Below are 72,089 nucleotides of genomic sequence, written 5' to 3'. Positions count from 1 at the left end.
CTTGATATATAACTGTAAATATGCATACTGAATTAGACAGCAAATTATGCCTGTATAGTGAAATACCCAAAGATTATTTTAATTTTACTTATCAACTTTGTTATTTCTCATTATTGAAATAGGTGCATATTCTGCTAATAATAGACAACCAAACTTTCTTCTACTAATCGTAATGAGAATTATATGTATTCTGCCTCTGATTACCTGCAGATAAATCTGCTTTGGATGTAGATGCCTAAGCCATTAAAGTCTGGAACCCAGGCAGGTAACCTGGGCAGCCATGTGCTTTGGCCAATGGATTTACTAGCTGATGTCCTTACTATGTTTAGGAGACCGGAAAATGCTGTTGATCTTTGGTCCCATTGTATTTTCTACTTTATTTTCTCTAGCTTAATTCACGGGTCTGGCATAAGCCATGGTTTTCTTTATCCAGATTATCTCCCCAGTGTTCTGGATGACTGGGAGTTGAATGGCTTTTTGTCAAGTTCAGTAAATGTGCACACACATAAATAAAACAACAAATGGGCCTCAAAAAGCCTTACTTTGTTTTAAATAATTATAATAAGGCTTTACAATTCTGTGTACAAAACAAAAATAGTCTCATTTTGCTAATCTAACCAACTATTCAGAACAAAGCTGAATAATTATACTTAGAGCTACCATAGTAAAATGCAGTGAAATCATTTCATGTTCTATTGCAATTTTAGCAGCAGAAAGTACTTCAAAGACTAAACAGAAAACTCTGATCCATGGATTTTAATTACCTTTTTATGCTTGTATATTGAGTACTAAAGATGTTTCCTTCATATGGGAGGCCAGTGAAAGGGAAAAAGGAACATCATCTTCGGGCTAGAAGTTACAAATAGCTAAAGCAAATAGCTTGCATTTCTGTCCCAGACTGGAGGCTTTTTCTCTCTCAACTTCCTATCTTACTCTTCTAATTCAGCTCATTAATTACCATATTGTGACAGATTTAAACTCATTTGCAAGGAGGATGTATTGAAATGGGTAAGTTTTGGAGGAAAAAGGGCAAAAGCAGTAAAGGATCGTCTGTATAATATAAAAGGTAGTGAATCCATCTTCCAGTTGTCTGTTGAATGATTAATAGAAATCTTAATATAAAGCACACGTGCATTCTCTCAATCCCTCTCTCTTGGAAAAAAAATATAAAACACAAAACTTTCTGGAGGAAGAAAAATTCTCAAGAGAAATCTCTCTCTCAAAAGAACTCCACTAGGTTCAGATACGGTAAGGCTCACATTGTATCTGCTATGCTGTTTCTTGTAGTAGAGTGAAACTCAGAGTGAAGGGTGATGGAAGTATAACAGTCGTATGTCAAGTGAACCTGAGTTTGGTAGTTAAATTCCCATGAAAAGATTTCAGTGTTATTAAATATTAGTTATCCTTAAAATAAAAGTCAAGAGTTTTCTGTTAGAGCTAACAGGTGGTGGGGTCTGATAAGTTGTATGTATTTCTACAGCGGCTTGATAATCTTTTCAAATGGTAAACTATGTTGAAGTGGATGGGGAAGAGAAGGACTGCATTTCTGGAAAACTCTCTCCATTTTATCTGTATGTTCTTCCAACACAGCCTAGAGTAAAATGCAGTCCCCCATGCTTCCCTTTTTTCCACACTTGTGTCTCAAGGTCTGACAAGAACTATTTCTTTCAGAAATTCAGCTCTCCTCTATGTTTTATATATAAATTTTTTTTTCTTCCCCCAGCAAAGCTTGCTGCTGTGGTTTATTTCACTCTATTTTATAAATCTCTCCTCCCTGTATTTCTCTCTTTTTCACAAATATTTCTTCTACTCTACTGATTATTTCAAAAGTTCAGTCAACTATTGTTTGTGTCCAAGCTGGCATACTGTTGGGTGACTATGTGGACCTCAAGGGGGAGGGAACCAAGTTTGCTGTGTTTTTGTCCAAATTGCTTCTGGGTGAATAGTGCCTGGACTGCTGTTCCTTCTCAAAACCTTCAGTCTGGGACAGAACTAGCTGGGAAGCAAATAGCGCTTTTTTGGCATTCGGCTGAATGTGGATCTGCTCCCAGCTTTGTTCTTGAGCACTATTCTATTTGTCAGTGAAAAGTCTGCTTTGTTGTCAAAACAACTGTGAAAGCCATTTCCGCTGGCTGATGGACCTTGTCAGCAAACCCCTCTCTGCCTCTTGTGCCTGAGGTAGCTCTGGACTTGGAGGGTGTCCTTGTCCCCACTGTGCAGTCTGCAGTGTTGGGTACAGCTACCTGAGCTCCCGTTCTGAAAGAATGGGATGCAGAGCCAGAAGCTGTGCAGCTGTGTACAGACTCAAAGCTAATTATCTCCATTACTGGTCTGCTAGCTTACCCCTTGGGCACTGAGCAGTACCATGCAGTATGGGCGTTCCAGCTCATAGAGAACATCCTCGGGGATCTCTGCATAGCACTACGCTGAAGGATGCAGAGACTTCATGTGCAAAAGCTGTAACACGCTTGAACATGTGCTTACCCATAAGCACTCAGCATCCTTGGGGAGCTTTGTACTTGTTAGATAAAGACTTGCATACTGGTGGCAGTGCAGAAGAGAAGGCGTTGAAGTATGTTAATGCACTGTACATGTAACTGTCTATCCCTGTAGCTTTGATTATTAGGGAAGTCAAAATATGTTGTATGGATAAATTACTGGCACTGACAGACTGTAAGCAGCCTTTTCAGGTCATTCCATTTAATATTTGGCATAGGAAGTCATGCTGTGTGAGACAGGATAGGTCATATAGGAGATTCTTGACCAATATGATGATTTCTGCTCTTTGTTATAAATAATTATGCTTCAGTGTGGCAATGATTATTATAATTCTGAAAATCAGTGCCTACAGACAAAAGTCTCTTATTTGCATAGCTCATACCTATTAACCCCTGGAACACAGTGGCTAGTGTTGCTAGTTTCTAATTTAATAGGATGCCACATTTTCTGGACAAAACTGCTTTTTTTCACAGCTATTTCAGTTGGATAAACATTTTTTGAAAAGCTGTCCTTGAGATACAAGTATTTTTCTCAATGTATTTGAGTAGCCTTGTGATATATCCATCGCTTGCTATCCTACACAAGAAAAAATACAATGGGATTTCTCTAGTTTGTCAACATGTACATTGCTCAAAATAAATGTTAGTTCTACATATTCTTGATGCCTAAAGCACATACAGTCTGTGCAAAAAATCACAGAATTGCAGAACAGCTGATGTTGGAAGGCACCTCTGGAGACAGTCTGGTCCAACTTCCCGCTCAAAGCAGTCTCAGCCAGAGCAGGTTGCTTAGGACCACGTCCAGTTGGGTTTTAAATATCTACATGATGGAGATTCCACAAGCTCTCTGGGCAACCTATGCCAGTGCTTGACTGCCCACACAATAAAAAGCTTTTTCATATGTTTACCTATGTTTAAGCAGGATTTCCTGTATTTTGGTTTGTGTCCATTGCCTTTGGTTCTTTCACTGGGCACCACTGAGGAGAGTCTGTCTCCATCTTCTTTACAGCTTCCCCTCAAGTAGTTATAAACACTTGTAAGATCCTCCTGAGCCTTTTGTTCTCAAGGTGAAAAAAATCCCAGGTTTCACAGCCCCTCCTCCAATGACAGATGCTCTAGTCCCTTAATCATCTTTGTGGCAGTTCACTGGTCTCGCTATCGTATGTCCATGCCTCTTTTGTATGGGGGATCCCACAGCTCTCCAGATGTGGCCTCAACAATACTCCAGATGTGGTCTCCCTGTAAAGTTCTATTTAACTCTCTTTCTTGTGTATGTGTTTGTTTAGGCAAAAGAAAGCGCTCCTTTTTTAATGAAGTGCTAGTTCCAGATTCCTCAAACTTCCAGCTCTTGAGTCCTAGATATAGTAGATTTTAGCACAATATAGCATGTTATCTGGCACAACAGTGGAGCATCTCGATCTTCTGCAAGCATAAATGGAAGATTTCTTTGTAATGGCTGAAATTTTCTGTTTAACTTCTCCTCCAGTAGAAATTATAGAGCCTACTGATTGAATTCAAAGCAAAGAATTTTCACATATCTACTTTAAAATACTTGGAGGTGGTTTTTCCTCATGATCTGTCCTCTTCTCCCAGTTAATCAATGTTTTGCTATTCAGTGTTTGCGCAGAGTCTAAGTCCCTGATGGCCAACTACTAATCCACTAGTTCTGACTCCAGCGATTTGACTCCCCTCCAAGAATCGTCCCTGAAAGGCAGCACTTCTAACAGCGGTATTACAGTGTGCAATGCTTTCACATTGTGTTGCAAATTACCCAAATTACTTTCAAGTACTGTACTTTACCAACTGTTCATAGCATAGGGTTTATAAAAGTTAAGACACTACCTCAGAAGCTGTCTGCAATCTTTGCATCCTGTTAAATGCCTATTTTAAATATGTATTTTATCACTTTAATCCCCACTAGTATATCATATACCGTCAAAGACTAAAACATGTTTATGAATATCTGGTATTGTGCCTTGTAAAAATAATTATAGAGCATTTAATAGCTAATAATATTTTTAGTTATTTCTATAACTTAGAATTTTGATTTAATTTTATAGATCTGCCTTTATAGATCTCTCATATGAAAATATTCTTAAGTGCATTTATTCTATGCATTTAATTCTGTATTAAAATATTGTGTGTTAGCTTTTTGTAAATAGCATTTTTAGTTGGATGTGTTATCTGTATATTGACAGTTTTATATTCTTTCTCACTGGAAAATTACACCACCCTTAAATACTGGCTAAATACTTCCTATTACATCTGCTTGACAGTTCGGGAGCCGTTACTTAATTTTTAACTCTCAGCAGAATTAGGCTCCATTAAAAATAAAAATGCTAGCAAAATTCATTTCTTAAGCTGTTCAGCAGATGTAGTGAATTATGAAACCAGACTTTACTGTTATACTTTGCCTCTGAATGTGTTAACTAATATGTCACTATTGGGTACTCATTAGTAACCCTGGACTTCTATTAATTTTCATCCATAATATCTTTCTAGATAATAATTTGATACCTGTAATAATTACATAGTGAGTCTCATGTTCTCCTTTTTCCTTGAACACTATTGGACATAGCTCTGACACAATCTTAGCCATGCCTGCCAAGCCCAAGCTCAGCGGACTTTAACCAGAAAATCTTTAGAGCACAAGTTTATACATTTCATAGACTGGCTGGACAGATTAGATGGTATAATTGTTCATCCTAAATTGTCTTGTCTCATAGCATAGAAAACATTAAGTAGAATGGAAGTTCACTCCAGTTCATTTTGGACAATTTATAGAAAGAGCTTTTGGTGTCTCTAAACCTTGATCACTATGTATAAAGAAAAAATTGAAAAGCTGAATAGAAATCAAGGCAAACACCTGACCAGGCAACTGGACAGCAACCCATTCTGCCTTTCAGAAGACTAATGTCCTCTTTTCTGCGTATGAAAAGGGTCCCATTCCTAACAAATGGTAGATTGGACTAGAAAATAAATATTTATGAGAAGAAAAGTACTTTGTTCGAGCCATGCACTTAGATGAATTCTCTTTCCACTTACACTTCAGACAAGTTAAATTAGATTGCCGACATCCTAAATTACAGAACATCTTACTAGTGGACAACCATCAAAACCAGTCTACATTAAAACAATAATAAATGGCTGGGACAGGCTGCTTTTCTTCATGTGGAAAGTCTTAAGCTTTACATAGTCACCTCAATGAAATGAGATAGTGCACAGGAGTGTTAGTGAACAGACAAAAGTAAAACCGTTTTGATTGTGTCTTCAGTAAATCCTATCATTGAGCAAGTCTGAGCTTGTTATGGCGGAGGTTTACAGTCTATTAGAAATAACTTTTTTTTTTTTTTTTTTTTTTAACCAAACAAACCATTATTAGGCTAAAATTTAAAGAGTTTCACATTCTAACTCAGTTGCACAAACATCTTAAAAAAAAATTTTATAACAAGTAACCTTTCTCTAGCATCTTGCATCTTCAGTTTTCCTGTCTGTTATGGTGTAAAAAGCAGTTGTCAGTGTTACTGTTGATCTAGAGCGTTGAGTGCAAACATTGCACTCTGTTATCTCAAATCTGCACTTGACTCTCTTAAAGTGAAACAATCCTTTGCTTCTGTATTCTGCAGTTTAAAGAGATTTTACTGCCAGTCGTAAACTTGCTTGTTCGGTGTGTTTCCATATCTCTAATTCTGTACAAATTAAAAGAACAGCTGCATGTGAGAATTGCAAAGACATTAAAAGTGCTCAACTCCAAAGCATTTAGTGTGCTAAGGCTGTTAGACTGCAGCCTCGTCTCTTCTCAGAATTGTCTGTGCATGAAGATACAGTAACTAACTGAGATCTCCTCCGATAATGGTTGTGAGTGACACCAGTACTGCTGTAAATAGTCTTTTTAAGTCTTTTTGTAGTCTTTTTTCTCTTAAGTGCTGTTTTGTACATGAGTATCTCCTTTTCTATCCTACTAGTGGTTTCTATCACTGTATTTTCTTAATGAACCATAGGAAATGAATTTTCTGCTTTGTAAGGAAGACTTTCGTTGGCCTCTTGAGCACTTAACTGTAATAATCTTACATTAAATTATCAGCATCATATATATCCTTTTTGTAGTTTTTGGCGTCATATGTATCCTTTATTCTTTAAGAGATACTAGTTTGAGATAGGTGCCTCTGAGAAATTCCTCTTCACATGGACTTTAAGAAGCCCATTTGATGAGCATGTTACTAATAGGACCTGATTGGAAGAAAGCAGGAAGGAAGGATTTCATAGATCTTTAGTTGGAAGTGGAGGGTTTCAGAAGGTAGGACGGAAAGTGATGACTAAAAAGACACTTTGCGAAGTTGGCAAAAATCCTCCCAGGAATCTCTCCAAATGAATACAGAATAGTGCATGCTAATGATGAAATCCTAGTGACTTCAGACATGTATTAGGACCTCAGATGTATCCTAACAAAATAATATTTATTTTATCTTCAAAAAGGTGTGGTTTTTTTGTGAAAAAAATCTACTTTTTCTCAGAACTTTTTCAGATTCCCCTTCATCCCTGCAAAAAAAGGCAAACTCTCCAAACTTGTATGCATTTGTGCTTAAATCAGTGGGAGTTGAATGCATGTTTTGACATTTGAATATGTTTATTATTCTGAATAGTAGATAACTCTCTTGTTTGTATGCAAATCTTCCTGAGCCAGTATTCAACAGGATTCTTCTACATGATGATGGAAGTTATAGTTGCATCTATGGGATATCATAATTTTTGACAAGAAATTGCACAGTTTAAAATTACTTTAATAAGAACTCGCAAATGACCATTGAACACTGGGGGAACTTTATTCTAATGTAGAAATTTTAGAGTACGAGGAGATATGCGGATGTCTAATCTGTTCTTCATAAGCTCACTTTGAGCCACTTTAACAAAACTAAATACAGTATAATGGAATATTGCATGAAAATGAACAGGAAATTTAAGAGGTTATGGAAGAACATTATTAAATATGAGTATAAAAGGAAACCTTCTGTGTATAAACAAACAAACAAACAAAAACCTAGATTCAAAATTGAGAGTCATGCTTCACTCATTCTTTCAGTTGTCTTTCACATAGGAATGAAAGATAGGACAAAGCCCAGAAGTATGGGTATGGGTTGAATTTGGAGTTAAAGTTCACTGATGACAAACAGAATTGTGCCAAACTGTTAAAAAATGATAAATTGATAATTTAATAGCCAACAGAAGTCTAGTTAAAGAGTTTTTCTAATTTAATGGGTGGTATCGTGCCACTAGTGTAGTACCTAGAAGTACAGCCTCGAGTCAGCAGTGTGTTCAGGAGTAAGGCATTGAGCAGTTAACATCATCTGACACTGAAAAACTATTTTTGGAAACATGTCATCTTTTCAGGTAAAGGACAGCTTTTAACAGCTATGATTCGTATCATTCTGAAAGTACATGTTTAATACAGAATACCAGCCTTCTACCTGCACACTGAACTTGGTACTGTATTTTGATATATCTGCTTCCCACCATTCTCTTCTCAACATTTATCCTGAGTAGAATATAATCTTAGGAGCCTAGATTTCATTGGAAACTGCTCTTCATAAAGGAGGTGTTTTATCTCAGCATAAAAATGTAATAAAACATTTCAAAATTATCTAAGTGAATTAAGGACCAAAGTTGCATTTAAAATAGTGCTGTAGGCATGTTAAAACCAAGTACTGTTGAATCTTATTTCTCTAGTCACTTATTATGCATTGCAATTGACAGGTTAATGTGGATAATCAGAGTGCAACATTTTTTTTTTAATGCTGTTCTACCTAACATTTTGATATTTCTCTAAAAAGTTGAAACACATTTTTTTTCATCTTGGATTTGATGCCTTAATTATTTCTGTAAGTTTTGACAAAAATTCTCTGTGTTCTTCTCCCTCCCTTGACATATCTAGGGGCTGGGTGTTATAGTTGAATTAAATTTCCAGTGATGCATTAACTGTCACCACCAGTAGGACGGCTGTAATGTGATCACAGATCATGAGCTACTGAGGTGTAGGTATAAAACATCTATGCTTTGCTTGTCAGGAGGCCTCATTTTTAAATCAAATAGCTTCTGTATTTGACTGACTAAATCAGTCTTTAGTTTTGTTAACCAGAAGAGATGTAAGCTTTCTTTGAACATCAGTATTACATATGGAAAAGTTAACAGTATTCCCCAGATAAAAAGGAGAACTGTTAAGACCAGCCTGATTCCATGGAAAAAATAATGTTCTGGAGAGGAATATGGCAAATCGGAGGAAGATTCCCCTTTCAGAAGGTAGGATCAGAACTAGGTAATGATTAGAGCATGTGTGATGAAAGATTGCAGATCGAGTAAAATAGAGCAAAAGAGCAGAAGAATTATATGTGAGCAATGGAGGGTAGGCAATGCGGATTTTTATTCATGTTCTCTGAAGGAGAGTACTTTTGCTGTGTGAGGACTTAGGAGCCAATAGGACGCTGAACATCTTGGCATTGATTTGTAAGAACAGACCAGGGCTTTCTTTTTTCTTCTTTCATATGCTCTATTTCACTCATCCTAGTAATACACAGCTGACTTCGTATTTAGAGCTTATATCAAAGCTGCCCGAGCAGTACTCTCTTGCTGTTTATAATATAAGCAGAGTCCCTTCAGTGAATTATTGCTTTTGTTTTTCTTACGACGCTATCATCTCAATGTATTGTACAACGTGGAATTTAAATAGGGAGCTCACAAACTTCCGTGCAGCCCTACCAACAAATGAATCACTGTAATACCTTGGGCTTGTTGATTAATTTGTCTCTTTGTGGTTTCGGATGCATCCCTTTGCATGGTAGGCCTCTTGCCTTTATATTCTGAGGATGTACGTAATTTTTCTTTGAGTCTTAGACTGGAGTTTAGATACCACCCCCTATAGTTACCAAGCGCACCGTACACATCCACCTCTAGGCAACTGCCACCTTCTGCTTCGAAGAACCTCTGACCAGCTCCTTAAAGGAAGGTGCATTGTATCTGGCACAGAATATTCAAATCCTTCTATTGAAAGGCAATGTGACTTTAAAATAACAGCACGTGCATATTAGCCTTGATCTCATCTACCACCTCAGCAAAGTTTTCCTTTTAATTGACAGGTAAAACTGAAGCACTTACACCATCTGATCCTCTATTCCTGTTTTAGTCTGGAGCAGTAACATGGTTTTGAAGTGATGCTGTGATTGCCACCCTTATTGTAAAGAGTGATTTTAATGCATGTGAAATAAATTCCTCTTTTAAGGAAATTAAGAACTGGAAGCTCCAGTTCTGATGCTGATTAAATAATTTCTGATGCAAAATGCAGAAATAATGATCTGGACTGATGGTTGGTCCTTGAATAGCTTTAAAACACAAGAATGGTGGGAACGCAAAGAGACTAAATGTAGTTCAAGGTAGAGCTGCTGAATCTCATAAAAGGGTAGTTGTAGAGTCCTCACTACCAACTACTTCAGTCTGTTGAATCACTGTTTTCCACCAGATTACTTCCTAATGTAGACACTTTCAGAAAGCAAACATTTCTCTGAGGCTATGTTCTTGCGTTACTCTTCTAGCTCTCAAATTCTTTGAAGATAAGAGTTTTGTTTAAGAGAGCCTAACATTGTTAAAGAATCCTTTAGCCCCTTGCTGAATCTTTTTATTTCAGAGCTCCTTGGTGAAGTTTGCTAGTGTCTCAAACCCTCTACTAGGGCAGTCAACAGAGTCTATCAAATAGAATCTGTTTCATGATTTGGATGGTTAGACCGATTTACTCCTAAAAGCTGTAAATACTTGCCTAATGTCTTTCTCTCCTTCACATACAATTTTGAATTTCTCTTCATATGTATTATCCTTTCAACCTTTTGTAATTTTAATCAACAGCTGTCTTGTTCAAGCGCCTGTGTCATCATATGGATACAGATCTAATTATGCAATTTGATATAGATACATATTTACATATGTTAGCACTTACAGTTGCATTTTATAATTTGTAATGGCTTTGTGGTACTAATTGATGCAAAATATTTGCCTCTCTAATGATATTTATTAAATCACACTTTTTTCTGTGTACCTGTGGAGAGTGCCCACAAAATCATTTAAACTTCCTACAGTCAGGTTTTTCTCCCCCAAATTACCTTTAGCATAGCTTTCTATATGATATCTTATGTGATTTTTTTTTCCCCAGTGTCTTATATTCACTTTTTGCTTTGTTAAACAGCAAAAACCCTACGAGGACTTAATATCTCCCCACACTCTTTGATCAAGGAAAGTGACATTGAGTTGGAAAGTGAGATAGAAGAGCAAAAGAATTCTGTGCACTCTGGCTTTCCCATAGATGTCTATTCTGTTATATCAGCTCATGCTGATATGTTAAATGAGTGTTAAAGGTAGGTAGGATCAGAATATATAATAATTTAATACCTTTTTAAGATCTCAATCATCCATATCATCCATTCACTATACTTAGGATCATTGATAGGACTACTTACAACTCTTTCGCCATGATGAGTATCTCCATAGCTTCATGATAAAATTGTAACTAACCTTCTATGACACAAAAATAATTTTCTCTGCTTTTTTTCTCTGCTCTGTTACTAAAAGGAAAAACTGCAGTCTTTGCTTCTAAAAGTGTGCAGTGATACTGTACATGCTGATACCTAAAATGAAACTATTTTCTGAGAGGACTTCTGATATAACTGAACAAAGATGGATAACAGGTGACTGTTGGACAGTATACTAACTTTGGGAATTAATATTAAGCAGATATTGTATTTCATTTATTAGGTTTTAATGAGCTTGAATAGATCTTTTTCTTAATAGAAAACAAATATCAAAATGTAAGCAGTATTAGTAGATAACAAAGATATTCAAAATTGTCAGTGTTTATTTTCCTAAATAGATGTTTTTATGGACAACATGAAAACACGAAATATCTTTAGATTCCGTATCTGGTTATTACAGTGAACATATGTAAAATAAGAAAATGTATTTATTTTTCTTCTCGAAGTCTCTGAAAAGGATATGAAACCGTATTACAATCCCCTCTTCCCTTCAAAGCCAAAGTATGAAAAAGTAACAGGGTTTGTAGAAATGCAATGGTAAATAATCTTATGTTTAGAAGACATGTTTTTGGGCTAGCTCTTTACCTACACTAGATGCTGGTTGTGCTGAGGATGATTTGTAGTGAACAGGAAAGGCATGCATTTGTGCTCATATGATGACCCAGTTGGCTGACATCTCGTTTGGCTGCTGTTAGGACTTACTAAAACTTTAGGGTACCACTAAGTTGTAGCAGCTTTCAGGACCCAGAAGCAGCACACAATAAGACGCCACTGGAAATGAGGTAAGGGCTGTGTTGCAGCCCACTGCAATGGCATTTTGGTGGTGTGAAGCTGAGAATGTACACGTGTTCTGTGGTGTGAAGTGACACATGGGGGCGGCATATGGGGACCCTGTACAAAACCGGCTGCAGTCGCATCTGGAGACTATGTTAAACAGACAAGCTGGAGCAAATTTATCCCTTGTGCCTTTGGGAGAGATCCTTGAAGTGAAATATCTCCCAAACCATAACCAAGTATGGAGAGGAAGAGTAGTCCGGAGCAGAGCTTGAGAGCAAGCAGACAAATGATTTTTTTCTTTAAAAAACCCAGGATTCAAGTTCAATGTCTGGATTGCTTTTATTTGGCTGAAATGTTATCAGTCACAAGAGTGTTCAGTAGAGATTTTTCTTTCATGACATATTACAATCTCACAACACAATATAATCTCTTCTTGCTTCTGTTGCATCTTATTCTCCCTCCCCTCTTCTCCACACACAATCTGCTGTATTCCACATACTGCGAACTACCTGTTTCTATCTGTTGCCTGTAAGATAACTTTTAACATCTCTCCCACTTCTCATCTCATTTGTTCCACGGTTGGTTCCACAAACAGACTCCCTTTTCTTCTGGAGAGGTTTTTCTTCTCCATTGCTAACTTAACTCCCAGACTCTTGACCTTAGCTTTTATCAAACTTTGATATCTGCAGATTTTACTTTAGATCCGAAGATGACTTGTGACAATAAAAGCTGGTCTAATTCTTTTCTAACTACAGCCAGTTCTAGAAAAATATATTTCTATCTACAAAGCTTGTCCTGTTTACATACCCTATTGCAGGTACATTAGTGTTATTAACTTTTTTCTTCCATTTATAAAATGAGCAACCTTACTTTTTTTTGCCTATACAAGAAAATTTTTGTGAAGTGTTGATTTTGCTCTGAGATTCTTAGAAACTAATTATCTCATCTGAGGCAGATACAGTCAAGGTAATACAAAATATATTCCAATTTCACTACATATTTAAGTTGTAAAAGTGAATATGAAAATAATATGAAACTAATATTGCATCACTTATCTGGGTAACTTCAATCCTACAGAAATGACAAAGCCCTTTTATGATAACACTGGTTGATGTGAAAAGGGATACTGTCAATAAATACAAGACACATTCTACGGAGTGATTTCTCCATAAAATGTGACTAGAATGGTCAAGCGCTCTACTGCTGTGTAGGTTCTTGGTCTTGAGCCACCTGGGTCCTTGGTCCTTGCTCGTCTAGGTGAGGACAGTTAAATTTCTTTTTGGCCAAACCCGTCAAATAACAACGTCACAAAAATGATCGGATTAGTCAAAATTGTACAATAGTTTTTTTGGATGCTTTTTGTAAAAGTGTTAAGGATTTTAAACAGCTAACTTTCTGGACCAGCGAGAGGGGTTCCTGGGAACAGTAGCAAGCTACTTTTGCTATTCCTGATATTGGAAAGCATTTTTCTAATCCTCATGCTACCTCTCTATTATTTCCCTCTGGTGTTTCACAAAAATAAAATGTCCATTTTGTTTCTTTGTATAGGAAGTACTACATAAAAGAAGTGCAAACACAATTCTTGCTATTTGTCACCATGAAAAACATCAACAGTAAGTTGAAAATAATTGTAAAGAGTAACACTTATGTGTTTATGTGCAATGCAAGCACTCAGTAGGAAAGTAGAAGAAAATGCAGCATATACCAGAAAATAAAATTGTGGCAACAATTATTAGAGAGGTGAAGAAGCAGATATTTCTTTTTTTAATGAAAAATTTGAGTTAGTAATATGCTGCTGATACAATGCACTCTTACGGGTTTCTAGAAAAAGTTAAAAGAACAAATACAAAGGACAAATAAGAGCAGTCACATTATATAATATACCAAGTTCCTCATTGAATCTTGTAGTTAATTTTCCTATTTCAGGCACAAGCCAACCTGTCAAAGGCAATCAATGCAGTGCTGCCTGCTTGCTGAAGCAGTGCCAGCTCCTAACAGTCGTATATAAGCCAGCTAGAAGTAGATGGTCTATTAATTTTCTTGAATTGGTATCTTGTGACAGAAGCATATAAATTTCCCAAATAATTGCTACCAGGTTGCAGTGGAAGGCTCATTCCATTTATTAAATAAATATGTTGATTCATTTCTCTTCCGTAAGGCACAGTAATTGAACACCATAATAATACATGCATAAGTCTCTATTTCAAACCAACACTCCTTACGACATAGCTGATATTCCACTGAGCAGTTGGCCTGCGTTAGTGGATATGTTACTAGGTATGAGTTTAGAAAAGTCTTACATTTTACTTTATATGTAGCTAATCAAATGTCACTGCATAGTCATTAGTAGTTTTAATGTTTAAAAAAAAAAGAAAAAAAAAGGCCAATGATATATTACTGCTGTATTCTATTTATTGCACCCATAAGTTCATACCTCAACTCACTGGAGTAGTCTGTGAACTACTTACAAAAACAAAGTTTACATAATTGAGTAAGACTTTGCAGTATCTGACCATTTTTTGCATGTGGTGTCCCTGCTATCATCTGCTATATATTTACCTTTTTCTAAATGTATTTAAAGAAAGAGAAGGGAGAATTTTCTCTGCTATCTTTATAAAATATACCCCAAAACAAAAAAAAAAAAAAAAAAAGGGGATTAGTCGTATAGTAGCTTCATGTTGGGGAGGAGGCAAAGAAGGGTGACAATGAACCACAGAAAATACTAGTATTGAAGCTTTCCTGTTTTCAGAAAGCAGAAAATGGGAAAGTTATAGTAAATATAACTAAATAAAATCTGGCAGAAGTTTTGTATTCCTCATTAAGAATGTATGCTTCCACTCTGACCTTTATTTCTGGTATAGACTATTTGTTTTAAATGTGTCCAATAAATTCTTGTTTTTATCATTTCTTCTTGTTCTGTTCGTCTGCCAGTCTTAGAAATCACTACTACCTTGCAATAAAATAATACTTAATTACGATTATTAAATTGTGGACCAGATGAATCCCTTTTTAAAATATTGTTTTGTGGTTTAACTAAATGTGCTAAAGTCGGTAGAACAATTTATAGTAAATGGGTAGTGCAGAAATTAAAGTTTGAAATCAAAGAATGAGTGTCTGGAGGTATAATTGGAATTTCTCTGTGTTAGCTGAAAAGGAGCTTTTAAAGGCATATTTAGAATAGTAGAAGAATGAAATACATCTCTTGTAGCATGGAAAATAAGGCAAGACTTGGGCAGGCAAGGATTTTAAAGAGGATAGCGCTTGGTTTGAATATTATTGTATGCATGGAAACTCAATGGACAGGTGTGCAGCTTTAACTAAGCTGTGTTTTGAAAAATAGGGCTTGCAAGGGGGCAGGAAGGGTCTTGGTTTTCTGTATGTCTTGAGAGAAGATATCTAGCACTGAGCGAAGCTGCAGTGGCTTTGGATACAGGGTATGCCAGAGGTGTGTAAAGACTGTGGAAAGAGCTGCAGTGTGCCTCAGTTTCTTCCCCTGGCCAAAGAAGTCGAACAGCTGAGTTCCCAAAAGATGATCATCATATATTGGGTAGCTCTATGGAGGTTAACAGTCTTCTGCAAGATGAGATCTTTTTAGGAAAGTAGAGGATTGCTAAGATAACTTTGGACGTTCCTATTTCTCTTTTAAAGAGAAAATAATGCACTTTTTCTAAAGATAAAGTATTACAGACAAGAGAAATCCAGAAGTCATTTGTTTTGTCTTACTGCTTTGCATATCCTGTATGCGAGGATGACTTCTCTTTGAAATGTCATTTTCCCAGTAATGATTAGCAGGCTATTCTTGGTTTATTGTTTTATACTGCAGTGAATTTGAGGTAATTATAACTGATTCATGTCTGGTGGTTGTAGAATCATTTAAGGATATAAGTGATTTTGTGTGATATCAAATAATAGTCATCACTGGGACTTGAGTCATAATACTGAAGTTATTCTCAAACAGTGATGGTTTTAGAACAATAAAGTAGGTGATTGTTGCTCAGCATTAGAAAAATTAGCAATGGGCTATTTATGAGCTGTTAGCTCTTGTCTGTTGGTTTTTCAGATATAACATAGCAAGTTCTTTAATATTTGAACTGTGCAGGGAAGCAAGGTTACAACTAAGCTGTTGTTATTGCTTGCATTCTTACTCAATAGAAACAAATTGGTGCAGAAAATTAATTCCAGGTGAGGGTAAACCTGAAATAAATATGCAGTCCAGTTTTGATGATCAGTGAGTTGAATGCACTGAGTTTGGTTATGTTTAAAAATAGTAAGACATGTTTTTTCATCTTCTGAGTGATACAGCTGTCCATAATCTGACTTTCTGCATTAAGAAAAGCTACTTTATTTGCAGTGATAATAAGGATGAAATACCTGTACTTTAAATTACACTAAAGTTTGGCCTATCTGTAGTTTCATCTGCTCATTAACTTGGAAAAAAAGCTTAGAAGATCAGTTATTAATAAATCTTCATAAAGAATCTGTTGTCATTTGAAATAGTATTTCTTGTGGCAGCACTTTACATGAATTTTCATAAACCATGTACTTACCTTGTGTCATGCATAATTTAGACCAGGAAATGCAAGTCTGCTTTAGTTTTTATTTAATAGTGTCTGATCTTTTTTATTTTTGTGAACACAATAATATATTTAAAAAATAATGTGTGGTGGTTTAGCTATGTAACCTCTGCTGCAGTCAATGGGCTAGACTCTTCTTCACTCTCTGTTAATGTAGTATAATTCCACTGAAAATCGATAGAGCTACTCCAGTGCAAAACTCCAAAGGGCGACTTGGCTTTTGGATAGCATATGCATTACTGTGCTATATCTGCTTTAAATAAATTCTTGGGAAGACTTGACAATGAGTTCATGTTTTACTTCCTCTCTCTCCCTGTCAAAAAGGAAGAAAAACTTTAAAAGGGCTGTCTCAGGCTATGTCTATGAATATGTATGAAATGCAATTTTTATTTTTTACTTGTCATGGTTTTAATGATTAGTCTGTATCTCCTTTTTCTTTGGATATCTAAGCATCTATGAAGATTAGCCTTCAGCTGGCTTGGGTATAGCTTCATTGGCGTTTTTTGAGTCTTGTTCTCAGCTGTAAGACTCTTGCAAGTTTTGGGGAATACTGTCAAAGGAAATGTATTCAACTGACAGTGCTGTTTACAAAAATTTTTTAGAAGCCAAAAGAATTCAGTACAGTAGTTCTAACAGTTCTAATTATATCAAGTTAATAGTTCTAATTATATCTAATTAATAGTTCTAATTATATCAAGTCTGAATATGGTTAGTGGTATTTTTAACCAAGTCCTGGTTTATGCCTTGTTATTTAATATATAGAAATTATTCAGCAAAAATAACTATTACTTTCAACATATATAATTGGGTGTAGGACAAACATTTGGGGAATGAAATCTTGACACACAGAAATCATGAGAAAAATTTTTATTTGACCAATCATTATCAAGATTTTCTTTCAGGAATTATTATTTGTGCCTTCAGTGGATTTATTTCCTCATTAGACAAACCTAATCATCAAGTGATTAGCATAAATCCTCTGTAAAGCTGTGATCCAACTGGTTATTGTTGGCAGTGCTACTCTTGCCAAACAATTGGAAAAACTCCCAATTTATTTAGCAGAGAAGAATTTAAGAAGCTTTAAAGTGACTTTGCCTTTTAAATTATTGTGGGATTATTTTGAAGATTTTATTTTGATCTTGTGTTTATAAGTGTGAAGATGCTAGTAAAAGAATAGCAAAGAAATAGAAGATTCATGAGTAATATTATTGGGCTTCAGTCTGAAATTAAATTAGGTTTTGTGTTATGGAAAGCAAAAGTTTTGATACTGCATTTTCTTGATTTTTGCCAGTGTTTGATTTTTCTGACATTGCTGCAGTCAGTGAGGCTCAGGTAGACACAAAGTAATTGTCCTCAGAATGAGAACATGGCATTAAAATGTGCACAGAGTCGGATACGGCACCTGCAGGAAAAAGCGCATGGGCTGCTAGGATTTCTCTGTTGGAGTGTAGTAGTTGTGCCAGGATATTGGGAAGTTTTCTTTTTTAATTTTGACGTTTCCTTAAGGTGCTGCTTGGTGACAGATAATGTTTTTCCCTTATTTGTAGCTTGTGTCATGAAGATAGCTCCTGTAGTAGCAATGAATATGGACATAATTGACTAATTGACTAATAAAAAGACTAATCCCAGTGTTGCCTGAAATATGAAGACTGGGCTAACTGCATCTAGACTCTCTGATAACCCCCTCTCTGCCATCACTGCAGACTTTCTTTTTTGTATTATGATTATGCTGATTTCATCCCTTTTATCCCAAATGGACGACCCGGCTGAACTCTGCGCTCAAGCTGACAACAGATAGGTGCTACATCAAATTCCAGCGCAACATATCCAATTTATTGTGTAGTTTCACTTAATTTTGATTCTGCTAAAGATAGATGTAATTGATTATATTAAATAGGCAATATCTATTTGATGAGCTATTTCCCGTGAAAGTCATTCCATTTAATGACCTTGCGTTGACAAGGCTGGATGCTTCTGGCATGGTAAATGATTGAGCTCTCTCTCAAGTGAAGAATGTAGCTTTCTAAAATCAGTAGAAGACACCCTGATGTCAGAATTTTGTGCTATTGAAATTGATTTGTCCACATTAGTGTTTCATTTGGGATCAGGAGTACATCTTTAAGTAAATCTTGCTGTTGTTCCCACTTGGGACGCTTTAATTTGCATCACAGATGGTTCTCAAAGTTCATGGACTCATAAAAGGAAATGCATTGCTCCAGGAGTGCACTTAATGCACTGCAGTTGTTAATAAAGGTTTTAACTTGCTACTGTATGTGTAACTGCCCTTAGGATACCTGAATATCAGTTCCACCTGAAACAATTTAAAATGGTTGGGGTGTTTTTCAGGCAGTTTCATGGTTTTTCATGATTATATAATAATTCCAACCGTATGTTGATGGAAATGACCTGTGGTACGCCATTGGTATCAACAGCAGGGATCAATATGCTTGCAGTAAAACATGCTCTGAGGGAAAAACTCACTAGCCCAGAATATAATAATAGAGCCAAATAATCCACTTTTATTCTGTCATATGAATTAGTAGATATTTTTGCCAGGTAAACACTGTTGTGTCAAGTAGGACATCTTATGACTCATACTATTGTTTTAAGTGACTATTTATTTTCTGCTTCTGATTTTGGTTGCCTGCAGCCAAAATCCCCCTAGATGTACATAAAAGTAAGTCTACTCTCCAACTTTGGAAGTTTTGGCAATGGTCTCCACAGTTATTTGTTAGAGAGGAAAGAGAGAGAGGAAGAAAGAAAGGTAGGGGAAAAAATTTATTTCTGTGACCTTTTCTAGGTGTCATAAATAATTGGATTAGTTGCCATGAGGACAACAAATATTTCCCCCCTTGAAGTATTTTAGAGCAAGGGCAGCAGTCGCAGCAACAAGAATTCTCATGTTCAGGACTGAGCAACTGTCGGCAGGTACTTATTAGTCAACACAGTGGCTGGATCAAGCATGACAGGATGTCACTGCTCTTACTGACCTACAGTGTGTTTATCTTAATGTTGTTTTCACTTGCATACTATGGAAAAAATCCATGCTTTTCTCAGAATGATTTATCCAGTACGACAGAAAATGTGTCTTATGTGAAATAGTTTTGGCAGCAGTGGCATAAAATGCACCATAAAACGACAAAGACTAATCCCAGTGTTGCCTGAAATATGTTAAACGTAAGTTTACTTTCCTTGTTCACCTTTCCTGGGATAGATCTTGAGGACTGTGGTCAAAGTCAGTTCTAGCGAACACCTAATGTTGTAAGCAGTGGTCTTTCAAGCAAAGTGAGATTATTTATTACGTAAAGTGAAGAATTCTAATCGGAGAACTGAAGAGCCTGAAGACTGGGCTAACTGCATCTAGACTCTGATAGCACAAAGTGTGCGCTTAGGAGCCTGTAGTAGTTTCGTAATAACACAATATTGGACATAGCGCCCGCAGCACGGCTTTCAGAGGTGAGCGTAAGAGATGTGGTGAGTAAGCAGCCAGGAAGAAACGAGTACATCCAGTGTGCTTTTAGTGGGTGATCAGCAGCTTTCATATCAAGTCCCATTAGGCTATGCCAGACTTCGTGGTTTAAACCATAAATGACTAACTACTGCATATTACCCAATTTGTCATCTTTGCTACCTATGAGCTTTTTAATGACTTTGGCTTCCTGAACTGCTGTTTTTTCTTTCTGCCTTTAGAGAGTTTCTCTCACGTTTTCTTGCCTAAGTGTCTTCAATGTTAATAATTCAACCCAAATTTATACTTGCCTTCAATTAAGATACTGTTTATTCAACAAAAAGGGAAGAAAGAAATGGATAACCTTAACAAAAATCCTATTGTAATTATGTTCAAACAAGGAATTAAGAGTCTTGTCCTGGGTGAGAAGTGGATAGCAACAACTTTCTTTAAATTTTTGAGAAAATGGAGTCCTAAATTATGTGATCGACGCAGCAGTCTGAATATCAGGTTGCAATTTGGGATTATGCTCAGTAAATATCAAGTGTCTTGTTTGTCTTATTTATATCCTCAAACTGTATGCCACTCTTGAAGCCACCAAACTGGACTGAAAACTCTCTGAGAAGTTAGCTGATAATTAGTTAATAATTCAAGGAATTGGGATCTTAACGTATAGTACTGTGTTAATGTACCTTTTTAATGTTTTTATTCTACTTCAGGTGGCAAATAACAAAACCATTTATCAACACACTTCAAAAACTAGGTTCAGCATAGCCCTTCACTTGTTCATAGTTTTAAAAGTCATGAAGATGTCCTGAGAGAGGGAAGTAGAATTCCTGGAGATTGATGTACCGAACTTACAGATTGCTAGTTGAATACTATTGATAATTTCAGCATTTCAGATCTGATCCGAATTGAAGCAGACTGATACTTAGAACACCTGTAATCTAAACCAGTGTGCTAATTATCAAAATTCATGTGAATACACATAGCTTAACCAAACAATGGACATTAACCTCCCCCCCCACCAGTTTAACCCCCAAATTTATTTATTTATTTATTTATTTATTTATACCTCTAAGGAAATACAAAAACTTTTTTAAAAAATGAAATCTTTTGCTGGTCAGTTTTGTTCATATGGTTCAGAATCCATCTCTCTGCTTTTCTTTTTCTTTTTATCATAAAAAGGCATGATGTTTGCTTCAGGGAAAATATTGCTGCGATTTCCCCCCCCCCCCCCCCTTCCTTATGTTGAGCCTTACTTCTGAGAAAAAAAGAAGAAAAGGAAAGGAATTGAAGTCTCATTCTAAAAAATTTAAGACATTCAGTTACAGTCATATAAAGTATATTTATTGATGTATCATTGAGCTTGAAGAGTTTCACAAAAATCTTTTAAAATGCGAGGCATTGTGCATCTCCTAGAGAAATATGTCATTGCAGGTTTCCGGCCTATTGAGTTTTTGCTGTTCGGATATTCCCTCCTTGTCAATCTGAACTCCTCTGTTGCTCATTGAATAATCAGGTACATTTTTATTAGTGCGTCTGAAAATTGCAAGGTGACAGAATTCCCAATGGGATGCAAAGCAATTTCTGCTTACAGTCAAAAAGATAGTGGACATTTAGGAAAGTTGTTTGATGGCCTCAGTCCTTGATTAGTGACATTGGTATGAAATAATCTTTGTTCCAAATTCCTCACTGTCCTTTTTGGGGCTCTAAATAATGTATTGGATTCAAGGAGGTGGGGGGGACGAAAAGGTAATGATTTCAAAAACAGGGATGCATTTGTTAAGTTAAACTTCTCTCTGCTGTAAGCAAGGATCTATGATTATCCCTTTTTAAAGGTACTTCAGTAACCTTTGAAATACTTGTTTTATTATTTTATTTATGCATTTATTTATTTATTAAGACATCAGTCTCAATCTATTTGGGCTCAGTGGTTTCCTATGAAATCCATGTAGGAATATTCCAAAGGCAGCCTCCATAGAAGTTATTAATGGCTATGCAATGCTCTTTGCGTCTAGGGAGGTGTCCTCATGGAGTGAAAAACACATTGTCCTCAATACAGCCAATACTGCATTCTTGTGCAAAAAATAAAAAGAAGACAGAGTTACTGCTTTCCCCTTAACTAGTCACAGGATTGTGACAGACAGGAGTAGTCTGGCTACAGGAAGAACATGGGGCCCTAATTATGCTCAGGTTCTGCTCATGGAACAGAAAAAGGCGGCCACCCCTGCAGGACTTTTTCACTCTCTGCCCCTGTGTTGTGGCTGTGTAACACTAAAAGTGAGCCATACCTGTCATGGACGTAAAATAATAATTGCAAAAAGAGAGGAAAGGAAGATCACTTTTATGGCCTTTCTAGGATAGCTAATACTCTTTTAAGAACTATCTGGCAGGAGATAACTCACCTTTTTTATTGGTAAAATGATTTTTCTCAGTACAACTTTCTGTTCTTTAGTTCTGTCATTAGAAACCATATATGTTCCCTTTCCCTCTGCAAGTTCTTGGGTGTTGGCATTTTTTGATTCTTCATTTTTGATTATTTCTATTGTGCTTCACACCATGGAGCATGACATGTCTATGTGTTGAAAAGCAAGTGTTATTTTGTCATTTCCTCATGTTTTGTGCTTCGGAGAAATTCAGATAATATGACTGGTAGTTATACACAGTGTGTTTAAAGTCTCATGACAAAAAGCAAAAACCCAAGCAAATAAACAAACGAATCTGATTTTAAAAAATTTCTTTACAACTGTCAACCTAACCCCTTAATGATAGACCTTTTTTAGAATCTTGAGACATATTTTAAAAACTTAGTCTTTTGTGTCTGTGTCCTGTTCTCTTTAATATGCCCACAAGATGTAGCAAAACATCAATATACTGCCCATTAGAAGACACTGTTGTATCAGCTCATATAAACCACAATTTCCTTAATAGAGGGAATGGTAATAGTGCATACGCCAAAAACATTCCTGAAATATAAGAGCAGTGACACCGGAAGCGTGGACAGAAGATGCTGAGTATCTCTCATCCCCTTAGGAATGGAAAGTAAAACACTGCAAGCCTAATTAGATCTCAAGAGACTAAGAACCCCCATTTGACTGTCAATTTAAAGACAGCAGAGCCACAGCACTTTTATGTCTGAAGACTTAGAATTATGAGTTATCTTTGCATGAGGTGTGTGAATTCAGAATATGATATTTACTGAAAGTCAGTATCAATGCATTTCATAGTGTAATGAAAAACATGCCCTGACTTTTTATATTCATGTTAGTAGGCTGAAAGACAAGAAAACTACATGCAAGTCTGGAAAAAAAAAATATGGCTCCCTATTACTTAAAAAGTACATTTTTGTGACCTAATTGCACAAGCTTGTGTTTAAAATGTAGCCCATATACATTTTCAACACTAATGTTCAAGAAACTTTACCTTTGGAAATATGTGTAGACACACGCACATATATGAAAAATTGCAGCACTGAACTAACCTGAAAATTTTCTTATTCTTTTTATATCCCAGAATAGCATAGGATGAATTCCTTATATTATTATTATTAAATTCAAATATATCTTTTTTTTTATTTGGGTTTTGGTTACTACAGTTTAGTAAAATACAATACATGCAGTCTGATACTGTTTGCATAGATGCAGATGCTTCATGACACAAAAGCTTAAATGTTTCATATATTTTAGCTGTAGTGTGCACTTATGGCATAGCTTTGTTTGAGTTGATCCAGCTGCAAGGAACAACAGATTAGGATAATTCAGGTTGAGAGGGACCTCAGGATGTCTCTAGTCCAACCTCCTGCTCACAATTGGGTCAGCCAAGAGGTCAGACCATGTTGCTCAGGGCTTTGTCCCACTAGGTCTTGAAAAATCCGAGGATGGAGCCTGCACAACCTCTCTGGGCAGCCTGCTCCACTGCTTCACTGCCCTCATGGGGAAATAAGTTTCTCCTTATATCCAGTCTGAAACTCTCTTGTTTCAACTCATGCTTGTTGTCCCTCATTCTTCAGGCCCTCAATGCTGGCTGCCTACTTGTCTCTTCTTGATGACCTGTCTTTAAGGTTTGGGGGGCTGCTGTTAGGTCCCCCTAAAGCCTTCCCTTCTCCCAGCTGAACAAGCCCTGGTCCCTCAGCTGCTTCTCACAGGGCAACTGCTCCAACCCCTGACCATGTTGGAGACTGTCTGCTAAACTTGCTCCAGTTTATCAATGTTTTCTACACTGGGGGGACCAAAACTGGACATATTATCTACATGTTGTCTCATGAGTGCTGGGTAAAGTACGATAATCACCACCTTTGTTTGGCTGGCCATTCCCCAGTTCACACAGTCCCAGAGGTAGTTGGCCTTCATTGCTGCCAGGACGCACTGCTGACCTGTGCTCAGCTCGCTGCACACTGGGGCCCCAGGGCCTTTCTATAGAGCTTCTCCCAGCCAGCTAGTCCCCAGCCTGTATTGTTCCAAGGGTCCCTTGCTTCCCTGAGGCAGGACCTTGCATTTGTCTGTGTTGACTTTCATGAGGTTCCTGTCAGCCCATTTCTCCAGCCTGTCTAGGTCCCTCTGGGTGGCAGCTCTGCCCTTGAGTTTGTTGACCGGCCCCCACAGTCTGGTGTCAGTTGCAAACTTCATGAGCAAGCACTCCATCACCTTCTCCAGGTCATCAATAAATGTGTTAAAAGCTTCTCTTGAGCTGATCCAGGTGCAGGGAGCAATGGGTCTGGAGAGAGGACACGAACATATTCCCTCCAGAAGTTGGAAGAAGTTGCCTCAGATGCTATTTGACCCAAGTGTGACCCTCTGAAGTTTCTCAGTGCTGAGGATTAGTAGGAAAGCTTCCCACCACCCTCACCCCCATTATTTTCTATTACTGTTTTGTTGAAGTCAGACCTAAATAAACTGAAGGTTAGGGACTGATTTATCTGGTGTATTAAAACATCTCTGAGGTGAAAGGGACCTTGGATGGAGCAATGTTAATCCTGCAATTGTTCAGATCTGTAGTGGACCATTAGGGATAGCATTTAGCTGAGAATTCTGCTAGGTGGTGATGTTTTTGCGATAACCAACTTGTTAAATGTATTCTGGTGACCATACTGCACCCTTTCAACACTCCACCTAACCTGATAGCCTGTTTCTGATAGCAAACAGAAGCAATGCCTGACAAAGTGTAGGGAAACACAATGAACACACATGACATTTTTCCTAAGTACTCTACTTGTTTCTAATCATTGTGGTTCAACATATAGACACCAGTGGCTTTCTTTTTTGTCAAAATGCCTAGTCTCTTCACAAACCTTTGTAAAGATGTTATCATCCACAGCTTCCTATTGCAAGGAGTTCCTTAGCTTTACTGTGTGCTGTGAGAAGAATCACCTGCATTTCTTCATCGTAATCTGCCTCCTCCTTTCATATAAAACTCCCTAACACTTGTTTGGGAGAGATGGCAAAAAATCAATCCCTCTCTATGCTGCTCAATATTTTAATAACATTTGTCTTAACTGTCATATTTAAACATGGTACTGATGCTGTTGTAAATTTTGAGTGTATTTAATATTGTTTAGGTCTGCAGCTGGTTCTTGTCAGAGTGCTTGTGATTTAGAGAGGTTCTGTGCAATATTTACTTGCTTAAAAATGAAGTTTTTAGGACAACTAAAATAACTCATGAATTTGTGTTATGTGGTGTATAGTTTAATCCTGGAAAAAAGGGGCAAAAAAAAAATCATATTTTTTAAAATTTACACACATGTGGAGGCTAACCATAGGCTCCATTCTCAAACTGTGGGGTGTGTGGTGTATCTTTTAAATATGTCATAGATCACTGATTAAGCATCCAGGAGATGGTATGTCTACTTGCATTACTTGTGGTAGGTTAGTGATGATAGCTCCACTCAGAACACAATCTTCTGGCCTTGAGATCTTGTTCTTGCAGAAGTTCCTGTCTGCAGATCTGGATTTGAGACTCCTGTTTGAGTTGGAACAAAGATCTCCCTAAGCATTGAGCTGATTTATGTACGAATTGACTAGAGAAGGTGAGAATACCAGCAAATCTCTCTCCTTTCTCCTCCTGGAATTTGTAAATTAAGATTCAATTCTACTAAGGACCTAAGCATTTCCTCTTCCTCTGTTTAAATAATTGATTAGTGTCTGAAGACAAAATGCCTGTCTTTAATTATTATCTAAAATGATTTCTAGTTGAATTTATGACTTTTTCAATTTGGGCTTGAACTGAAATTTCTGTTTCTCAGATGGATGTTGCAGAACCCAGGCAAGATCTGGGAAGCAAGTGGAAGTCAAGGATCATGATGAAGAGAGATGAGATTTTCAAAACTTTATATGAAATATTATTTTAACTGTAATTAGCAAAGATGCAGTGTCGCCTTCTGATGCGACAATCTCCCGTTCGCCTGAGACGGCACGGAGGCTCCCCCAGCCTCCGGGCCAATGAGCACTGACACCAATATGAGGATGCTGCAAATGGCGTTTATTGTACGCATGTATTCGCTTATGTACCTACAAGCATACTGCTATCTCTACGTCATATCCTTCCTCTTCCTTCCTCTTTCCGTGCCATCGCGAGATCTTCCGATCGCCGTTCCCTACATCTCCCCCTCCCCATGCTTTGACTATGCTATTTACTTTAAATTGCCGTGTCGCGGGTTAAGCGTTCATAGTGTGGGTGTGGGTGGGACCACCCCTTTTCTAGCAGTTGTCTTACCAAGCATCTAAACACTAGTCTACATACTAATATACCTAGCACGAGCATCAGTAGCAGGTGCAACTCTTCTATTAGTAATTGCCTGGCCCATGGTCCTAGCCCAAGCCAATTACCACTACTGAACCCAGAAGGTCAAGCTCTTGCGGGTCCCAGGGCAATGACGCATTCAGCGTGTCAATGCTCTCTCAGCTTTGGTAGGTCTACGGTCAAATTCAATGGGACCCCCTATTAAGCATGTCTTAAAAGGGCTGCCCCGCACCCACCAACATCAGGCAAAATTGCTTATTTCCTGTCCGGTTTGTCAGGTGAGCCATAGATTGTTACTACCCCATTTCGCTAACATTGGTTCGCCTTTCACCCCTTGGAGTCCCAGTCCCAGCATCGCTACGAGGAGAGCTACTTGGGTTGCTCCCCCTGCCATCTTCTCGGGTTTTCTGGTTACGCGTTCTTCTTGTGGCTTCACGCGCCTTTTCTCATCTGTTCTTCTTCTCCTGTCTGTTGTCTTTGCTGCTAGAAGGGATCATCGGCTTTTCAGGGTGGTCTTCCCCTGCAATAAAACTCAGACATTCATTAATTCACCTGACTCTCTGCTTCCTGTCTTGTCCTTGCCCTGAGGTCTGGGCGCACCCACTTCATAGGGACCCATCTTACCATTTCTCCCTGCCTGACCGCTGCATACCCTCGTCCTTGGGTTACCAGCTGCCACCCCTCTTCCCATTCCCCTTTTTCCGGGATTCGAACCTTTACGTCTGGTCCCTCGTGCATCGCTCGGACCACCCAATGCTTTTCCGCTGGCGTCTTGTTCTCCTCCCCCCTGATGAACTGATTCAGACCGAATAAGGTGCGCATAATTATTTCTGATTGTTTGTGCGCGGGGATTCTTTGTGTATATCCTTCCCCCTCCCCAAGAATCTCGATCCTTTGCTTTAAAGTGCGGTTTGCTCACTCGACGATGGCTTGACCTGTGCTATTATAGGCAATACCGTGCACTAGCTTAATTCCCCACCGTACGGCCCATTCTCTCGTGCTTTGCGCTGTGAAACACGTGCCGTTGTCTGTTTTAATAGTTTCTGGGGCACCCAGCCAGGCCATTGCCGTGTGCCAATGCAACTGTGCCGCCCGCGCTGTGACTCGTTTATGTTGGGTCGCAACGATGATACCGCTGTGTGTGTCCACTGTAACAGCCAGCCAGGGCCGTGGTCGAAGTCGCTGGCACATTGTGAAGTCCGTTTGCCATATTTGGTTTCCTTTCAGCCCCCTGGGGTTGATGCCGGCGCCCCACAGGGGGTTTTTTTGGCAATACGGGCAAGCCGCAACCACTTCACGAGCCGTGGTGAGGGGGATGTTGCAGCTTTTTGCCAGTGCTTTTGCACCAACATGGAGAAGGTCGTGCACCTGCCTTGCTTCTGCGACTGTCCACACACCTTTGGCCGCTTGATCGGCTTTATTGTTGCCTTCTTGGTACACTCCTTGGATTGCCTCATGACTCCGAACATGAATAACAGAGGCAGTGGCCCGCCGTTGTTGTAGGGCTTCTTCTAGCATTAGCGCAATGGGCGATCCGGCCCATCCAGGATATGACATGTTGTGTAACAATTTAAAGACGAACATGGAGTCTGTCACTACATTCAAATGCTCTTCTGGCCACATTTGCAATGCCTGCGCCACAGCTCGGGCCTCTAAATGCTGTACGCTACTGTCCGGCTCACTGATCTTCACTCGGTGCCATTGGGCCTTTTGATCTTGCCACACAACAACCGCTGCCCTGGTCACCGATGACGCGTCGGTGAACACTGTGCGCCCTGGTGCAGGTCGCTGTAGCACTCGGGCTTTCAGATGGGGCCGAAGGACGGTGAGGTGTGTATACATCTCCAGCACAGGTGATAATCTGATTGTTCCTGGGAATCCTTCTAAAGCTATTGCTATACTATCTTGTTTCTGGACCACGCTATCCCATTGACTCCTTTTTACCGGCAGGTAAATGGACTCAGGCTCCTTCGCGAAGTGCCGAACGGTGGCGGTTCGTCCCTTCTGTATCATCTGTGCCAACGCTGTTACGATTGTGACGTATGCCGTACTTATTTGGTTTGACACTATCCACCATACGACTTCCGGACGCTCCGGTGTCCCTTGTCCTAGAACGTCTATGGCTCCTGTTCTTGTAACTGCCACGTACAGATTGATAGGTCTGGCCGGGTCGTATCTCGTTACTCCGCCCTTTGCCATGAGATCTTCTATTTTTCGGAGGGCTTCTAACGCGTTCGGTGTCATCTGCCTCGGTTCCCATGGTTTGTGGCCCTTGAGCAATTCGAACAGTGGCTCCATCCACTCCTTGGGAATACCTATCAGCCCTCGCAGCCATTGGAGAGCTCCAACCAATTGCTGTACATCATGCAACGTTCGTATCTCTTTATTGAGCTTTATCGGCTGTGGGACTACAGCTCTGGGGAGGATGGTGGTTCCCAGATAGTCGACAGATTCTCCCCTTTGCGTTTTCGCTTTCCGGACGTACAATCCCGCTTCATTTAGGCAGTTAATTACTGCCTGTTCTGCCTGATCGGTTTCTTGCTGGGTCTCTGCAGCTATTAGGAGGTCGTCCATGTAATGGATGATAAGCGCGCGCGGGAACTGCGCTCTTACCGGCTGCAATACCTTAGTTACTACCGCCTGACAAATCGTAGGTGAATTTTTTATGCCCTGCAGGAGGACTGTCCATTGATATCGCGCTGCTGGCTCCTGCAGATTCTCTGAGGGCAGTGTGAAGGCAAATCGAGCTTTGTCCTGAGGGGCTAATGGTATAGAGAAAAAGCAATCTTGGATATCCATCACCACCACTGGCCAATTCTTTGGTATTGCTGATGGTAGTGGCAACCCTGGCTGGAGGGCACCCATCGCTTCCATCTGCTGATTTACCGCTCGTAGGTCGTGCAGTAATCGAAATTTAGACTTATCCTTTTTGTGTATCACAAATATAGGAGTGTTCCAGGGACTGTGGCTTTCCTCCAGGTGTCCCTGCTCTAATTCTCTACTTACTATTTGTCGGGCAGCCGCCAATTTGTCCGCTGTCAATGGCCACTGCTCTACCCACACAGGCTCATTGGAGCACCATGTCAGCGGGACAGCGAAATGAGCCCCGAGGAGGTAGGCAGTGGCCCTTACCCTAAATTTGTCAGGTGAAAGCCACTTTGCAATAAGGCATCTCGCCCTAACAATGGTTCCCCTATGGCAGTTATGTACGGCCGCACACAGATGATCTGAGCAGGCCTATCCGGGTCCTCCAATACAATTGTGATATCGGTTTCAGAAATCATAGCCTCCGCCCTGCCTCCCACTCCATCTAACGAGCTTGCCACTTTTGCTGGCCAACTCGATGGCCACAACCACGAGGGCACACATGTAACATCTGCCCCCGTATCTAGCATCATTATTAAGGGGATGCTAGGAGGACCCGCCCCTGGTGGGCCTATCAGATGCGCTTTCACTCGGGGTCTCTTCTCACACCCTAAGACCAGGGCCACGCGGGGTTTCCCTTCGGAGTTTGGTCGCTGGAGCTGTCCATCCGCGGTGTGTTGTTGTTGACAGGGGCTACTTGAAGCCGGCTCACCGGGGAGGGGTGGCCCCCTAGTTGCCCTCCCCGCTTCTCGTTTCCCGACCGCCGACAATCTCGTGCTCCGTGTCCTGGTTTTCCACAGGCCCAGCATGTAAGGCTCCCCATACCCCTTGTTGGGCGCGCGTAACTTCCCTTATTCGTGCACTGTGCTCTCAAATGGCCCATTCGCCCGCAGCCAAAGCATGGGCCTCCCTTTGGACCTCCTCTAGCTCTAACCTCCGGCATTGCCATAACTGCTGCAGCAATCTGTAGGGCTGTGGTCTTGTCCCGGTGTTCTAATACGTACTTGATCGTCTGCCCTAGACTTGCTCCCTTAGGCGCTGTTCTTAGGATTTCTTTTGTCAACTCGTTGCCCTGTTGTTTGATACATTCCAACATCACCGCTCCTTTTGCAGCGTCTGGTAAAGATGCAAGTTCTACTGCTGCCTGTAGCCTGTCACAAAACTTGTCAAACGGCTCTCCCACTCTCTGCTTCACAGTCGTCCATGGCTCTGCCTGCTGCACCAGTGGCCCAATATCATCAAAGGCCTTTCGAGATGCTTCTGTTGCCACCAGTATCTCCCGAGGTCTCAGGCCCGCTGCCTGCTGCTGGGGTGTAGCCATGGCTGCATCATTTCCTCTTAACCGCATTAGGGTGGATTGGCCCAGTGGGTTCTGCGGGTCTGCCTGTGCGGCCATCAACGCCTGCTGCAAGCGCGAGGTCCACGCTTCTTTCCACATAAGGACCATCGTGGGTGATAAAACCAGTCGCGCGAGGGCGCGACAATCCCACGGTATTAGGCCTCCCGCGTGCGCCGCGTCCAGCAACGTCTGTGTCACCGGGTGTCGCAGGCCCTGTTCTTGCACTGCTTTCAATAGCTGTTGTACCGTCTTTGGGTCGAGGGGCATCCATTCCACTGCCCCCCCCCCGGGGCAACTCGTACTGGGAAGGCCCCTATTGGCGCACGAAACTTGAGGCCACTCAGGGCACATTCCGTCGCTATCAGTTTCCAGTCTGTTAGGGGAATTTCTTTTCCCCCTCCCGCTTGGGCAGAACCTGCTGTCTCTGATAGCCCTCTTTGTTTAGCTGTTGCCTCTAATAGCCCTCTTTGTTTAGCTATTGCCTCTGATAGCCCTCTTTGTTTAGCTGTTTCTTCTTCCAGAGCTGTAAGCAGCATAAACATCTGCTCCATATCTCTTGTGACTTTCCTCCCTTTTTTTTTTTTTTTTTTTTTTTTTTTTTTTCTCCTTCGCCTCTGACTGCGGCGGGGGAACTCAGCCCTAGTTGCTGCACCTGAGTCTTCAGTCTCCTCCTCCCGCAATGCTGGTCGACGCCCACTCCTCTCTCGGCCAGCGCCATTTTTTCCCGGGTGCGGGACCCTCGGTCTTTCCCCTGCTTCTGGTCTTTCCCCTGCTTCTTCTCTTCTTTCGTCTTCCCACTGCACCCGAATCATGGCCCCCGGTAGCCAGTCTCGGGGATCATCCACTATAATCGGTCTTTCCTTTTCTTCTGCCTCCTTCACTTTCACCTTGCTTTCTTTTCCTCTACCCGCCTCTGGCTTTTTCATATCTGGGTCTCCACAAAGGTCTCCTGGTTCTCCTAGTTCTCCCCCTTCCATCGCCCTCATCTCTTTCCACGGATACCGCGGCAGTGGCGGAGAAGAGGGCGTTATTGGGTAAGCCTCTGGAGTTTCTGCCTCCCCCTCTCCCCGCTCTGGATCTTGATTAACCGCCTCCTCCTTTATGTCTGTTTCCACACTCTCCGTTTTCACTTCATCCCCTACTATCGCCTCTTCCTCTATCGCCTCCGTTCGCTCCTCTGCGTTCGCTGCTGTCTGTGTTGCCATTTCCGCGGACATGTGTAGCGCCGCGCGGGCAGCCTGCCAGGTCTCAAGCTCCTCCCTAGTCCTTTCTAAAATGATCGTTATGTCTCCCCACGTCTTAAGCTCTGCGGCCTTCTTAGTGGCCATAGCTCTCTGAGCAAGTGCTCGAGTGCACTTCTCCCAGTTAGAAGGGGAAAAAATGTCCCCTGGTCTAACTATCGCTCCATCTTTCAGGAGCCGCCCGACGCAGTTCGCAACTGCATTCGCTCTCATAGAGAGCACCCATTCCCGGGCACCCACGCGTACAACCTTAAGTACTGCGTCCATGATCCGGATCCTCTCGACCGCCTGCGGTCCGCCGTCTCAGCTATCACGTCGGGGTCACCACTTGTCGCCTTCTGATGCGACAATCTCCCGTTCACCTGAGACGGCACGGAGGCTCCCCCAGCCTCCGGGCCAATGAGCACTGACACCAATATGAGGATGCTGCAAATGGCGTTTATTGTACGCATGTATTCGCTTATGTACCTACAAGCATACTGCTATCTCTACGTCATATCCTTCCTCTTCCTTCCTCTTTCCGTGCCATCGCGAGATCTTCCGATCGCCGTTCCCTACAATGCAGTGAACAAAAAAAGAATTACAAAGTCAGGAAAACACAATTAATGCATAAGTGGATGTAAGTAATTGATATAAATAGTTGGATATAAGTAACAGGCTAAAAGATTGCCTGATATTGGTTGCAAATACTAGTTTTTAAATGAAAATCTTAGAGAATCTGCCAGTGGGAGTATTTACATGAGAATGAATTCAGAACATGGAGTGGAGCTCCTCTCTTACTCCACTAGCTTGAATTAAAGAAAAAAACTTTTCTATCTTAAGACAAGTAGGCACATCTAGTTTGTTATTTGTGGTTAGACTGATTATAGCATCTGTGTGTTGTCGAGTCCTGGATCATTTCTTGCTTCTGTCACCTCCTATTCTGCATGCCTTGCCTTCTATTTTACTCCCCCTTTGAAAGGCTTAGCCCAGCTTATGTCAAATGATAACCTATGTTATTTTAACTCTTTTCTTTTATAAAGTTTTTAGTCTCTGCTGTATATAGTTTAGTACTGCCAAGCCAACAGGTTAGATTCAAGCTTTATAGTTACTCAAGCCCAAGTTAGGAGAGGCATAAAAGACCATTGAGCCTGAAGAAGAAGGCTGGGCTTCTAAAAGTGTGAATTAAGTTTTTGGGATGGATAGCAATATATAGCAGTATCTTACTCCTCAGTATGTTTAATCCTGATAACACAAAGTGGTACTGTATAAGCCTAAACTATCATACGTCTTTGTGGATCTACACACATGGCAGCAGGCACAAAAAAAAAAAAGAAAAAAAAAAAAGAAAAAAAGGTGTTTTTATTTCAAAATCATTGGGACAAAAATTAATTTTTGAGTTTCTAATATAATCTTCAATTTTTTGATGAAACCAACTTTTTCTTGCAAGTGTGCTTGGTGAGGTAAAAGCTAGCTCGTTCTATTTCCTCTAGTGCATGACTAGTAGCTGGGTTACCCCATACTTGTTCTTTTGTCTTTCAAGGTTTCCGTGCTTGTATATCCATACAGAGTTTGCAATTAGATCCCTCTGAGAATAAGTTCAAGCTCATTGCAAGCCCTTAAGACTTGGAAAGGGACAGCAGAAAAACTATGTTTTGAGCAGCACGAAGGTGCAAGTTACCTTGTAGTAATCAATCTCTATTGTAGGTAACAATCTCTGTTCAAAAATGTTCGGGGTAAGAATTAACACTTCCTATTAATAGTTCTAAAGAACAAGGAGTTTTATAAGTCCAGATTGCTATGTAGTGGGACAATAAGATAGATGTAGCTGAAGTCTCATCAAAAGCCTGTTGGGAGACCAAGCTCCAAGGGAAAGGAGATGCTGGATCCCGCTAATGGTCAACTGAGTATAGGGTTTTGTGTTCAACAGCAGCAGTAGATGCTGTTTAGTGGTAAAACAAAAGCCTGGCCCCTTTCTGCAGGCTGTTCCCTTTGTACTTCCCCAGCATGGGAGTTGGTTGGGTTAATGATGTCCCTGCCTGTTCCCTTTAGTCTCCGACTACGGACTTCTTATTGCTAAATTTATCTAACCCTTGGTTGAAGCAGTTTATATTAAAAGCTATCACGATCTCCTGTGGCATAGCTAGCTCTTTAAAATGAGTACTTTTTGTTTTAGCTTCAAAAGGGACCCCTAATGCTAGTGTTTCAGGATTTGATGAATGATAGTTTTGCATTCATCTTGCTTGCTGCTGTCATGATTCTGTGAACCTTGATCGTACGTGTCCTCAGCCTTCTCCCCTTCAAATTGGAAAGTCACAGAAGTTTTAATCTCTCCTTGTGAGAAATCTGCTTCTGCCCCTGTAATCATTTTGGCTGTCTTCTCTGTACTTTCTCCAGCTCCAGCATGTCCTACTTGAGGTCCAGAACTGCGCACAGTCATCAGGGTGTGAGCCCGATGCAGTCTTTATATACTGGCAAAATGATTTTTTGCCATCTTGTTTTCAGTAGCTCTCCTGATGATGAACTTGCCGTTGGTTTTGCATAATTCTAGCCCCAGAAAATTGATTAGTAAACTGAAGGAGGAAAAAATTATGACAAGTGTGTCAAAAGAGCTTTTGACAACATCTTAAAAAGAAACAAAGAAACGGCAGGGAGTTAAGGGTAGAACTAAAACAAAATAAACATTTGAGCAGTATGGTGTCTATTTAACATATTGGCCACGAACTACTTCAAAAGGTTTTCTCAGAAAAGTATACTCAAGAATAAATGTGAATTATGATTACCTTGGTACAAAGGGAAAAAAAAAGAGAGAAAAATCTGAGCACTAAATTGGATGATTTAAGGACATTTTTAGGCTAAGAATGGAAAATATGTAACCATCCACAGAGCATTATTCTGGAAATTAACCGTTAAGCTAGAAAGAAAAAATATAGTCCTTTTAGTTGTGAGTCCACTGTCACAGGGGAAGTTTCTCCTAACTGTATGCCAAGCGTTGCATAAAAATCAGTTTCTTCAGCAATTAGCGCTTCAGCTCTATTGATGAGACCAAGTAAAATGGAGTGGCTCCTACGGCAATAGCGGGTTCTTTGTTCTGAGCATCCAGCTTTTGTTCAAAGAAAGCTGAACCTAATCTTCTCAGATTGTGCTTGCAAAGTGAGATGATAAATTCCCTTTTCACTTTCAAGAGACTGAAAAGCTGATCTCAAAGGCTATGAAACATTAATAACTTATAGTGGTGACAGAGCCCTGCAAGAGAAGCTCTTAGCGGAGCAGGAAGAGCTGAATTTTGACTTGTTTGGCTCTTTCACCTTCAGCCTCTCGCCATTTGGCGTTTTAACACAAGTGCTACGTTTTTACAAACAACATGTTTTGGGCAACTGTTTACAGGATAGCAATATAAATCCTTGAAATCTTAAATTGTTTGACCAGAGTCTCTAAGCAATAGAAACTGAGCTGCGGGTCTGCTTATTTAACTTAGGGTAATGCTGGCAGGGGTTCATGCCCATTTTGGGTAGCTGGAGAGTAGTTACTGAACACTCTGTTGTTAATTAATCTGTGCAGACTCTCTTCATCGCAAATGAAAATAAGGGAAAGAGTGGCACTCTGTGTTTCACAGTAGCTTTCCATTTGGTTATATAGTTAAAACAGATTAGATTTTTGTAGTTTGTTGCTCAGAGATGCACCAGTTTTTTTTTTTTGGGGGGGGGGAGAAAGAAAAAGAAAAAATTGCCCATTTTATATGAATAAAAGCAAATTGCTGAATATGAAATAATTTCTGCAGTTTTTCCCTACTTGTTTTCTTAAGGAAATTCTGTCAAGGAGTCAGTAGTATAAATAGTGGTACATCCCCAAATCCTGTGAAAGTCTTTATGGGCAGACTGTGTCCTGACAGGAAAATTGCTCTGAATCTGTTCTGACCTTCTAGGTTACTGCCTCTTTCTCACTTTTTTTCCTTGAGGTAAATGTTCCTCCTCTTCTTTCTTTGGCTCCCAAAGATGGCTCTCCTTTTCACGCAGAGGCACAAAGCAATGGTTTGGGGCAATGAGCGAAGAGAAAGGAGCTTAGAAATGTATGTATGTCTCTGTTTATATGTGTGTGTATATATACACTGATGGATCCCATATTCCTTATCTCCTCTGGGGGAAGCGTACTATTTCACTTTGATATGAAGCACGTTAGCAACAAATCCTTTTTTTTTTTTTTTTGGCAGTAAATATTTTAGAAAAAATATAAAATGGATATACTAGAATATCAGGTAGAACTTGATACGCCACTCTGTTACTCTGGTTTTACACTGACGTATTTTTTCAGATGTCAGTGAAGCTACTGTAGCATGAAAACAGCAGCGTAGTGGCGATTTAACACAGATTCTGCATAGTCCTCCCTCGTGCTCTGTTCTGCTTGGATTTTGCAAATAATTCTGTGAAATGAAGCACCCACTGATTGCGGTGTTACTAGTGTACCTGATACTCTCTCCTGCCATTCCTTTCATAGCCCATCTCATTTCTTCTAAACGATTGCTTTAGTGTAGCATGGAGAGCAACTCCTATAGAGAGTCAGATTTTTTTGTATGTATTGTTTTGTGAATAAATTATAAATTAAGAGCTGCCCACTAAAAGTAAATAAACAAAAACAAGTAATCTCAAATGAAATAGTAGAGTCTTTGCTGTCTATCTGAATGTCTGTGTGGAATTCCTTTCCAGAGGCTTTAAATATGATTAAAAAAAAAACCAAAAAAAAAAAAAACAAAAAACCTTTTGAGTTCCCTTTGCAGTTGAAAATTAACATTTCAGATGGATTTTATCAACAAGCTCATAAAAATCATGATCATGTGAATGACTTTCCTGTGAACTAATAAACTAACAAAGTGAAAACTTGGCTAACTTGAAAATTTTGTGCTGCATCTTGGCAAGTTTGCTTAAGCAGCAGAACACAGAACTCCCTACTTTTGTCTCTGTAAATGCTAATATTGGGAAGTTATGTTGTAAAGATTTTCTTCTCCTGCTCTTACATAGAGGAAAGGTCCACACAATATGATTAGCACCTGAAGTGATTTGAAAACAGTGGAGAGGACTGCACAAAATAGTACAAGTGAGATCAAGGGAGGAAAAAAGGCCTGAATGCTTCTGAAATTGTTTACTTTAAGGAAGAACTTGAATTCACCTGAAATCAGCCTTTAAATCATCCTTCCATCAGGACGTTGACCTGAGGCATTAGAAAAATGCTGTAAGGAAGCAATGATTAACATACAAGCCCCCTAACAGCATACAGAAGTCATAAAGTTGTCTTCCCAGCTCGTGACAGGTGAGAATATGCAGGACAAGTTAAAGTTCTCCTTTCCTTTCTTCAGTGGCCCAAAGGAGAAAAGAAATAAGGAACTTAACCAGTTAAAAATCTATCTACTAAACAGAAAAAAGAATAAATAAGGAACAGTTTGTTTAGGCTTTCAGGTGGATGTTCTTATAGTTCAGGAAGTGCAATCAAAAATATAGGCAGTATCTGGTGGTGTGATGTGGCAGAAACTGGACAGCTTGTTGCGTGTAGAAACTCAATGCAGTGCTGTCACTATCTATGTGCTGATCTGACAGGTAGTGTTAGTAATAACGGTACTGACCATTAACCTCCTATTTATTTATTTAGTGAGATAGCGACATCACAGATTGAGAGAGACGTTGTGCTAATATGTCTGAGAACCAGCTTAATTCTTGGAGCTCTGGAAGGAGATCTCTTGGAGAACGTGCAATAGAAACGCGCAGCAAAGGACTACAGAGCTCCCCCACACTGAGGATCCTCTGCATGTAGTGAAATGAGATTTTTTCCCCAGTAACTAAAAAAAAAAAAAAAAAATTGTCAAGATAGAGAGCTTTTGCAGCATGTCATCCTGCAATCACGTAGTTTTCTAAGAACAGCATAAAGCTGGCATCAGATTTGCTAAATTCTACACCAAAAGTCTCACAGCCACGTTGCAGATGACTGTGCTAACTGGTGAATATCATGAGTGCAGACAAAAACGTGGTTCACATTCTTGCCTCACAGCCAAAATATTCTGTCTCTTGAGGGGTATAATGCATTTGTTTATGAATAGTAAAATTTTGTGTCAGTTACAAACCCTGTATCAGAATTGGTATATACACTCATCTAGTTTTCAAAAAAAATTGCATATTTTTTATCATAAGATGAACAGACTGTTCACACATCATCATTATTATTATTAGTGTTATTGTTAAACTGTAATTAAGTAATTTCTTTCTTCTTACCATCTAACATAAATTTTTGTATTTCTTTCATAATATTCCAATTTTACTTTCAAAAATTAGCTGACATACAAGTGTAATTTTCTGCTGAGAGAGAAGGAGATTAAATGACCTGATGGCACCTCTCCTTTAGAGAGCTGCAGATTTCTTATTCAGAAATCAGTTCTGAGTTTCTTCCATTTTCTAATTTATATTAGATAATATGCTTCTCTTGTTAATTTTACAAATTGCTTATATTACCTGAAAACATTTCTTTAGTTGCTTGGTATGAGGTACTTACTGCTTTAATTTTATGTATAAATGTATATATAGAGAAATAGGTATGTTTATAAAAATATTTAAAAATTGTTAAAAATTTAATAATGTGGTTAACCATGTAGTTACTGTTGAAGACATAAGTAGGAAAGAAACACCATATAACAGTATGTGCTATAAATGGTATTTCTGTTTTTTCCCCAAGCAACCTTAATCCAACTCCTTTATATTATTTTACATTACTTATATGAGCATGTGCTATGTCTGTGATGTGTGTGCCTCAGTGATACACGCTGTTCTTTGGCTAGCGGTGGTTGGTGTAGTCTCACGCAGCCTTCACAGAAGTTGTGCTGCTTCAGGCTGTAGGTGTTTGATCTCAGCTTCCAGTTATTGCCCTCACCAACTGGGACCCAAAATCACGCTCTCCAGAATGGTAAAATACTCTCTGTTCAGTGAAGCAGGAGTCCTGTAAGATCGTGAGCCTGGGAACGGTGACATTTTGGGTCAAAGTAACGGGAGTTCCACATCCCGCTGAACACGCACGAAGCAGCAGATTGGAGGTGTTGAGCAGGCTTTAGCGTTCAAGCGTTTGGTTTGCCACTTAAACGTTTAGAAGTTAAAGTTTAAAGTAATGTTTCTAAAATCATATCCTATTCCAAACTAAGGAAGTAAAAAGTTAGGTCTCTCTCCCTGGCTCTGGAGACAACGACCTTGCCACTGCAGCTGTGGTGCGCTGCAGACCGTGTGCCACAAGCCACCTCCGGAGGGACAGCAGTCACTCAGTGGTGACCAATTCAAATCAGAGCACATGAGGTGATGTCTATCTTAGCAATGTAAACGTATGTGGGAGGAGAAAAATGAAAGAGAAAAAAAGGGTGTGCTGGCAACATCATGTTTGTTTTACAGTGACCAATACATGGCAGTTGGTTTGTCCATGCTTTTGGTAGTACAAGCTATGCTTAATTTTTTTCATTTCCAGCTTTCCGTATCTAGTATATTCATGATCATCTTCAGCAAAGAATGCTGTGTTTATGTATGCTAATACACTGTTAGGACTGTGTTATAGTTATGTTGCGGATAACAAAGTTAAATCTAGGTGTCCTTTTTCAGGAAAAAATAATTTAATTCCAATAGTAAATTAGCACAGGCATTTACTGATCCTTTTGCAAATAGAGTTTGTGAAGATATTATTTACAAATGATTTCTGCTTTACTTAGCAGAGTTACGAGTAATGTATATGTTTTTAGATTTGATTGATAAAATGTCAACCTGGCTTAGTTAAATCAACATACAGCTTAGAATAGCTTTCCAAAGCTAGAGTCATTCAGATCTCCAAAAATGGAGTCAACCCTATGGCATCTTTCTAGCTGCAGACTTCCTGATGTCAGATCCTGGGAAGAAGCGTGATGCTTATGCAAATCACTAGGAAAGCTATTCCAGGTTTAATGCTTATACAGCTAATGCAATCTCAAGACGTGAAGTTACTAGGTACAGGAATATCTCATGATATAACCTTGAACAGATTGTCTTTCCACACTTTACATCATTCCTGCATATTTTTGCAGAAGGAGTGATAAAAAAGCAACACCTAACCTGTTATGTAAATCTTCCTGAAAGAAAAATCACAACTTTTTTTTTTTTAGTGATTAGAATGATTCAAGAAATATTCATAAATAAGTAACTTACAGTTGACTTACAACAAGGGAACCAGGGAGTTTACTGAGAGCAAAATGTTTCCGGAAGTAGTGACTCTCTTAGTCTTGGAGAGAAGTTAAGACGAGTCCCAATCACGATCTGTCCTCTTTGGACACCTAAAATGAATCATGGCTCCGTTCTGAACCATGGGAATAAATACTTGGCTAGGAGAAAAGGGAAACAAAGAGTCTATCCTTGTTCTCAGTGATGTTTATGTATTTTTTTCTGAAGACCCCCCCATGCTCTATTAACATTAACAAAACAAGGGTCTTAGTCTGGAATCCTTCCTTTCGAGGAAAGTTACTCACCGCAAAGGATCATTGCATTGCTCATTTCCTGTCTGGATCTGTGAATCTTGTATTCGTGACTCCTACTGGCTAAATGCAGCCAGCCTAACCTTGTGCTTTAGGCTCTCTCTTGGGAAAAATTAATCTGTCCGGGCTGATCTAACATCCTTCCCAGTTCTCAAGCCATGAAGCTACTGGTCACCCACATCCAGAACATGGTTGCGTATTCTGATTCCTGAAGGTGGAGTAAATAGAAACCGAGAGAAATAGAAATGAGCCTAATGGATATCTCAGGATCAGGTATCTAGTCGCATTGTTTGTGCCTACTTCTTTTAACGTGGCTTTAGCAGCTTTCTGATCAGCATTTGAAACCCTGAGTTGCTTAACAGAAGTATCAATTGTAGTGGAGACTGTAGGTGGAGAAGGGTAGATGCCTCACTTTGGCTCTTTTAGTTGCTCTGTAGGTGCAAAGTGATTTTTCCAGTTTTCTACCAGGGAATTTAGAGTGGGGAAGCTGCAGAAATAGAACCACACTGAGTGACATAAAATGGTGGGGTGGTATAGAAGGTGGTAGTGATTTCTATTCTGTGAGAAACATATACACACGCACACGCTGACCAAAGCCGCTCCTCCCCAGTCCAATTGTGACGGGTATCATAACAGACTTGGGGAAATATGACACTTAACCAGTCCATGTGTCTGAGTCCTGGCTAGCAGCCGGCTTCCGCTCATAGCAGTCCTACTTTGGGCTCAGCCTTCTGCACAGTGTAGGATGTCCATGGATGTGTTCCCACAGCAGGGCTATTGTAGGTCATGAAGACCCATGCTTATCTCTTTGACTTTCTCCATATCTAAAGTTAGTTTGTCGTTACCCAAAGTATTATCATAATCTGGTTTCCCCCCCCCACCCCAGAAATGTGTGACAAGGATGTGAAGTTGTTAATGGTTCATCTGTGCTTTTTTTGTTTCTTTCCTGTACAAACCTAAACAAGGATAGCTGGGCAAATATAGTCCAGGTCTCATTTAGCAGTGCTTTCAGGTATGCTTCCCGCATGACAATTACCTGTGCTTCCTTGCTTTTCCATGGCATAGCAGAATCGATAAATTAGAGTTGTGCAGCTACAGTCCAGGCCTTATTTTATCTTAACCATGCTTTTGAGTGGATTTCACCCTATTGTACAGTTTCACTTGGGGAAACCTCATGAATCTGGGATCAATTTCTGAGTTCTGACTTCCTAAAATGGCAAAATTTTGGCATTTACCTCTCCTGCTTTTGCCACCCATGCTGCTTTCCATTGGAAAAAGCCTTATTTGAAAGGAATGGAAGGGAACATGCTATGGCATTCACCAAGCAAGTTGCTGGTGTCGTCTGCTTGGAAACAAGGAAATTAGGATGCTTATTTTGACCCTATGTGTAGCGTGTATTCAGTATGCTTACGAACTACAATTTTTCTTCCTTTGTAAACATAAATGCATTAAGCAAAGCGTATTTGTAGAAATCCAGGACATTTTGTTGCTTTTACAAAACTTCATCAATATGCAAATTGTGTCTAAGGTAGTTCTGGCAAAAATGAAAAGCTTTAAATAAATGTCATACTGTGCATTAAATGTTCTTGGTTTGTAAAATGTTGTAATAAAATTAATTTAGATATTGTAAAGCATGCAAAAATAGATATGGTAGTACTATTATTAATATTAAAGTAAAAATGATTGCGGTTACACTCTGCTGAATAGTAGCACTGTGAGTATGAAATCTTAGGATTTATGGGGAACATGTTTGTTTTTGACTTACAGTATTTGCAATCTCGTTATACTCAGATTTCTGCAATTGCTTGGTCATATGATAAGGAACTGAGGCAGATGACGAGACAGTAGGAAAAAACTATTCAAGTGTTGAATATAAATCACCAGCGCTGTTTCAGCATTAATTTGAAATAAAAATATATGCAGTCTTTGCTTTAGGATTGATTTTCACCCCTGTATCTGGTGGTGAATTAAATGGATTATATTTTCATTCATTAAAATAGTCATGTTACAGAAAAGTTCTCTGATAGATACATTAACCCCCCCCTTTAACATTCTTATTGCTTATGACCCTCATGGCAAAGTAGGCGAGGAGTGTGGAGGGCATCTGAAGATTGCAGTGAATTAAACGGGATGTAACTTGGTATCTTTCAGAAACTGGAGAGTCTGAAGTTGACAAATACATTAATAACATAACTTGTTTATAGCAGTGTATGTTTATTAGGGTTGTAATAGTGTATTTGAAACTTCTGTAATTTCCCAATTTATTGTTATCTTCTAAGTCATTCTTGTTAACCCTATGGCATAGAGGTATGTGATTCATATTCTTTGGAGATTCTCAATATTCTTACAAATCTCCTAAGAAGGAATCTTATTTTAGAGGTCCTAAGATGCCCTTGTCTTCTGCAATCTTTCCAGTGACAGATGATTTCAACCTTGGGAATGTCAGTTTAAGTTAATCTCTTTCTCTGCTGCAGCAGCTTCATGCTCTAGCCTAACAACATACTCATTTAAAAGGGCTGTAGCTGTGGACTCTTTCCCTTGGATCAAGTATTTCAGGTTTGGACCCTCGTGGTATCATGAAGATATGCATGGGGTGCCCTGTTCATACTGCGCAAAGCTGGGTCATAATTGTCCCCTGAAATGACTTGTCATTTTAAAGTGGTGCCTTGCCAGAGCCAGACTTCAAAGACTTCATTAAAAATTCCGTTTTGACTAAACTTTAATAAAACCCTGGTGGGATTTCAGAAGTAATCTTGTTTATATTTGATGAACTGCTGGGAATTTTAAGGTAACTGAATCTGTGGTTCAGGCCCTCTCCTCGCTCTGCTACTCCTGGATGATGCCAGCACCCTCGGGGCGCCCATCCTGTAGGGTCTAGACTTGCCAGTGACATGGGTGCCACTGAGTGTGGGATTATAGGATACCTCCTCTGGGTGACCTGACTGCCTCCAACTTACAAAAGTTGATGAAGACATGTTAAATTATGCCGTCTGGAGGTCTAGGTTTAAATATTTAATTTTAATCTTAATTCAAATGGGAATAATAGCACGTAAGACACTGGTTCGTAAGAGATGATCTGTGGCATAGGAAATATTTATGTAAAAAAAACTGCTTTCACAAAATCCTGTCAGCCTCTGTTACCAGGAAAAAGGGACCAGAACATGAGTAAGCTTTTTGTGTGGTATTTTATGTATAAATTTGAACAAATGTTTCTCAAGGTGAAACACAGGAAAGAACAAAGTGACAAGAGTTGAATTACACACAGAGTAACAACTTTTCAGACTGGTTTAAGCAGTAGAAACTGATAGATAAAATATGAACAATTTGTAAGCAAAATGAAACAAGTCATGGATATTCTTCATCTTGATATTTAACCAAAATACTTTGCTACAGATCTAATCTTACCTCTGTCAGGGAATTTTTGGTGGAAGAGAATTTGACTACACTTTTAGCTAACAATCTTTATTTAAAAGCGTAGCAGTAAGCACACAGAATATTGGAGTTTTTGCTTGTGTAGGAGGATAAAGCCTAGTAGGCTGTGCCTATTGGAGGGTTTGTGAATCCGTATCACAGGAGAAGGCAAGGAGGTCTAGTGCATTTTACATGCGAAGAAGTTAGGGGAAGTACTAAGGAAGCATATTGGAGTGAGAATGAGTCTGGTTTAATGCACACTTTATTACATTCTTCCCTTGTTCTTCATGACATTCTTCATTCTTTCCAATCCTCAGCATATGTTTTATTCTAAAGTCTTCTACTTCAGCCTAGTAAAACCTTGGCACTGAGGGAAAAACTCCCGCTGTTGCCAAGAGGGCTGGAGGATGGGAGGAGAACAGATGGAAGGGGAAGCAATGGAGGATTTAAATGTGATAGTGCCAATTCAGTCATTATGCGTAAGAAGGGATATAAAGCTTACATATTAGTTTGCTCTTAATCTGAGATGGTAGAAATACACTGTGGAAAGAATGTGAAGGCTAATCCAATTAGTACTTTTTCTGATTCTTTCAAAATCATCTCTAAAAGAGGATCTCAAATCCCAAATGACTTTGCTTTATAACCAACTAAAAAAAGGGAGGAAGGGGCAGGAGTGCCCCGTACAAGATCTCAGTTGTTCTATCCATCTTCTTTAAAAGCATTGATGAGCTTGCAGGACAGAAGGGACATTGAGGTAGGGTTGATAAGCAGATTGTGAAGCTTTGGACAGACTCTTTTGGAATATGTACATGACAAGTAAATCAAAGAACTGGGAAACTTGAGCAGCTGCGTGACAGCAGTCTGGGTAGTTTCCAGGGATCATACCTGAATATTGTTTCTTTTTCTTCACTTGTATAACAACTGATACTTCAAACAACTGATACTTCAAACATTGAAGAGCTTGATATAGAAGCTAATTCACTATTACTATGCTTTTTTAATGAAAAATACAGGAGGGATTTTACAGGTGATAATTTTTACAAATCTCTTTAAAAAGTGTTAAAATATTGAGCAAATTAACAGCAAATTGTGAAAAAGTTTGCTCTGTCTGGATTTCTACCAGTTGCGTGCTACATTAAGTGAGTATTTTGTGCATGCCTAGCATACTGAGCAGGAGTGGGATGTATACTTCTCTGGTGTGACCTTCCTTGAAATATTAGGCACATCAGTCACAAGTGCCAGAATGAAACCAAACCATGAGCGGGTAAAAGAGTTTGCTCCAAACAGTGTAAATAAATCTGTGACTTCAAGGAAGGCTATGCCATGCTTGATTTATACATTACCCTATGAGATAACACTGACCAAATCAGTGATGGAGGAGGTGAGGGAGGAGTTATTTGCTACTGGTTCCTTTTTTATCTTGTAATCCCACAAGGCTGCTAAATCTTCTCATTCTCATGTTTAATATTATATACTGTGAACCTTAATGTTCCTAGAGAGACCAGAAGAAAATCTGATAGCTGAAATAATAAAATCAAAGTTAATAAGATATCTGTGAAAATAAAATGTGTGTAGCATTTGATTTTTGAATTGATTACCCTATCATGATTATCACAGACTCCTACAAAGAGGACAAATTTTAAAGGGCTCTGAAGTGAGAGGAGGCAGGTGGTTCTCCGTTTCTTAACTATTTAGGGTCACATTCTTGTCTGACTAAGCTGCAGTAAATATACCATCAAGACTAAACATCCAAGAGAAGAGGAGAAAAAGGTAGTGGAAGGAGGAGGAAAAAGGTAGCAAAGTTAACATCAGTAAACCATCCTATGTTTCTCTTGAGCTCTTAATACAATGCATATACAAAACTTTTTAAACTTGGGATTTTAAAGTTCCTGCCGTTGTGTGACAGAAAAGATCATCTGGTCTTGTTTCTCCTTCTAAATTGACTATTTTTTGTGCAAGGGGATAGTTTAACATAATTCAAGACTGGGGTTTTCTAGTTCTCCGTGAATCAGTAGTAGCAATATTTTCTACAGTACACGTCAAGCTTGGAGTGATCATCCCTGAAACTGAAAATAAGACTACAGATCGTCAGTCTAGCCTCTCAGAGTTGGTTGCAAGTCAGTGGCAGTATGACTACGTTTTAGATGTTTGTGAATCATTGTCAGCCAGATGCTCACCTTGCAACTAACCTGTCCTCAGATGCTATGACAGTGTTTCCAAACACTGCTGACTTGGCTGATCTGAACTGACAACCCATGTGCAGTAGGTTCCTCTTGGTTCAGTGTCATAGGACCAACCCAGCCCGGTCCTACTACGAAAAATCGCTCCATCCACAAGCAGAGGTTGTAGACAGACTCCTGCAGATTCAGAGAGTTATTTAAGAAGTTTCTGCCTGTACCTCTTAGGAACCACCCACCCACTGGAAGTAACTGCCTCTGCAGCTGAGTAGGAGGAACTAACTGTGAGTTTTTCCAGTCCTTTTCAATATAAAGTAAACCCATTTAGTTTAAATTGGTAACAAAAGTATTTTGTTTTGCACATGAATGAATAAGAAACACTTGCCAGTGAAGGTGATTTAAACTAATCTCATTTACTTTGACCATGTGTGTTACTTTGCCAATACACATTTCTTCATTTTCTGAGTCATCATAAGCAAGTAAGAAAAATCACACTCTGGTGCTATTTTTTTTATGAAGATATGAAATGGTTGCTTGACTGTTATCCAGCCTATTATCTCTTGTCCTCTTCAAATGGCTAAAAAGGGCAGCATTTTTTCCTATCAAGGCAATGTGTGATTGCAGGCATCACACAGCTTTAAGATTCTCTTTGCTTTTCAGAAGAAATGTTAGGTATTTCATTATTCTAATAAGATTACAGCAACATCTTTCCTAACAGTACGTTGTGTTCTTTTTGTGCACTTTTGAGGAGATGATGATACATGAACAAGAATAAATTGCTGTACCTGAGACACTTAGCTTTATTCTCCCCACCCCCCAATGTTGTCTTCAGAGTTTCATAGGGCACGGTAATAAACATACCCTGTTAACTCCTGTGATGGTTTGGAATTGAAACTATGTTTTTCACTTCCAGCAGAAATATTAAGTTTTTAGAAAAATACACTTTGACACTAATACTCTTTTTATTATGATGTTAAAACTCCGCCTTAAGAGTAGGTAGTCTGGTTTGGCAACGCTGACTGTTTCTCCCATCAGATATTAAATGGCTCTTACAGTTGCGCTTACCATTTTGGGATTTTTAAAAGTTTTACAGCACAAAAAGGCAGGGCACAATGTAGGAATATTGGATGTACTCTATCTTACAGATTGGAAATTAGGCATGGTGAAAGTAAAAACCTAACACAGTAGTACTTCTCAGTATTTCTGTCCCAAAAGGGGGATAGAAGTAAGTTCCTTCCAAACATTAAAAAATATATATATAAAATATATATTCAATATATTGTCCCTAGCTGCTATAAAACAGCCTTATGTAAAGAAATCCAGTGTAGTACAGAAGACACTGTGCAGACGTAGAACCTCTTCTGAAGGAAGAGCTTTACATGTCACAAAGTCGCTGTAAACCTTTCCACACAACTGATTTATAACTCAGTTTAGCAACACTTTTCAACACCCTTTCCTTGAAAGGTTATTTGAAATGCACCAATAACAGAAGTCATATTTAATTTGGAATTTTTAAGGAAAGAATTTTAAATGAAGTACGAATACTGAAAAACTGAAAAAAGATATTAAAATAGACATTCACTGCCTTAGAAGACAAGTTCTTCCAGTTCTTGGCTAGTCTGTATTACAGTGTGTAAGCAGATTCTTGATTTAGTTTTAAAATATTTCTGTGTTTTGTTGTTTCAACCAAGACTATGGAAAGGTGAAATTCAAGGGCAGTGTGAGGTGAGTATACATGCTCAGTATATTTATTTTTAAAAAAATTCTATTTACCATCTCTCAAAACTGAAGACTGAAATAACTGTTAGGTAAAATTGTCTGGCTTGCAAGATACATCAGGATTCTCAGCTAACTTTTTCTCACTGCCCAATTTCTTGCTAGGTAATGTAAGATATTTCCCTCTACTCCTACATAGCTTATTCCTTAGAGATGGCAAATGGGAGATGAGTATACGCTATGTATTTATTGGAAAACAAATGCTGCATGCATTTATAAGATATGCCTGTGTTTATCATCAGTGATCTTTTCCTGCAACTGTTACTTATAATGGATAACAAGTTAGTCATGTGCAGCCCCGCTGATGTGAACTAAGGTAGAGCTTCACTTCAAGTCTTTTCTTTCTTTCTTTCTTTCTTTCTCCATGTTTAACATTTCATTTTTGCTGGTACAGTTTCTGTACAGGTGTAACATTTGACTTGTTCCTCTACATCATTTAGAGATGTACATTTCAATAATTTTTCCTCAGAACAAGTTTAAAAAACAGCACTGAAAAAGTCCTTGTTGGTGCCTGTGCCTTAGAGGTGACTAGTACTTAGTTATGATTCTGTTGTTACCATTAGTGCAAAGTACAGTATAGCAGGGAGACTCCTATGTGCCCTTCTTTGTCCTCGTGCCTACTATAGAGGTCTATTATCAGTTCAGTTCACGCATCCAGGAAAAGCCACAGCAGAAGTTCAGAGAAGGAAGGTATTCTTGGGAAGTGCCATATTTTTGTGTATATTCGAAGAACGTAACACAAGATAAATTTTTAAAAGTCTAGCGGGGAAAAAATATTTGAAATGGTTGGCAACGGCTAAGTTTGCTAAGGTAGTTACCTTCTTCAGTGTAGAGATCACAATTAAAGGAAAGATGTGAGCTCAGTGATGGCTCAGGAGCTGAGCCAAACGGAGCAGGGCGGAGGAGGAGGAAGTAGGCAGGGTGCTAATGAAAAGACGTTACATAGAGGGAGTGATAAATTGTAGTTGATTGAATGAAGCATTAGTTAAGGACTGAGACTGCTGCTATAGGTGAGAGTTTAAAAACCTTCAGATTTGAGTTAGAGATGAATGTTCTTGCACGTCTAGATCTCACAGAAGATTTCAATAAAAGTAGCGTATGATCTGCCTGTATATGAGAGGAGGGTCAGCAGAGAGGCGATTGAAAATGGAGTTCTTTGTTTCAGCTATATAGGAGCAAGACTTACTGCAGTCGTATTTAGCTGCCAGCAATTTGCAAATGTGCTGCCTCAAAGCAAACTTGCAGATGATACTAAATTAAGGGGTGTGGTTGATCTGCTGAACAGCAGAGTCTCAATCCAGAGTGTCCTTACGATAACTGAGTATTGAGGCCAACAGAAATCTTACGATATTAAATATGAAAAATTGTTACCTTGAGGTGTAGTGACTCTGCATCGGTTCAGTCTTAGTACTAACTGGCTGAGTCCTAGCCCTGCTGAGCTAGATCTAGGTGTTACAGTGCTGAATATGTGCCAGCAACATGCTTTCATTGCAAATGGACAAAACCAAATAGCAGACTACGGTAGAAGGAGCATGGCCAGAAGTTTGAGTAAAGTTGTTGTCCTTCTCTTCTCCATGCTTGCATGGCTGTATCTGAAATACTGTGTCCATTTTAGGACTGTCCAGTTCAAGAGGGGTGTTGATAACTATAGAGCCACTGAGCTGTCTGGGCATCTAGAGCGCAGGAGGAGGGGATGAGGGAGCTCAATTTAGCATTTGTAAGGCTTTGTCCATGGTGGTCCTTCCTAATGAGTAAAAGTCATTGCATAATTTTTTCTAGGCAAGCAAAATCCCATTAGCTATTAAGATACTGCTTTTTTTCCCATTTTATTCTACCAGAATGGGAGTCAGAATTGAGTAACAAAGTATTGGTTTTTAATACCATGTAACTTTATTCTTTTCTGAATACTGATACGCTTCTGTAAAGGTAGAGGAGTAACTAGAGCTTTCTGTAAATTTCTACTGACAGCTCCAGAGGGATAGCTGTTGCCAAATATGCAAACTGTTCTTTTACAAATTGGCAATGTTTTCCTGGTCAGGGGAGAGGAAGGTATAGTCAAAAGCATTTTGCTTATATAGGTGAACATTTCCTGCAAAGAGAAAAGGAGAAAGGTTGTACACTCTTGTTGATAGGATATGGAAAAGTTATGTTAATACTGAGCTTTGAAAATTAATGATGAAAAAAGAGGAACAAAATCCAATTTCCATTTCTGTGAGTGATTCCGCTTTGTCTGCTCTAAAACTACATGGAAAGCAATATATATTTAAATTCTCTATGAAATAGATTTTTGCTCACAAAAATTAAGTTTTAAAGATGTTTTGTTAGCATTTCATTTAGAGTATTATCTTGTAGGTTTATATTATATATTTTGCATTAGATTTCTTTTGACATTAGATGCTATAGTACGTACCTGATAATGTGTCCTTTCTGCTTTTGTTTGTCTAAGGCTGATTGTAGTTCTTGCTGTATTTGGTGTCTTGCTGCATAGCGAAGTTCCCAGTAGCCTTAACTCCTCAGTCCTTACCCTGTAATGCGTTGAGATACTGTTATTGATGAGGATTACTAAATAGAGATCCAGTTTTCCTTCACCTGAAGGACAGTGAAATACTCAGATTTAAAGGGGACTGAACATCAAAATGATAAACACTATTTCTTAGCTCTGAGTTTGTGTTGCTCAGAGAAAAGGTGACGTTTTTTCTAATTCATTTAAGAGTGAAGCAGATATATTTCCTGTCATTTGGTATAAAGGAAGATTTACCTTCTGTAACTTTTTCCATACTACTTTCACAGAAATTCTGCTAGCTTACATGACCCAGTCTGGTGTTGCTCTGTCCTTATACATGTTATTTTAAAAAAACAGAAATACTTCTGTTTGCAAGCATGACTTAACTTTCAAAGTGTAAATGTCAAAATCTAAATACTGAATTTTCACAGTGAAGAATTTACAAGGAAATAAGACAATGAAAAACATGCAGTATGTCTCTCTAATGAACAGTCAGGTCAGTTTGAATGTTAAAGAGGTGAATCCATTTAGTCAGTTGGACAATTCTTGCAGAATCACAGAATGGTCAAGGTTGGAAGGGACCTCTGGAGATCATCTAGTCCAACCCCCTGCGCAAGCAGGGTCACCAAGAGCACGTTGCTCAGGATTGCGTCCAGGCAGGTTTTCTCCATCTCCAAGGATGGAGACTCCACAACCTCTCTGGTAACCTGTTCCAGTGCTCAGTCACCCTCACAGGAAAGAAGTTTTTCTTCATGTTCAGACAGAACTGCCGGTGTTTCAGTTTGTGCCTGTTGCCTCTTGTCCTGTCTTTGGGCACGAGCAAAAAGAGTCTGGCCCCATCCTCTCTACATCCTCCCTTCAGATATAGTGATAAGATCTCCTCCTCAGTCTTCTCCTCTCCAGGCTAAACAGGCTCTGCTCTCTCAGCACTTCTTCATATGAGAGATGCCCCAGTCCCTTTACCATCTTAGTAGACCTTGGCTGGACTCACTCCAGTAGCTCTGTCTCTCTCTTGCATTGGGGAGCCCAGGACTGGAGAGAGTACTCCAGATGTGGCTCACCAGGGCTGAGTAGAGGGGGAGGATCCCCTCCCTTGACCTGCTGGCAATGCTCTTCCTAATGCACCCCAGGATACCACTGGCCTTCTTGGCCACAAGGGCACATTGCTGGCTCATGGTCAACTTGTTGCCCACCAGGACCCCTAGGTCCTCCTCTGCAGAGCTGCTTTCCAGCAGGTCAGCTCCCACCCTGTACTGGTGCATGGAGTTATTCCTCCCTAGGGGCAGGACTCTGCACCTCCCTTTATGGAACTTCATGAGGTTCCTCTCTGCGCAGCTCTCCAGCCTGTCCAGGTCCCTCTGAATGGCAGCGCAGCCCTCTGGTCTATCAGCCACTCCTCCCAGTTTTGTATCACCAACAAACTTGCTGAGGGTGCGTTCTGTGCCTTCCTCCAGGTCACTGAGGAATAAGTTGAACAGGACTGGAGCCAGTATTGACCCCTGGGGGACACCACTAGTTACTGGCCTCCAACTAGACTTTGGGGCCCTGAGCACAACCCTCTGAAAATTTTGCCAGATGGTGACAGTGATCATCATAGACCAGGCCTGCCAGACACTATGCAGTGTGGTACCTTTAACAGCAGGCCACAATATTCTGACGTCATGCAAAGAAATGAATCAAAACGTCAAATAAAACAAAGTCAGATAGGGTATGCAGAGAGTAAAAAACCTAAATGAAATAAGCAGACAAAGCTTTCCTGCTTGAAGAGATTGTTGTGAATTTACTCCTGTTTTTTTCCTACTTGATGTCAGAAGTGATTTGAGTCAGTTCCAAATCAGGTCATATTTTTCCACTAATAAAATGCTAAACTTAAAACAAGGCTTAAGGAGTGACCCAGCGTATAATAGAAACTTGGGGAGAAAGATATAAATTGCTATAGACAAATGTGGAACAGGTAATCACCAATTATGTGACTATAATTTCTCCCTTGGTTTAAATTAGATTTTCAGCATTCACTCAATCAGCTCATGGTTCAGTGCTTTTGCAGTTTATACAGGCAGGTTCTAGCTGCATTGCAGTTCTTCTGAAAAAAAATTACCCATCAGCTAAGATTTTAGTGTTTCTAAACATATGTTTACTATATGAATTGGTCTGAATTCTCCTTTTCCAGCAGCAATTGCTTTTGTCAGTTGTGTAAGTGTGACATACGCGTCTTAAGATGAATGGTTTAGATATTGTTTTTCTGTTTATTCATGGCAATCTACTGAATATAAGCGCAACTCTGTGGGGCCTTTAGCTTCCAACAGGTTGTTCTGTTAGCTTTTGGGCAAGAAAGAAAAGAGACAGAAAGCACCTGCCAATGCAGTAGCTAAAGCAGGTGTGTGCACTTCCTTGTGTCATGACAGTCCTTCAGGCAGGCAACACAAAATATGGCATCACCGTAAAGCAGGCTGTGTTTGGGGAATGGCTCTATAGAAGTTACACACTTCTCCTGCTTCCCCAAGAAGGACCTAGGGCATCTGGAGATACTTTTATTACCCACAAAAATTCTTGCTAATTGATTTCCAAAATACCTTTCTGCTGCTGCAAAATAAGAGAAAACTATGAACTGGGAGAGCTCTACTTTTTATATGGAGAGCAGCTGAATACAAAGTAGAAGCATAGTAATGAATTGGTGTTTGTAGTTCATTTATTCCATAATAAAAAAAGTATGGCTATACTCAGATTGTTAACAAAAACTTTGCATGTGCAAACTAGGCTGAGGAAATGCTAAGAGCTACTATTTAAAATATGTCACATTTGTCGTCAGTCAGTTTACCCTGTTGACTAAAAGCTGGCTATATAAGGGAAATGGGAAAACATTGGTTTAGGAAAAATAAGTAGGTAAGAGCATCTGGTTGCCAAAACCTTCATTTTCTTGGATATACGGAGAACATTTTCCTGAATGTTTTTACAGGAGTTTAAAGAATGAACCAGTATTGATAGGTTGTTACAGATATTTGGAGCTACAAGCATGAGAAATAAGAATAACTTAAGTCTTCTAGGCTTATTGTACTCTCTTCCTTCTCTCTTGCCTTGCTTTGTTCTTCTCTGTATGAATCAGATCTCTTCAAAGGCCAACTTTTTTAGCTTAGGATCTAGCAGCATGCTTTTAGTATGGTAAATTTCTTCTGCTAAATAATATTACTTGTCCTGGCTGATTTGTAGGTTTGTTGTCTATGTGTATGCATATATAGGGAAATGCAGAGATGGTTGATTTTATTACAAAAAATTTCAGGGCATACACATTCTTATATGAATAAAAGTATGAAATGCTGTACTGTCACCTGCCTTAGCCATTCATTTTTTTCTTTTGTTCTTTTAAATAATGTGTAGTCCAGTTAGAGTTGCGCTTGAACTTGATTTTTCACAATACACGGATAGTTTCAATTCAAGAAATAATTGGGGTCATTTACTGGGGAGAATCTGTTGACCACGAAATGTGCTGTGTGACTTTAGAGCACTGCAGTAATTGTTTTTATGAAATTGCTTTATTTCTCCAATCTTTATCTTCATGTTTTAGAAGCAGCTCTTACAGTGTGAGGCTAATATTAATTATACCTCTGGTCATTAGTCATAATACTAATTACGTTGTAGGTCATTATTACTGCATCTATAGGTTGCCACTCTGAGAGAGATCTTGCCATATGAACAGGAAGAATGGACTAGTGCGAGATCCCTGACAGATGGTGATGTATGCCCTGAGGAACATACAATTAGCGAAGAGTTAGTTCTTGTGCTTTTACACTAGAAAGGCCAACATAAAGGTACTGACTATGCCTGTAAACTAAATGACCCAGGACTGTGCTCTGGCCCTGAGGTCAATGATATGCTTACTATGGCGGATCCAAACTAGCAGGCATATGTCCATGCATCCCCCACACTTCTATGTCTACAGCTCTCAGTGTAGCAGAAGTACTGGACTCTGGTTGTCCCCCCCACACAGGACACACCACTCAGTTTTTAGATGCTGCAAAAGGGGCTTTGCACTACAAGCTTTGGACTGGGCATTTTCTGAGCGCTCTCTGCCTCAGTTTGCTTCCTGCAGCACCCGCTAGTGTCTGCTGCTGCTTTTGCTGCTCATATTTACTCCATGATGCTTTTAAAGCATTCTCAGGGCCAGCTAGGGGTTGCAGATCCACCACTTCCCAGAAGTTCTGCACTATGCAGATCAAACGTGGTTTTGAAAACGAGTGACAAGGGATAGGGAAATGCCACAGGACCCCACAATTTTTGTTCAGGTCTGTGTGTGGGGGACATCCCTGGAGGTCTCCGAGGCCGTCTACTGTTTAGGTGTAGTGTTTCATAACTTTGAGAAGGCTGTTCAGGCTTTTGCCCAAAGTGGTTATTGCAACTTCATAGAGGCTACTGATGGGATCTAAGTCCTTCTTCAGTGTCCTCTGTGGAACTCCCATTGACACACCAAGGCCAAAGACTACCACCCTGTCATCCTCTGCAGATCACCAGGAATTACTCATGGAAATCACAGTAAGTTAAACTGGTTGCAATAAGTTCATGAACTCCACTTGTCATGAATGAAGCCAGAGGGACATCCTTTTCCAAGTCCAGGGTGTGAGACTCTTCTGGGTGTGTATGTTCCTACATTTCTGAATCATGGCAAAAGGTGTTTCCTTACCATAGGTGTGGATTGTACAGTCATTTTTCTTGCATCCTGACTACTTCATGATCTGGATAGGGTTATGTTTTCCAGAATAACTTTGGAGAACCAAGGATTCGCTGCTGGTGGTTAGTTTCCACTTCCCTTCAATCTCCCTTTCCCTGCTCCTTTCCCCGAACCCTGAACCTGTGCCACCTGAGTGGTAGCTGCCTCACCCTAGTTTGCTGACTGAAGCCCAGGTCTCTCCACCATGTCACATGTACCTGGGCTTTGCCATAACAGCACATACGCACAGGACTTAAGTCTCTCAGGGACTTAAGTGCCTTCTCAGTGTAGCCAAATTCTATATGAGAATCCACAAGGACTCAGTCCTTGTGTGTCTTCTCTTTGGCTGTTAGATGCTTTTATTGGGAACTCCTGAAGTATGACTTTTTATAGTATGTTGTTGAGGATCTGTAGGCATCTCAGCCAGCCTGGAGAATTGAACCTTAGGGAGGACATGCTGGATAGGTATGGCATTATCCACACAGCCTATTGTGATTATTCCCAGGTCTGTGTTAATCCCTAGACCCTTACTGGGCGTTAGGTAGGAGAGTGCTTTTTGCTGGGAACAGGCTAAAACTGTGCTAAGAACCATGTTGACAGTTAATGCGGGTAGTAGTTGAGTGTCAGTGGCTAGCCCACACTGTGACATTGTTTAATTTATTAATGGAGATGTAGCCACTGGGGCCAAAGTCCTCAGTAAGGACAAGTTGACAACTTCTATCTAAAAATCATCAATTTGGAACTTTGCTCCAGAAATCACTGCTTGACATCCTCTCTAATTATAGTCTGCTTGCTTTTGCTGAACCGTCTTGCTAGGGAACTGTTGTAATGTCTGGCTTTCAGATGCATTGGACATTAGTTTTATACGGGTCCTGAGTATAGTTTGAAAAAGTACAGAATGAAATATTATTAATGAGGGATAAGGTATAATAAAATGTTTCAGTTCTATCAATTGCCTATATTATCATTGATCCCAAAATGACACTGGAATACCTTTAGGCTATATAAGGCATAAACATAGCCTTTGAGTGCTTTCACTTTGAAAGCTTCAAGAAGTTGAAAAATTGCTCTCTTGTCTAACTGTTCATCTAACAAAATGCTCGTCTTCTATCTTTTATTCATTTGCTGAGATAGTAGCAGTGAGGAGAATTGCAGAGCCATTTGTGTGTAACTGCTATCCGTTTCAATTTTAAAGATGTCTCCTCAAGCAAACACAAGAAAGTGTCCACTGGGTGACATGTGAGATTGTGATTGCTGTGGGACTTCTTTTTCTTTAAAAAATTTAAAAGATAGAGCTGCTCTTTGGCTGACATGAATTAAATGATACGGATTTAATGAAAAGGCAAACTCTAAAATGTGCACTGAATTGAAGTAGTTCATTCTGCTTATTGGTAGGCTGTACTGTTGTGCAACCCTATTTTCAAATAGGAGAAAAAAGACCTGCTAGGTTGAGTTCCTCTTTCTAACCTCTCCCACACAGGCTAGAACAACTGCTGGCTGCAGACTTCAAGAGTCTGATATAAGTGAGGCTCATGTGAGTCAACAGATGCAACAGAAGCATGCAGAACAAATGGCAATAAGGTGCCTGATATATAAAGGGCAATGAAAAACCTATCTGCATTAAATAAGTGAGAAGCTGCTGATATGGGATTTGAAGCATGTAGTATAAAACACTCCAAGCATATTACAACATTGCACTCCATTTTGCAAGCGTGTTTTTTACTTAAATATTGCTATGAAGTAAACTGTGTGTTGACAGTAGGCTTCTCTGATTCCTTTTCCTAGGGAGTTTAATTATAATACGTTACTGGAATTTGTCACAGCTGTCTTGCTTCTTCATCCACAAATCATCATAGTTGTGTGTTTTTAAGCTGTAAAGAAAGTGTTGGTTCAGTGTGACCTCTTCTTGATTTTTATTCTCTTTGTGGTCTTTTAAAGCCAAGAACAATAAACAGAAATGTGTGACATAAGGAAAAATGAGCACCCATAACTGTACTTCATAAGGCTGTCACTCCATCAAAGTATTTTGCTGTGAGCCAGGGGAATGAAACTGAAAAACAGAATTTTGTAAGCTAGATGTTCCTTCAAAATGGTAGGACGAGACCCTTCCTTTGCAGTCGCATAACTAAGCAAGTTGGACACGCTATTTGCAGGTTAATTATGTGCACATGTAGAGTCCCTTTTACTTAGACAGTACTTTTTGCCTGTAACAGTGTACAGTGGAGTGATTTTCACTGTTTAGGAAGCTATGCTATTGTAAAGTAAGGGAGAAACAAGCTCTGCGTGCCCCTATAGTGCTGCCAAAATGTATACAGGGCAGCCGAGAATGATCGCTAAGGCTGTCCTGATGAACGGTTGTGGGGGAAGAGCTCTGAAAATTTCCTGGGCTCCTTCTAGGAACATCCAGATATTCATCAGTTTTTAGATTCTTAAACTGTCAGAATTGTACTGAGTATACTCGGGGGAAATTATTGAGAACATAAACACTGAAATGATATAAATAACAATTAAAATAATTAAACTGTACATATTTGTCTATAAATAAATGGTGTATTCCCAGGAAGTACATAAAGTATTAAGCATCAGATTCCCATTCAGTTTTGAATCATCACTGGGTGTTCAATATCAGCATGCTGCTTTTGAACAGTTAGCTCTAATCCTCTCCTGTGCTCCAGCAGAGTTGCACTGTGTGGTATTTTAGCAGGGAGACTGATAGCAGCTTGCAGGATCAGGCCATTAATGCTGAGGACAAGCTTGACTGGGCTGGGGGGTGGATGAAGAAGGTGTCTGTCACAGACACAGCTATCATACCACCTCGAGGGGTCCAGAGAAAGTCATCCTAAAGGTCTGCTTAATGCCAAAAAAAATTGTTGCTCTCAGATGTTGAAGATAGTCTGAGCTGTTATTTTGTGTCCATTTGTAATTATTCAAAGCTATTTGTTTCATAGAAAGGGGGAAAAGACATCGTAGACCCTTACAAGAACTGGCTTTTACAAGGCTATTGTACTTCCTTCTTTCAACTGAATTAAAAATAAAACTAGGAGCATCTCACTAAGATATAGAAGAGCATTGGGTCAGTGCAGGCCAGGCTCAAAAATTTCAAAGCTGCACAACATTCACTTTTAAGTCAGTCAGAAGGTCCCTGCTCTTCTTGGGAGTTTGTAGCTTCCGTTTAAGTGCATTATTATCAAGTGAAGAGTATAGTGTTTAATATTTTTATTTATTTTTAGGTTGTTTAAAATACTATTTGACAGCTATTTTTCCCTTTTCAGCAGTACCTATATGATCATTAAAGAATGTGAATATTATTTACTATTACTTTTTGAAATTCTTTGCAGAAGGGACCTCAAAATCATTTATGCTGACCTCTGATGTTTAAATATAACCAGAAATATCTATTTGCCTTCCATCTACTGGTAAAGCTATCTGTAGAAAAAAATGTTCTAGTTGAGACACAAAAACCTACAAGGTTTTTATTTACTCATGAATGATTTCTATTTGTTATCTCTTGATTATGAGTAAAAGAAAGAAAGAGTTTTTCTGAACTGATTGTAGCAACATCTGTTTTGTTTTTTCATGGTTTACTGTATTGACTAGACAGTAACAAGCTGTATTCATTTAGCCAGTTTAGTTGCTTGCATCATACATTACTTTAATTTACAGATTGATATTGAGCATAAGATGCTGTGAAAGATAAACTGCCCTGGAGAATGTTAAGCAGTCAGCACAGGGGGGAGAGAGTTTTATACCTCTCTGAAACAGAGGTTGAAGGTTTTTTGTGAAATGCAGGGGATGACTCCTAGTATAAAAATACATATAAATACCCATGACAGGTAAATGATTTAATTAGAAAGAGGAAAAACTTCCTCTGCTTAAGGAAAGAAAAGGTGTTTTGGGGTGAATGATTAAGCCAATCTCATCCCCTAAAAGATCTGTAGTGGAGATTAGTTATAACCACCATAAAGAGAAGAGGCAGAAGCCTTGAATGCCACCTTGTCAGGCAGGGAAGAGGTTTCTTTTAACTTCAGTTGAGATTTGGGGGCTGTTTTATTTTGTTGCTTAAGCTTTTTATAAATATTTTAAATTATACTTTGTTTTAGATATTATGGATAAATGCTCGTTATGTGCCATTTATCTTAGCCTGAGATTGAGTGTAATCTAAAGTAACCGCATTACAGAAAGGCATTTGTCACTCAAGGATTTGATGACTTTACAAATTAGGACCTTGAGCAGTAGAGTCCATCTCCATTTGAAACGCAAGCTGAACAGGGGTGTACCATCACAGGGTCTGAAAAATCCAGCATCTTCTGGTCACTGTTGGTGACTTGAAAGCTTCTAGCACACCATAAAAACACTGGGCAGACCTGAACCCCAAGCTCACAAGAACAGAGTCCCAGAAGTGTACTCCAAGGTATATCTTTTTATAGAAGTAATTCTAAAACTGTTGGGCAAATAGAGTGATATAGACACTCCACAGTTCTTGTGGGGTTATAATTTAAAAAGGTTCAGAAGGCCTGATGGCTTTATGGACCAGTTATTGTCATTTATATTGTCATGGACAGTAATGGCATTCTTTAAAAAAAACCTGGTTTGCCAAGATCTCTGGATGATAGCTAGATACACACACAATCTACAGCTGAAGCAGCATTCCATGCATGATTTAAAGGAAATCCATGGGGTGTTTTGAACCTCTCCTTCCTACCATGCATTTTGGCAAGACACACACATAATTTTGAAGGTAAAATTAGCTTGTGCTGCTGGAGTCCTTCAATACTATCAAGAATGCCAGATAACTGGAGAGACATGTCTGAAGCTCTTGGTGGGGAATCAGAGCACTTTAAAGCTGAAGTACAACAGCACAGAAGAGGGCAGAGTAAGCAAAACTTCTAGCAAAAATGCTTCTAGATCCACTGCTCAGTCTCTTCTGCATGCAGCCCTGTGTCCTTCCCCTTTGTAATCGCAGTGATAGTCTCTAAGGTCCAGTTCTCAAAGCAACAGTTTGGCTCAAAGCCTAAAAAGCAAGGGCAAATTAAAAAAGAAAAAAGCCTAACAAATCAAAGCTATGAAGGTAGAGTGACCATAGAATCCATCAAACTTTTAGAAATTAATCACTTATAGCATTTATAGCTCAGCTTGAGTAACATGAAAGAGGTTATCACTTCTTTATAGTGCTAACTCATCTACCATTCTGTACTCATGCAAGTTCATAGCCTGTTTAAATGCATCTGTAAGCAGCTATCTGGAAAGAGCAATTTGCAGATGCAGCCTGCAAATATGGAAAAAGGCTGAATTGTGTAGCTGTGATTCAATCACACTGCCGCTGGTTTATTCCAGAATACTTTGGTTAGTGTGAAACATGAGTAACCTACCACAGAATAACCTTAAAGGGGAAGGAAATGATTGCTTGCAATGCATGGAAACTAATTTTCTCGGTTATATTCTTCAGGTGACATCTGTTTGTGCTAAGGTTCTAATTATTTTAAGTTTTGTTTTTTGAAATATTAATTTTATACCAAGGTAACTCAGCTTTCTTTTGACCTACACTTTTAGTCATTCCTGGTTCTGACCTTAAACTTCATTTTATTACTGGATGACAAGGATACAGTGGTAATAAACTTCCTGAGAAGGGAGAAAAGTTGCCCTTCTCTTTTATTTCTTCTTGAATTTTAGATTGCTTGGGGTACCAGTATGCAAAGCCAAAATAAAACTAGTACAGCCTTCACTATTTTTATTTTCTGTGTACTTAATCCATGAAGTCTATGCAAAGATGCAAATCTATCTAACTTTGAACCAGAAGTTACTAAAGCAAGGAGATCAGCTTCTAATGAAGTACAGGTGCTGGGTTTACAGTATACCTGCACCATTTACACAGTACCAGAACATATCGGTGCATAAACAGGCATAACAGGAAACAGTCGGTAGTTTCCGAGGTTGAACCAAACTTTGAATTTGTTAAGTGAGGAATTTAAAAACTTTGAACTTGAATCTGCAGCTGCAACTCAAAGCCGCAGAGGAACTGCTGTCCATTCATTCACAGGATGTGCCTTGCAAGAAGACTCTTACAGGTTTTCATACCATGTCTCTTTAGGTTTTGATATCTCTCCTAAGAGAAGTAGGTTCCTCCAGTTCAATATACTGAAAGCTAATCTTTCAAATGTTTATTTTGGGACCCATGTTAAAGTAACAGCCTGAAGTTGGAATAGTTTTGAATTTGCTTGCATGGGTCTGGAAGCTTAACCATGGGACACAGTGTTGATCAGTGTTAGAAGCATCTTTCTTGCTTTGTGTTTCTGGTGTCCGTGGGTGCCAAGTCTGATGGAACTGGCCACTGCCAGCAACCAGACACTTCATTTATATATGTGTGGTAATGTCACTCCTGTGTCAAGCATGTTGGAACAATATTCTCCAGAAACCAAATTTACAGTCTTGTAAGTTCTGGGGGGGTATATAATACCAATCAAGAATTTTACCCCTACTTTATTTCCTAAATATCTTGGTGTTTAGCAGAGCATGGGACACAATCTAAGACTTTAAGACTAGGGAATTTCAAAATTCCTTCCATTTCACACTCACCCTTTGGTCTGCATCATGGTTTCAGACTGTCAAAATCCTTTTTAACAAGCATAGGACTTAAAAATAAATGTAATATGCTCTCACAGAAAAAAAAGACTAAAAACAATTAAAAAATCCACTCCAAACTATTATGCTAGTTTTTCTGTAATCTGAATGACTGCTGCAAAAGTTTGGGGCACTCTGTAATGTAGTGGTATGCTTTTGGGAGGCATTTTGAGGTACTTGAACTGGATAGTTTTTAGGGTTTGTAAGTGAATTTTTAAGAAGCTCAGTATGTATTCCTGCTCAAGAGCAAAGCCTGCTGCGTGCTTTATGTACTTCTAGGGTTTCATTTAGCAGAATATGAATACTATCTAAGTTTAATTATGGTTGATAATTATTAGGATTTTTAAAAAATCTAAGAAAGAAAAGAATTGGTTTGTAGCAGATTAGATTAATACTAAGTATTAATGCTAATTCTTGCAAGACTTTAATACTAATTACTTTCGAGATCCTATGAACCCTTTCTCCTCCTAACAAGTCAGTCAGTTCCATACTTTCTGGAAAGAAGTGTTCATGAAGATCTACACAGAAAGCAAAACTTGGCTGCTTTTGTTAAATCTGACATACTGAACTTAGTTTACAACAGATAATGCAATAAAACACATAAGGGCTTGTCTTTTAAAACTCATTTAACACCAAAATTCATTTATGTTATTTTGCTTTTCTTTACAGAAATAGTTTGCTCTCTGCCTTGCCTTACTTCTTCTTCAGCTTAGTTCTGGTCTGGAGTAAAGGGATGGAGACAAAGTAATGTGGTGCTGGCCACAGCTAAGCCATCTGAATACCAAGCAGACAGAAGTTTGGTCAGACGCCAATGTTTCTCCTTTTCTTGGTTCATGTTTGCACCGTAACATGAAGAAATGTTTGGCATTGCCCTCTGGCTGGCTCGTTGTTTCTTGTAATTAACAATGAATAAGGCAAGAGATTGGTTCGTAAATACAAGCTTGGTTTATTTATAGTGGGCTCAGTTGAGCTTTGTGGATATATCTTAGCATAGCGGGTGGTGTTAGCTGTTTTTAGCTATTGATTCATCCGTGTAGCATCGTACAGTGGCTGCGAGGGTGTCAGCATGTCCCACTCTCTGCCGTGTCGGTAAGCCCAGAGGAAAACATTGCCTTCTAAGTCATATCTACCTCCTGTAATATCCTGACTCCTTTTCAGGCTGTATGCAGGGTCCTTCACAGGGCAGAAACCCTGCCTGTTTCTACGTATCTTGTTGGCAGAATACAGAATTTGCCCATTTAAGAACAGTGAGGTTGGTTGTTTCCTCCTGGAAGGTGTTTGCAGTGATGGTTAGTGAGAAAGCACTGACGGTTCCTGGTGTTGCACACCCGCTTTCACTAGTGTCAGTCTCACTGCTGGGAGGAGTATGCAGAGCGTGATCCTGTGAACGGCTGTCCTTAGGGGAGAGGGTATCGCAGGCAAAAACAAGAGTAACATTTGTAACAGGCCGTCAAGGACATGCTGCAAGAAGAAGTTGGTTTGCACATAGTGAAATAGCAGAAGCTTGTTCGGATCATCTGTTACAATGGAAATTCTCATTAGGGCTCTTAATAGGCATTTAAAACATTTTAATTAGAGCTGTTAAAGATACCCTTCTGAATACTCAGCAGTTAATAGGAAGTTACTTGCTGACCCAGAGTATAAAAGCAGGTAGTATGGGAATGCTGGTGGCATAAGTTAATTGCAAAATCACCATGATATAATATGCATTATTTATCAGTGACAACACAGTATCTCCATCAGAAACAATTATAACTATTTAATAACACCCGTTAATGCTACTGTGTTATCTCTTGATAACTATGCAGTGAGCCAGTGAATTCGTAGCCTTGTATTCTAGTATATCGGTCAGTAAGTAGGTATTTTCCAATACTTTCTGTATTTTTTTTTCTCTCAAAGATATTATGGGAATGAGTGTCTTGACTACTTGGCAGTTAGATTTTTTTTGTGTGGCCTCTCTGGTTATTTCTTTTGCTATAAACTTCAGTTGCAAAGTGAGTGCCTCAGGGCCTGACTGCTGTGGGATTTGTGCACCTTTTTTCCCTTGTTTTTTCATGTTACCAGTCTTCTGATGTGAGAAAATTTGTCATGAGTTGTGAAAATATCACCTTCTATTTTGTTTAGATATTGTAACTCCTTTTAACTCCTTTGTATTTGTAAACCACATGCTGAATATTTTTTTCACCATTTCCTAGGATGTGCAGCTGCTGTAACATACCTCCATCTGGGCGGGAAAAAGCAAAAGATATAAACTCACTAGACTAGTAGTCACAATATTAGTTAATTTTGGATTTATCCAGAAAGCATAGTTTCTGGTGACATGGAAAACTTCCTTTCCATATTAACTACATGTCTGTTAAAGGAAAAAGGGATGCAGTGTTCAGCTAAATTCATTAGCTACTCTTTAAAGTATAAGCTTTTATCATTTTAGCCCTGCTGTGGCATCTCTGAGAGTAAACCATTTAACGACAACCCAGCAAGCCCTGGTTGAGATCACCATTCTGGTGAAGCTGTTGTCTGCTATTCTGTGGAGATGAACTGCCATAAACAAACACTGGAATAAAAGGGAGCCAAAAGGAACAGAGACCTGAATTCTGAGTGAAAGCATCCAAGAAGCTTCACTGTCTCTTAACTCTTCAAAGCCAGTTCAAATCATACAGGAAAGTTTTGTGAGACTGTATCTTTATGGGTAACTGCTTGGGGTACAAATAAGACTTTTCAGTAATAGCAGTATCTGCTACTCATGCATTTGAACACTGCTCCCTTTGTATTCAGTACTGTGGGTACTCTGAATTCTTTTTGAATCTGCTAATACAGTACGGCACTAACTGGAATATGTGATATTGAAAGGTATACTGAGCTCTGGAGAGATTTGTAAATCAGGTTAAAATGAATCTTGCTTTACTGGGAGTTTTTTTAATGCATTTAGTGTTTAAAGGGAGAGGTCTGCTGTGCCATGCTATTAACAATAACATCCCAAGCAGGCAATAAAATTTTTGATTTTGCAGGGTCAGATTCATTAAAAAGAATAGATTTTTTTAAAATATGTCTACACGATATTATAATATAGCACAAGTAAGCTGTCAGCTCTCATGAAAATTCATCTAAGAGTATCAGTCCACACCCTTATATTATCTTTTCATTTAACAAGGTTATTGTTACTATTTCCTGTTAGTACAAATGCTACAACCTGTAATGAAATTTATACTGCAGGTCACTGCAATATAAGGCATATATTCTTTTTATATATCACTATAAGGCACTATTCTTTTACATAGATCCATAACCAAATATATTATAAATTGTGTTTCAATTATTCATCTTTATTTCTATTTAAAAATGTACCATATAGCAATTATGCGGAATTGTAGATTACTCAGCCATATAGCTGACATCATTAGGCATATTACAGTATAATCTACAGAAAAGCAACTTCAGCTCCTAACACCAATTTCACTACATAATTGCTTTAATAAATCGACTCTACTTATGGCACATTTTCTATTAATATAAAATAATTAACACAAGAAAAAAGCACTGCAGCCAACAAAAAAGCAGATGGTTCTACGTACAATAGGGCTTTATTTAGCAAAATAAAGCATGTCATTGGGCAATTTCAAGGTAAAATGTGTAATTTGCTGTATGTTCTTGCACAGTTAGTAGCGAAACATTATTCTGCTATTGAGTAAAATGGGTAAATAATCTCAGTTTTGTAGATCAGCAAATAATAATATACAATTACAGATGAAGTGGCATTAATACTAACTAGCTAGGCTCATGTAGTATTTCTGTGAAAACTTCTATGTAAGTGCTAAACTTTAATAATCTCCAACAATTGAATGGATTATGAGAATATAATATGTGGTTTCTTGTATTGGTTTTATTCTTGAGCCTGTAGTCTTCCCGCCGTGGGCACAACTGGGCTGAGGAGGTCTTGAGCTTGCTGAAACTGTCAGGCACGGTGGCTCTGGTAATTCTGCTTAGAGACAGCTGTTGATACTTGCTATAGGTGTGATTTCTATCATTGAGAAGAAAATAGCTGCGTTATTGGATTAGAATGTATTTGGGCACTTTAAATGCCACTGGAGCCCTATAATACTGACCAAATAGTTTTGTAATCTTTGCATCTTTTCAGTGTTTTTGACAACCCTTCTGTTGCTAGGACATGCAAAATGTGTTGGACGTGCAATTTAAAGAAGCAGAAATCAGCACGTTTTCATCTTCTTGATTTGCATTAGTCAAAATTAACATTTATCACAGTGACTCAAAAGGATATTTCCTGATGGAAGGAAAAAATCTCAAGTTCAACAGATCAGCATAAGCCCGTTAACACAATTTGGTCCGAGACCCAAAAGATGAGCGCTTTTGGGACCCATTGCCACACACAAAAATCTAATACTCTGTTCCTTCTGGTGCACATAAAGAGGAAAACATTTCTGTGATTACTCTGAAATCTATTGGGAGTTATGTACATCTGATTTAATGGTTTTATTTGTGCCACTTTCACTGAAATGACCACTGCACATTTAACTTTATAATGCAGCACAATTTTCCTGTCAGGTTCTGCAAAATAACCATTTGCTATTGCCATTTACTTGCTGATATTTCTTCCGTGAATATTAGTGGTGCCTCTGCAACATGCGTTTGAAAGATTGTGATTACCTGTTTCTGGAATATGTTTTAAAAGGTGGAAGTTACTTGGAATGTTTTAGTATCATATAAGCACTTCAGCAGGAAATGTTAGGCCCGACTGACAGATATAAAATTGTCTGATTTAGTCTAGCCAAACAGAATCGCTTGCAACTAATGCTGCAGGAATGTCATTAGTTTCCTAACCAGTTGGCATAGTACTTTTGAGGGTTTATTTGAACAGTAATAGTTTGTGTGTTTGAAAAGCATCAGCAATTTAATCCTGAACTTTAAAATGACTCACTAGACTTTGTGGTTTTACAAAATTTTGCAAAACTAACTTTGAAGAGAAGGACCACTGACTGTGCAAGTTATTGCAGTTTGCTGTACAGGATGCAGAACTAACAGGCAGAGCCTTAGTGAAGCCTTAGTGCTTGTTTTGTATTGTTCAAGGCCGAAGTTTAAACTATAGATGATTTGTACTTTCTAAATTCCTCTAGCAAATGAAGTGATGATTTAAATTAGTCATGTTAATTAATCTGTAATGATAAGGATAGCAAATAAACTGGTAGCCTATTTAACTCTTACACCTCAGAGATTAAGGGCATAATTTGATAGTCCCTAATTGCAAAGGGTATTTTATTACTACTTTATATGCAAAGTTCAGAGATAGATGGAAATATTTGCCTTCAGTGAGAAATACAAGCTTTGATAAAGGACAAAACATATTGTATCACTTTGCAAAGAGTGAATAATAATAATCTGGGTTTAGTTTCATTTTTAAATTATTCCTCTTCACTGAAAAACATTAAGCCTGAAGGAAAACCAAAAATAATAAATAATTCAATATAATATTTTTGTTCAAAGTCAGAAAGAGGTACAAGTGTGGAGTTTTACAAATGTCTCGCATCTTTGCCAATATAAATTGTTCAATTTATATGCCAGAAATTTTTTACTCGTTTTACTGAAGACTGAAATTGACCTTCTGATGTTAATATAAGCCACTTCTAAACTCTTTCAGGAAATATTTTTGTATTTGGAATAGTCTAAAAGGAAATTTAGGTAGAATTTTATAGAGAGAAATGCAATTTGGACATCTGCAGAAAAAGGTACAACTGTTTCCAGTTTAAATAATGTCTGAATCCACAGTACTTCTTATATAAGAACTCTTTTCTTGAAGATCACAATGTTAACAAATGCATGTTTTTACAGCCTTTCTAAAGGAAGCCTTAGCCAGTTTTTTGTCCATTTGGAGTGAAAAAGGCAATGGAAAAGAGTGCTCTATGTTTTACTTTCCTTTTTAACGTTTTGCTTTGCTGCATTCCCAATCTAATCACGTATTATTACATTGTCTTGTGGCTTAACAATCAGAATATTGTAGCAGGCCATGAAAAGGAAGTAGTTTATCGGAAATTTAGGTATTCTACTCTAAATTGTGTGTTAATGATGAAAGGTTTATTAATGTAATGACCAAAGGTTGGGAATGCAATCCTGAATGCTTACGTGCCTCATGCTCCAAAAACTACTGCTGCTTCTCTCCCATGGAAGTGTCAGGAATTTAAATGTTTCAGCGCAGCAGCTAAGCTAACTAATGCTGGTCAAAGCATTGCTTTGACTGTTACACAGCTAGTGCTAAACTTTCTCCTATATCTGTGCCTACAAGTGCACTGTGTGGCCAGGCAGACTTGCTGAAGCCTTCAGGACTCAATCCTCTTCGTTAAACTTCCGTGTGAGAGACAAGCGAGCGGCTACCACTCAAGATGGCAATGATGCACTGGTGATGCACCGCTCCCTTTGCAGGTGGATAGTCAGGGCTTCTGCAGTATCTGGATGGACAAGTCTTTAGATGGATAACGACTAGCTTAAGCTCAGTGCATGATGGATGAGGTTAACCCCTAGGGAGAGGGAGCACTTCAAATACGTAGTATCTGAGAGAGGAGAAGTCAGGAATATTTCCTCTTTCTGGCTGGCAAGAGAATTGGAGAAACCTTCATGCTCATCTGTTTAAGATGGACTCTTCCAAGATATTTTCATTTCTCCCACATAAATGACCATAATGAAATAAACTATCCAGTCTGATGAAGTATGAAAAAGAAGTCAAAGAATATGGTGCACACATGACACAGGAAGTATAAAACATGTATAAATGTAGGTACTGAATTCATGAGTCCCTTGAGGTTTGCTTATGCCTACATTTTTTTTTTTCACAAGACCATGCCAAAAACTGAATGTGGGGAGGAGAACTGCAAAATGAGTAAGTTGCAAAGTCTTCAATCTTTATTGCAAGTAGGTAAAAATCTGAAGGGAAGTGTTTCATGGAGTAGTTTAGGAGGCGGAAGAGCATAAGTTGTCATTACCAGTGGACCACTCTTCTTCAAAATATGTCTTCCCCTGCTGCAAGAAATTAGACGGATATTCTGTAAAGATAGTGCAGAAGTATTTTAAAATTTTAAAAGGGAACTAGAAGTCCTAAGTAAAAATTTGTGTATATTTATATGCCTGCAATCAATTTATCTTGATTGGAACAGTTGAGCAGTGAGTTGTAGCTGGAAATAAGTGATGGAATGTCCTTGCACATTCATTTTGTGGAGTACTTGAGCATGTGTGCTAATGAACGCACTCTTTGCCAGCAAGTGCAGCTGCATTAACGGAAAATTTTGTCTAGAACCAAATTCAATGCTCATCAGTCATGTTGTCAGGAAATTTGAAAAGTTAGTGATGAAAGAAAACGCTGGTCTCGAAATTATTCTGAATAAAAGATCTAGAAGCACATCTGCAGTTTAAGTTTACTCATCCAGGCTTAATCTCCAAACTCATAAGACTTACCCCTCTGTAGGGGTAAGGCCACTATAATATTTTCCAAGACACACAAGATATCTGTGAATGTATTACATGGTGGTAACTGGGTGCAAATGCAAATTCCACCTCATTGCCTCTCAAAGCATCTAATTTTCTTTATCTTAAGTAATACTTAACTTTATGAAATAGTCAAAAAAAATTTATTTACAACAGTATGTTTAAAAAATAGACAATTCTTGCTTTTTCTTATATTTCATAAAAGAAAGCATACTGTTGAAAACCATCTACTGTTTCAAACCACAACTGCTTGTTAATAACATTGAATGAAACGCCAGTGCTGATTGCTGGTGAATAACTTCAAGTTGGTAACTACTGACATTAATATTGGTGGGATTTTTGCTATCTGAAATGACGGTGAGAAACTGATATGATAAAATACAGTGCGAAAAACAGTATTACTTAACTGTGTTGTTTTTATACCCCATACAGTTAAAGGCAATGGCGTCTTTTATGATATAATTTACCAGACTCGTCATTTACATGAACCACACAGATAACAGGAATTTTTCTCATATAGCCCTTTTGTCCCATCACCTGCTGCTTCAAGTCAGTTTTTCAACTTCTTATTTTGCTCTAAATCAAAGAGAGTCCATTTTGAATTATGAAGGAGGTGCATTTTACACAGAGCAAAATTGTTCTGTCTCCTTTCAAATCACATAGAAAAGTGCAGAAGATTTGACTTAGCATCAAAAATAGATAACCTTGCACAGCATGTGAGGCTGCTTGCGGTAAGATCTTCTATTTAGTGTGTGTTACAGGTGCTTTTTACATTTTGGATAAATTGCTAATTATTATTCTTTTCCCTTTATGTTGTAAACTATGTTGTTTACAACATAAGCTGGAACTGGTGGGAGGAAATTGCTTGTGAAGCTGAAAGAATTGAATTGGAAGAGGAGAAGTAAACACTGAAGACATGTCAGTTGAGGTCAGCTGCTTTGTGTGCATCAGAAAAAGGATTACTGAAATGTTCTCAAAACCAGAATTTCTGCCTAAGACTTGGAGAACCCAAAATTTAAGCACAGTGCAATGAACTCTTCAGCAGTATATTAAAAATGGATAACATTAAAGACTTCAAATGTAGCCATGAAGTAGGACTACTGCCCTTACAGAATGAAGATACAGGAAAAGAACTGTCCTCTCTTTCACTTTGGTCATTAAATTAAAAAGCATTGAAGTTAATCAAAGAAACTTAAATTGAACTGCAGAGATCCTGCTGTAACAACAACAGCCAATGTAGACGAGCAGGACAACAAGTAAAGAGAACATCATTGTACAATTTCTCACTCCTGAAAAGAAGAACCAAAAAAATACATTAAGGAAATTTTTAAAGACCAGTACAGAGAAAATAATTCGTTTATGAATCTTATCCTATTTCTTTCTTAGGGTGCATACTGAAATTCTGATATTCTGGTAAACTGAAGTATAGCAGTGTGCAGAAGTTTTTAACCACCCAAACATTTTTATGTTTGTAATTTTAAATTATAAAGTAAGTGTTCTGTTACAGCTTTACAAGCTCTCCCAGATTCTTTCATTTTTTATTCCATAACTGTTTTTACAACAGTATTTGTTTTGTTTTGTACTTTGAGCACTTTGCTTTCAAATAGCATTTTAATATATCAAAGATGCATTGGGGTGTGGAGAAACTGAGGGCAGAAAACATAATGAGGTAATATTTCTGAGAAATCTAGAAGAGTTACTGTGGAGTTGTTATGTATTAAAGGAAATCTGAAGTGCTAATTATATTTAACAGTTATGTAATACATATCGGATATGCCCAAAGTTTATAGAATTCAGCTATCTTGTATTTAAATATTTCCATAATGCAAATCTTCATGTTTTGTTTGTAAATGTAAAGTCGTATGGTGTTTTCATTGCTTTCAAAAGTCATTTTGCTTTTAATTTCTGGCTCTCAGCCAATTACTTCACCTCTGATATTTCAAGAAATGACATGAAAGTAATATACTACAGTGACTTCTATTGCACTTGAAGGTCAACATTTTCGGTAAACAGCAGAAGCAGGATGGAAAGTGATTATTATAGCCTTGGATGTGTCTAAAGGATTCTTTGTTTTTGTTCATGCTTTGCCATTTCAGCCTCGCAATCACATTTCACAGGAACAAGAGCACCCCCGATTCTGCAGTCCCAGACAGTTCCTCTGCGTTAGCGTTAAGTAGTGGTGTAGCTGCCACAAATGAGAGCATCCATCTTGTCTGTGTAGCAAAGGTAGTAATCGCTTTCCACCTGTGCTTCTAGATATTTTCATGCTTAATCTCACCAAACCCTTTCTTTAATCAGACATAATTCTATATTCATTCTGGAAGTATATCTACAAGGCTCCAGCTGAGCTTTTTACTGGGCTTGTGTTGCTAACACTGTGCTCTGGTTGCTCATTTATGAACAGCCTTTAGCAGGATGTCCCCTTTAGCTCTCAACTTTTACTAAGTCTGAGGATTTGGGAGTCTGCTCTGACCATACATGAGATGCAAAATTTAAACTGCTTTCTTTCCTTTCCTGCACATACATAATTCTCTACCTGTTCAATTACCTTCAGAATTACAGTATTGCAGCCTTGGCCTTGATTTTACTACAAGTGGTGGAATCACTAGACTTTCCTTAAGCGGAATCTCAATAATTAAGTTTGACATTATAAAATAATCCATTACCAAATAATCATAGTTAAATTGCGATGAACATATTATTTAATGTATCTTAAAAGCACTCAGATAAACAAGAATTTGGATAATGAAGTGACTGTAATCATTCATCCCAAGCTATCATAATGTTATTTCCATAGCTGAAACTGAGTTAAAGAGACAAAACAGGACATTTCTTATAGCTTACAACAGCATAGCTTTCCAGTGCCTGTAGGC

This window comes from Dromaius novaehollandiae, chromosome W (genome assembly GCF_036370855.1).
Source record: "Dromaius novaehollandiae isolate bDroNov1 chromosome W, bDroNov1.hap1, whole genome shotgun sequence".
Lineage (NCBI taxonomy): Eukaryota > Metazoa > Chordata > Aves > Casuariiformes > Dromaiidae > Dromaius > Dromaius novaehollandiae.
The sequence above is the reverse complement of the archived record's forward strand: the minus strand, read 5'-3'. Positions refer to the sequence as shown.